The 72,089-nt window shown below is 32.4% G+C and overlaps 1 protein-coding gene and 1 long non-coding RNA gene across 5 annotated transcripts; both read left to right on the forward strand.

Moving 5' to 3' along the window:
* The first annotated feature begins 5,693 nt into the window (after positions 1-5,693).
* LOC135158032 (cell division cycle and apoptosis regulator protein 1-like) lies at positions 5,694-26,786 on the forward strand. 3 transcript variants are annotated; one of them, XM_064115293.1, is made up of 5 exons: positions 5,694-6,346; positions 12,713-12,873; positions 17,259-17,390; positions 18,613-18,798; positions 21,204-26,786. In XM_064115293.1, the coding sequence occupies exons 1-3, from the start codon at positions 6,313-6,315 to the stop codon at positions 17,316-17,318; spliced, it is 255 nt and encodes an 84-aa protein (XP_063971363.1). In that variant the 5' UTR covers positions 5,694-6,312; the 3' UTR covers positions 17,319-17,390; positions 18,613-18,798; positions 21,204-26,786. The 3 variants fall into 3 exon arrangements, 2 of the variants coding, with proteins under 2 accessions (XP_063971363.1, XP_063971364.1); XM_064115294.1 differs by having other exon boundaries at positions 21,207-26,786; XR_010296861.1 differs by lacking the exons at positions 5,694-6,346; positions 12,713-12,873 and adding an exon at positions 14,654-14,735.
* A 3,134-nt stretch (positions 26,787-29,920) lies between these two features.
* Positions 29,921-35,606, forward strand: LOC129283158 (uncharacterized). Of its 2 annotated transcripts, none has more exons than XR_010296858.1 (4): positions 29,921-30,156; positions 32,458-32,597; positions 33,159-33,303; positions 33,905-35,606. It is a non-coding gene; the product is annotated as an uncharacterized LOC129283158 (long non-coding RNA). The 2 variants fall into 2 exon arrangements; XR_010296857.1 differs by having other exon boundaries at positions 30,065-30,156; positions 33,902-35,432.
* Positions 35,607-72,089: the final 36,483 nt, after the last annotated feature.

Consider the following 72,089-nt stretch of genomic DNA (forward strand, 5'->3'; position numbering starts at 1 on the left):
GTGGATGGGAGGGGGGAGGTAGGTGTGAGGCATAATCATAGGGATATATTACGAATTCATCTCTCGGGGCACAACCGTCCATTAGGGTATTGTATCCTTTAATATTCTGTCTTATATTTCCAAGTTTATATCTTTCTTCACTCTATTATTTTTGTTCACTGTCTGAAAAAATAAATTGTCTCAATTCAAATAATGAGGGCGGAAACCCCGATGTGAAACATTTTGACATATATACTGACCCGAAAACTTAGGGGCCGTTTAAAGCAATTTTTACTTTAAGAGAATTCGTGTTTCATCTTTTTTCAAGATAATGTGAACTATGTACAATTTTTTTTAAGCAGGTATTTCTGCATTTATTAATAAATCAAAATTACAAATTTATAACAATGATATAAAATCAAACATACATACTGATCAAGTTACAAAGGTGACAATTGTATATAGTTAAAGGAGAATGAAACCCTTGAAACCAGCTGAATCCATATCAAAGAGAAAAATCAAAGGAACACATTGTTGAAAGTTTGAGGAAGATTGAATGAATAATAAGAAAGTTATGAGCATTTGAATATTGAGATCACTAGTGCCATGTAGATCCTCCCATTGGCAATGCGACCAAGATCTGTGATGTCACACACGTACAACTCTCCCATTTGGACACTGAAAATATATCCCAAAACATTTCTTTTTGCTCATTCTAATCATATGACAAACGATTCGTCAATGATATAATGTTGTGAAACCTCTGTACTTGTCATCTCATAAAGAGAACACCTCACCTTGTGATAGACTCTATAAAAGTGAGAATATAAGTGAAATAAGTACTAAAGTAATGAGGGAGTTGTACGTGTGTGATATCACAGATCTTGGTCGCATTGCCGATGGGAGGATCTACATGGCACTAGTGATCTCAATATTCAAATGCTCATAACTTTCTTATTATTCATTCAATCTTCCTCAAACTTTCAACAATGTGTTCCTTTGATTTTTCTCTTTGATATGGATTCAGCTGGTTTCAAGGGTTTCATTCTCCTTTAAGTAGATATATAGACATAATATTCATGTAAACAATAACAAATGAATTTAAATGCAGAGGCCAGCTATCGTAAGCTGAAAGCTTGAAATAATAGCAGCCAGGGGAAAAGAGGCTACATGGAAACCATAATAAAAATACCGGGTCTTAATTATTTAAAAGTGATGTCACTTATATTGCTTAAAATATAATAAAAGGAAAGGGGGAAGAAAAAGGGGCAAGATGAAGTGTGTGCAAGTGAGTGCGAGTGCAGGTGAGAATTTATAAGTATTTAGATAAAAGGTACCTCTTTAGTGAAGCTTTAAATGATATAAGAGATGCAGCTTGTTTGATATCATTCGGTAGGTTGTTCCATACATCCGGGCCGTGATGCCGTATTGTTTTGTGAGCAATCATTAGTTTTGGGTTTGTTAAATGAAAGTCAGATGAATGTCGAGTAGGGTATGAATGAATGTCTCTATTATAGACAAAAATATTTCGGAAGGGTGTTGGTATAGTGTTGGTGGAAAATTTGTACATAAAAATAGCAGTTTGATAAGTGTGAATATCGTGAATCTTCAATGTTTTAAAATCATGAAATATAGGATCAGTATGAGCGAGATAATGGGAGTGATGACAAATGCGAAGTGCTTTCTTTTGAAGGCGCAATATTGAATCGATTTTGATTTTGTTACTATTTCCCCATACAATATTACAATAAGATATATACGATAAGATAAATGAGTTATAGAGCATAAGTAACGATCTTTGAGAGATATAATATTTTAATTTATACAAAATGCCTATGCCTCTTCCTGCCATCATGCTTATATTACGAATGTGACTACTCCAAGTTATGTTAGCATCGATCACTACACCTAAAAATTTAGTTTCTTGTTTTTCATTAATGGGTATATCATTGATATAAATATTATCGCGAAATATATGTTTAGAATTAATGTGTTTGAAGTACATGAAATTTTTTTTTTTATCTATGTTAAGTGAAAGTTTGTTTGATTTAAACCATATTATAATAATAATAATAATAATAATACAGGTATATTTACCCAGGGAAGCCGCTTCAGTTCCGAAAACTGTTCTCCCAGCGGGCCCTGCTATTATTATTACCCCGTAACCATATTGATAATTTCTTTAATTCTTGATTGAGAGTTGCAACAAGTATGTTTAAGTTGTGGTGTGAATAAAATATGTTGGTGTCATCTGCGAATAAAACATATGTAAGTAAGGGTGATGTGTTCACAATGTCATTCATATATATTAAAAGTAATAAAGGTCCAAGGATTGAACCCTGTGGTACTCCACATATTACGGGGCATATATTAGATGATTTGGATTTGAAATTAACATATTGGCGTCTATTAGCTAAATAATTTTTAAACCAAGATAGTACGATCCCTCTGATTCCATATGTCTTTAGTTTATTCAGTAATATGCGATGGTCCATTGTATCGAACGCCTTCGATAAATCCATAAAAACCCCAATAGTGTGCTCCTTTTTAGAAAGTGAATCAGTTATTTTATCATATAATTGTAAAATTGCATAATCGGTTGAATGTTTTTTTCTGAAACCATATTGATTGGGGATTAATAATTTGTTAGTGTCCAAAAATGAGTATAAACGATTGTAAACATTTTTTTCAAGTATTTTGGAAATGCTTGGTAACAGTGAAATATGGCGGTAGTTTACAATCCGACATGGGTCATCTTTTTTATATATTGGAATAATTTTGGCAAGTTTAAGCGATTCAGGAAAAACACCTTGAGAGAGAGACAGATTGAAAATATGTACAAGTGGAGAAGCCAGGAAAAAAATTATTTGTTTAAGTAGATATACACTTATCCCATCATGGCCACTTGATTTGCTGGGTTTTAAGGATCGAACAATTTCTAACATTTCCTGAATATTTGTAGGGTTGAAAAATAAGGAGTGTTCGTTATGGTTATCTAAATATTGTGAAAAATCATGGTCATTGGTAACAATTTTCGAAGCTAAGTTTGGACCAACATTAGTAAAAAAATGAATTGAATGCGTTTGCAATAACACTGGGGTCTCTAATGTGGTCACCATTTTCTAAAAATTCATCATTGTCTCGATCATCTTTTTTCTTACCTAGAATGTCATTTACTGTATGCCATAAAGTTTTGTTATTTTCTTTATTGTTTTCAATTTTGTCTGAGAAGTAAGATTTTCGTGCTAAACGGATTACAGATGTTAATTTATTACGATATTTTTTGCATTTATTTTGATGTTCTATTGTAGGTGATTTAAGTGATATCTTATACAATCTATTGCGAGTAAATATAGATTTAATTATTCCTTGAGTGATCCATGGTTGTTTATTCTTCTTTTTGTTTGAAGTTATTTTTGTCAAAGGTACGTTTTTGTTGTAATAATGAAGAAGTTTGTTTATGAATATTTCATATGAATTGTTAACATCCTGCTCTTGAAAAACATCTTGCCATGTTTCTGTATACAGATATGTTTTTAGGGAATCTATGTTGCGCTTGGTCTCTTTTCGTCGAGTAGTGTGTTCTGTGTTGCATTGTTTATGCAAGCGATAGGTGCTTGAACATATCGTGAAAATAGGTAAATGATCAGAGATATCATAATATATTATTCCATTATTATTGGTATTAAATACATTTGTAAAAATATTGTCAATAATTGTATGTGTCGCATTTGTTATCCTCGTATAGGTTTATCAATGAGAGGTTTAAAAGAAAATGATGACATCAAAGTGATCATGTGTTGGCCGAGGGCAATATAAGGTATTGAGAGATCTATATTAAAATCGCCCATGATGTATATGTCCTTATTTTCACGAGATACAGTTTCGAGACATAATTCTAATCCATCTAGGAATATATCAACAACGCTGTTTGGTGGCCTATATATTACACCGACTATTTTATTTTTGTGTTTATCATCGATAATTTCTATGAATAAAGTTTCTAACCCGTCAAGTTGAATATCGTCCCTTATTTTATAATGCATATCATTGTGAATATAAAAAGCGACCCCACCTCCTTTACCTTGTTTACGATCTATATGGTTAAATGTATAATTATCAATTTCGAATATGGGAGGGGTTGTTGAGTGTAACCACGTCTCGGTCATACCTATAATAGAGAATGGAAATTTATTCAATATATTTAAGAATTCACTGAAAGTTTCAAAGTTGTTTGGTAAGCTTCGAATGTTTATGTGCATTAAGCTAAAGTGATTTGGTTTATCGTTTCGATTTTTAGTATCAAAAGCTGAAATAAATTCTTTAGCAGTGTAATATTTGCTCTGGGGGGCAAATACTTCATCATTAAATATGTCATCCAAATGAGGTACATTTTGGTTTGCGATACGAATGGGAGTGCTCGGTGCGTGCAAGGTGCTAGGAGGGGTGCATGTGTTTTGCGTTGAGTGTATAAGGGTGTGTTAACGCGTGACGGTCTGACATACTCAAGGCTAGTGGCAACCTGTATTTTGTGACAGTTGCTACAAAAAAAATGGGGGGGGGGGGGAAGGAGGAAAAAAGGTAAAATAGCTGTTTGCAAATAATTGAGTTAAGATAAAACATAATGTTCGTGGGATTCTTACTTTTGGGGTATACCTTACTTTTGGGGTATACCCTCTTTTTTGCTTGTCAGATTTATTTTAGTCCAATTGTGCATGGGCGGAAATCCCAGGGGGCACATTCCCCTATCCAACTTGTAGGGGGACACAATATCAAATGTCCCCCTATTATTTTTGGGTCATTTATGATTGAAAGAAATACATCATTAAAAATCGAAATAAACATGTGTTTTGGAAGATATGACCTTACTTTTGGGGTATACCCTCTTTTTTGCTTGTCAGATTTATTTTAGTCCAAATGACCTTACATTTGGAATATTATATTTCCCTTTTTGGGTCAAATTTTCCATATGTCAAAATCTTGAATTAACCATCGCAACTTTTTATAAATTTTGCCCAGATAGTCCCTACACTTATCCTGCCTCCCCAATTGTTGGCCCATTTATACGCCACTACTTCTCTTTATCTCGATCCTTGTCTTACATAATTTATCTGAGACGAGGGTAGCATTTGTTTCAAAGGGAATTGCGTCCTCTTCTGGGAACAAAACTTATATCGTTTTTAGTGTATTTTTTTGCAAAATTTGAAGAAAATGAATTGATTTGAATGGAATTGTGAGCTAAAATTTGTTGATATTCAGACTCTGAAAACGAGACATTTAAAGCAGTTTTTTAAATAATGCGAAAATAATTATGACATGACTGAGAAAGGAATTGATATTTTAAGGACTTCTAAAAAAAGTTGTGAAGAGAATTGGCGTGAACGACGCTGATTTTTCACAGCGCGAAGCTCGAGTATATAATGTTTATATTTGTCATATTTTTATCGGGTCAGTTTATTCTTCCCTTTTGACTTTTCTTTTTTATTTCCTCCTCTTTGGCTTTCCTTTCAGCTTTTTTCTTTTCTCCTCATTAGTCATTTGCCATTGGGTATGTGCGTTTTGCAGTGGTACACACACTGCAGATGTGGGTCTACATTTGTAGACTAACAAAACCTTGCTCTCAAATGAAACTTTACACCAATCATCATAGCGTTTCATGCATGCAATAATCATTGAAGCGGGCGATCGCGAGAGCTCCACGGGTTAGAGTCGAGTGTGCATAAAAAATGCTGTACAGATCAGAACCTGGTGTGTTTTACAACAACATGGACTCCGGGCATGGACTGCAAGAGAATTATTGAACAGATGATCAAGACGAGGATTTCTTTGGTTGTTTTCCTGTGTGTATTCGACTTTTTAAACCCTGTGATGTTGAGAATGGAACAGTACCGGTATACATTACAGCATGCATTGGTATTGGAGTCGTGGACTCTCATAAACAGCAATACAATGATCGCAGACAGGCCAAGCCAGGGCAAGGCAACATTCTCCCAACGCGAAGCGATGCCTTACTTTGCCGTCTGAACATATTATCAGTATTGCAAATATTCACGAATTCATCGAGACGAGGTTATGATAATCCTAGTTAAGTCATTTTATCATCAGGAACTTTATGCCTATTTGAATTAAACTAAGTAATACCTCTAAAGCCTTGTAAACTATTTTGCCAGATACCACATGGCAATACTACCAGATAACAAGTGAGCTCGGGACTGAGCTGAGCTCCCCCCCCCCCCCATTTTCTTCGAAGAGCTCTCGAGTGTGAGAGCGTGCCTGCTATACATCGAATACGATGATGGCCACTGTTGACTTTGAGTCAGAAGACTACAAGAAATGGAGGGGCTTGTTTGTAAATGCTCTTCGAAAGGTGAGTATGGATTGTGTAATCTATCTGAACACTGTAGGAATCAGACATGTCAGAAATTCAAACAGATCGAGTGCCTAAATATTGGACACTGTCTTTAAGTTTAATAGCGTAATTCATTGGACCAAAACTAAAATAAAATCATTGAATCAATTAAAAATCATGTGTATGTGTATTTCCATATGAACTTGGGTTACTTTGGACACAGGGATGACTTTGGACAAGACAGAAAAAAACGTATTGTTTTTACTTTCATTTACATTTCTCCCTTTTGCTTTTGCCAGTAATTTTTCCTATAGGGGAATGTATGAATATTATAAATGACTATTGTGCTCTTGTATACTGCATTGCCTTAAATGGTTTTTGTACTTTTCTTTGTAGGGTCCATAAAATTCTTGATTTTTATGGCCGTCAAACTTTTGGTACTCAAGGAATATACACTCAGCAAACAAAGTTCTTGGACACTTATAAAAGTTAAAATATTCCATATAGATATTTGATTAAAGGCAAATTATTGTATGTCAACATGACCAGACAACATGGGTACTTCTTTAATGTCCAAAGTCACCACATACATGAAGACAAATCATGGGTGAAAATTGGACACGGCCTATTTTCAGATTTACAAGGGTCACGGTGGTCAGGTATCATGATTACGGTATACATGTGAGTTCATGAACCCTTAAAAAAAAAATTAAAAAGTTAAAATATTCTATATAGATATTTGATTAAAGGCAAATTATTGTATGTCAACATGACCAGACAATATTCCTCTTCCAGTATGATATGACATTTTCATGTGAACAGTCATGCATGGGTGGTTAAATGTTTTAAACAATAGCAATGTCAGTGAAAGAAAATTGCAAGAAATGGATCAGTCAGTGCATGGCTGGTTTAACAGGCCTAACAACAGCAATGTCAGTAAAAGAAAATTGCTAGCAAACGATCAGTCATTCTTTCAGTTGTGAAAGTTTGTGTGGCATAAATATCCATTAAACGATAAAAGCAAACTCAAACAAATAAAAGCAAAGTCAAATACCACTCTAATAGTGAAGAGAAAGTTATCTGCCTTGGATGCATCACTATTCCACTGGAATTTTAAGTCAGTTAGTCGATGAACAAAATGTCAAATTTCAGTATCTTGGCATTTAAGCAAAGTAAAATTATCCTTATCCTCCTATCAACTGCAGGGGTGGTGGCCCTAAGTCGACCACTCCTAGGACGATCTCTAACTTCATTAGTAGCCAAAGACTGCTGGTTCAAATTTGAAATTGTTGTTGGTGAAACTTGGAAATATTGAGCCACTTGTCTAAATGACTGCCCAGACTGCAACATTTCTATTGCTCTTGCATGCTCTTGGTTGGAAAGTTTCATCTTGAAAGTGAGTGTCCAAATTATCCATCTCATTATGCATCTCATGATCCATCCCTAAGCATTCAATTCAAATGATGAACGCATGTTGAAATTGCTTAATGTATGATGCCTACAGGATGGCCATAATCATTAGCATATGAATGGTCCATTTCTTGCAATATATGGAATATTTTAACTTTTTTACGTGTCCAAGAACTTTTTTTGCTGAGTGTAGAAGAATGGAAGCTCAATCCTATTGATTAGATAGTGAGCATAAAGGGTTCATGAACTCACATGTATACCGTAATCATGATACCTGACCACCGTGACCCTTGTAAATCTGAAAATAGGCCATGTCCAATTTTCACCCATGATATGCCTTCATGTATGGGGTGACTTTGGACATTAAAGGAGTACCAATGTTCGACAGCTACATAACTATTGTCTCTTTTTTCAGAGTAGAAAGCACACTTAGGATAGTAAGGATAGGATAATTAGGATAGTTAAGATCTAAACAATGGGGAGATCACATAAAAGAAGAGATTGAGCCCTAAAGAACTATTTTGAAGAATCTCTTGAAAAGGCTGTAGTCATAATCTGGTGGCTGTTGAAAATAAGTGTATGTCAAACCAAGCTTCTGGAAAGAGTGTTTCTGTTGCAGAGGTCAACACAAGTCTCTTTCTGAAAAAAAAAGAGAAAAAACCAAAAAGAATGTTGAAAAGCGAACTTTGGCAAATAGTTCATCTAGTAGGGTGTCCAAGAAAAAGCCAGTCCATGGAAAGAAATTGAAGGAAGGTGAAATTGAAAGCAAATCTGAGGAAAGTTAAGGTGAAAATTAATCAGATGAACATTAGTTTGAAAGGGAATTAGAGGAAAGTGAGATGGAATGTGAATCTAGATGTGAGAGTGAAGAGGAACTGCATATTCGAAAAAAAAAAAAATTGAACAAGGCAACTGAGTTCTTGTCAAGTTTACAGCATGACGAAAAACCTCCGTTTGATAACACTATATCCCAGTTTCTTTTTCACCGATTCTCTTCTCCAAGTACTATAAGCCCTAAGTATCAAAACACCTGTTTCTTGACCTCGGTCCGAAGATAACACGACAGTCCAGCACACACAGCAGGGGGCCACACACGATGGATTGCAACGTGTCTATGGCTGCGTTTATGCGACCTCAAGCCAGAATCATGATTTGAATTATGATTTGAATCATGATTCAAAACGCAAACATGAATCACAATACCACAGAATCAGCGTTCAGACGACCTTCATTTTAAAGCTGTTTTTCCTCGGATTCGGACCGATCCAGTGCGCATCACAGTGCGCAGTTTGACAGAGGAAGTTATAGGTCAACTTTTTTCGAACGTGTTTTGGCTCTCGAAAAATCAATCCTGTACCTTCCGAATTCAGTCTATTATACCACAATTTGTTTACTTATTATTCTTCTTGTCGGTTTATCGAAAATTGTGTTCGGATGTAAATTTTAGCGTAGATCCAATTTCATATTGACACTTGTTAACTCAACAACAATTGATATCATTGTCTATTCAGTTAGTTCATTTACTAGTTCACTTGAAGTTGAAGACATGACCAAGAATAAGATGAAAAGAAGTGGACGATGCAATGCCCAACACAGAATGCATGCATATCATATCATATTATGTATAAATACACTGAGCATAGCGCGTCTTGAGCTTGGCAAGAGTCAAACCTAAAGTAGCCCGACACAATGACGTCATAGAATCATGATTGTAATCACAATATCGTTTATTCGAACATTTTCGTACGTGATTCTGCAGAAACGTCTTTCCAAACGCCCCTTTTTTCGTGTTTCATGTTTGTGATTCTAATCATGATTATATTCAATTTCGACTAAACGCAATCGTGATTCTGCAGAATTATGATTTGAATCATGATTCAGATCATGATTCTAGGGTAAAAAAGTGGCGGATAAACGCACCCTATAAGAGCCTGCTATGGAGTTCCGTGTATACACGCGGTGAAGTGCAACTTTTTTCTTCTTTCTTCCTTTCTTTCTTCCTTTCTTTCTTCCTTCCTTCCTTTCTTTCTTTCTTTCTCTCTTTCTTTCTTTCTTTCTTTCTTTCTTTCTTTCTTTCTTTCTTTCTTTCTTTCTTTCTTTCTTTCTTTCTTTCTTTCTTTCTTTCTTTCTTTCTTTCTTTCTTTCTTTCTTTCTTTCTTTCTTTCTCTCTTTCTTTCTTTCCTTCTTTCTTTCTGTCTGGCTGTTTTATCAATGCGCGAGTGAACGGCATGCATCCCATATTTTCTTGCTGGACGGACAGAAACTCTGGGATGCATCGCAGCGCTGAGGGCAGTCCCTGCATGCAAACCATACCCTAATTTTTATTCGCTTATTTTCCTTATTTCGAGGTCGATTTTCTTCGTTCGAAATTGAAAAAGGACTAATATTGGATGTCTGAATACAATATGCCTTTGAAAAAGTGATTAAATATCGAAGACAATAATTTCATTCCGAAGTTCCTTCTACAGGCAGAGAAGTCTTACGTAATAGCACAGCTGTTGTTTATCATTTCGTCCTTGGCTTTACTGGCCTGTGGAGGTGAAATTGAGGCAAGATGGGTTTATCGGGGCTTGGAAATGTTCAAATGAGAAATGAGAGTTTCAAACGAAAAATGGGGTCTAATACCGCAGTTTGCGATCCCATCTGCGGTGAAACCTCATACGGGGTATTTTCGTAATGGGGAAGAAGTCTGTGAAATATTTTGTTGGGCAGATCCTAGTCTTACTGGTGACTTTAAAGTAGACATAAGAACATGTTTGTTGGCCAGCTAAGAAAGATCTCTCCTAGGGAATTTGATCAAGTGGTATAAATAAGAAGCTGCCACAGCCAGAAAATATTATGAGAGCATTTATGCATGATGAGAGTCATGGTCATAACCATTTCAATTAATGACACAGAGGGCCAAGAATAGAGTGTTTATGTTTCCAGTAGGCAGTGCTTTTTAGGTTGAAAGTTTTGCTCTCTTTCATGCAGTTTAAACTAGGGGAATTAATATGTCATTTAGAAGGCCCTGCCAATATCATCTTGATATTTTGCAAATGTGAAAAACTGACCTTTACAATTACCTTCATTCAAAGGAAGTTGGTATTTTGTGAAACTAATGTATAAAGGACAAGTCCACCCCAACAAAAAGCTGATTTTAAAAGAAAGAGAAAAAATAAAAAAAGCGCAACACTGAAAAGTTCATTAAAATCGTATGTAAAATTAGAAAGTTATAACATTTTGAAGTTTCGTTTAATTTTTCAAAACAGTTATATGCACATCCTGGTCGGTATTCAAATGAGGGAACCGATGATGTCACCCACTCACTATTTCTTTTGTATTTTATTAAATGAAATATAAAATATTTTGATTTTCTCGTCATTGTCTTGTGAAACAAAGTTTCATTCCTCCCTTAACACATGTAATTCCATTATTTCAACATTTTGTGGTTCAAGCAAGGGGAACCTAATTGTCAAATTTGTAAAAATTGAAATATTGTATAATTCAAACAATAAATAACAAAAGAAATAGTGAGTGGATGACATCATCAACTCTCTCATTTGCATATCACTGAGTTGAGCATAGAACTGTTTTGTGAAAAATAAGCGAAACTTCAAAATGTCATAACTTTCTTATTTTACATCCGATTTTCATGAAATTTTCAGCGTTATTCATGTTTGATTTTTCTCTATATTATCTAAATAAACTTTTTTCTGATGTGGACTTGACATTTAATCTTGCCAACTAGATATATATATTTAATTCCTGGCATGCAATCAGAAACTCTGCTTAAAAATAGCATTAACGTGTTTCATGAACAAATTCAAATGTATTGTGGCTAGTTATTTGCACAGTTAAACGTACTGTGATAATATTGCAAGTAAAAAAACATGTCCACAGAAATTTATGCAATGCCCTTTTTGCTACACTTTTCAAATTTCATCATTTACTATTTTGAATATTTAGGCCTATCAGAAATCAAAATATCAAATTTAATTTCAAAATCTACAGAAAAAAAGTGTGCAACCAAGTGTCTGTTAAGGCCCTTTTAAATTGAAATTTCTTTATTCTTAGCAAAATATGATAACATGTCCTCTTTATTGGTACTTGCTAACCCCCACATTACCCCTAGAATTCCTCTCTTCATTATTACCAAAGGGACCTCTTTCGGATCTAAATATCGGACGTCTTTGCTCAGCTCGCGACTTCGTTCTGAAAATGAGTGTGCTTGCATCTACAGCATGCATTTCCAATTCAATCTGCTGATATTTCCGATTTTTAGGAGAGTGCCATATTTGGAAGGTTGTTGAATTTTGCGAGGATTCCCAATGGCGGCCATTGCAGATTTTTTGCGATAGATCGTACATGTGCAATCTTGGCCGCGATATTTTTGGCGGAGATCACTTCCACCTTACAAGATTTTTGGGGTCGTCAATCTTTAAGAGTCCATAATTAATCATAAGAAACTTTGTAAGTCAAAATCATGGATTTTACCCCTGGATTTAACCCCTGGAATATAGTTTTTGAGCAGCAACCTGCATCTGCAGTGCGTCTCACAAGAAACGAAGCCCAGGTTTAGCAATGATTTATCATAACTTAATCACAAATACAATAGACAAATTATGACCTATCATTGTACAGCTTAGAATGTCCTCTTTTAGCTGGTATAACATACAAGATTTTTTAGTCACGCATGAGTGAATAAAAACAATTTGAAAGAGGATAGTAAAAAGGGGTATCAAAATTTCAAAAAGAAAATCATATGCCTAAAATGTTCAATATCTGTTTTTTAATTTGAAAGCTAAATCGCAGAAAATGGTCAATACCATTAGATTTTATGCAAAATTCTTTATTTACAAACAAAAATACAATGAAAAATGCTGGTCTTCAATCACTTTAAAAATAATCATATTTTTAGATAAAGTATAGCGAGCAATCGCAGTAAAAAGGCAAACTCTCAGTTCACCCCTTTTGCTCATGTGTCTCTTGCAGATGAGAAGAAGAAGGGAAAGAACATTGAGGATGAGAAGAGCAAGCCGAGAGTGATCATTCTATCTTGCATCTACTCTGATCAGAATGATTGTAGTTATATCTTAGAGAGAGACTTAGAAGAGATACTGTATACCATTGGTGTTCATCTATCAAGGGCTCAGGTAGGTTGATCTTTGATCAGAATGATTGTAGTTATATCTTAGAGAGAGACTTAGAAGAGATACTGTATATCATTGGTGTTCATCTATCAATGGCTCAGGTAGGTTGATCTTTGATCAGAATGATTGTAGTTATATCTTAGAGAGAGACTTAGAAGAGATACTGTATACCATTGGTGTTCATCTATCAATGGCTCAGGTAGGTTGATCTTTGATCAGAATGATTGTAGTTATATCTTAGAGAGAGACTTAGAAGAGATACTGTATACCATTGGTGTTCATCTATCAATGGCTCAGGTAGGTTGATCTTTGATCAGAATGATTGTAGTTATATCTTAGAGAGAGACTTAGAAGAGATACTGTATACCATTGGTGTTCATCTATCAATGGCTCAGGTAGGTTGATCTTTGATCAGAATGATTGTAGTTATATCTTAGAAAGAGACTTAGAAGAGATACTGTATACCATCGGTGTTCATCTATCAATGGCTCAGGTAGGTTGATCTTTGATCAGAATGATTGTAGTTATATCTTAGAGAGAGACTTAGAAGAGATACTGTATACCATTGGTGTTCATCTATCAATGGCTCAGGTAGGTTGATCTTTGATCAGAATGATTGTAGTTATATCTTAGAGAGAGACTTAGAAGAGATACTGTATACCATTGGTGTTCATCTATCAATGGCTCAGGTAGGTTGATCTTTGATCAGAATGATTGTAGTTATATCTTAGAGAGAGACTTAGAAGAGATACTGTATACCATTGGTGTTCATCTATCAATGGCTCAGGTAGGTTGATCTTTGATCAGAATGATTGTAGTTATATCTTAAAGAGAGACTTAGAAGAGATACTGTATACCATTGGTGTTCATCTATCAATGGCTCAGGTAGGTTGATCTTTGATCAGAATGATTGTAGTTATATCTTAGAGAGAGACTTAGAAGAGATACTGTATACCATTGGTGTTCATCTATCAATGGCTCAGGTAGGTTGATCTTTGATCAGAATGATTGTAGTTATATCTTAGAGAGAGACTTAGAAGAGATACTGTATACCATTGGTGTTCATCTATCAATGGCTCAGGTAGGTTGATCTTTGATCAGAATGATTGTAGTTATATCTTAGAGAGAGACTTAGAAGAGATACTGTATACCATTGGTGTTCATCTATCAATGGCTCAGGTAGGTTGATCTTTGATCAGAATGATTGTAGTTATATCTTAGAGAGAGACTTAGAAGAGATACTGTATACCATTGGTGTTCATCTATCAATGGCTCAGGTAGGTTGATCTTTGATCAGAATGATTGTAGTTATATCTTAGAGAGAGACTTAGAAGAGATACTGTATACCATTGGTGTTCATCTATCAATGGCTCAGGTAGGTTGATCTTTGATCAGAATGATTGTAGTTATATCTTAGAGAGAGACTTAGAAGAGATACTGTATACCATTGGTGTTCATCTATCAATGGCTCAGGTAGGTTGATCTTTGATCAGAATGATTGTAGTTATATCTTAGAGAGAGACTTAGAAGAGATACTGTATACCATTGGTGTTCATCTATCAATGGCTCAGGTAGGTTGATTTTTTATCAGAATGATTGTAGTTATATCTTAGAGAGAGACTTAGAAGAGATACTGTATACCATTGGTGTTCATCTATCAATGGCTCAGGTAGGTTGATCTTTGATCAGAATGATTGTAGTTATATCTTAGAGAGAGACTTAGAAGAGATACTGTAAACCATTGGTGTTCATCTATCAATGGCTCAGGTAGGTTGATCTTTGATCAGAATGATTGTAGTTATATCTTAGAGAGAGACTTAGAAGAGATACTGTATACCATTGGTGTTCATCTATCAATGGCTCAGGTAGGTTGATCTTTGATGAGAATGATTGTAGTTATATCTTAGAGATTTAGAAGAGATCCTTTACATCATTGGTTTGCATCTACCTATCGAGTGAGTGAGAAAAAATGTATACCTCATGCATCACCAATTTAAAGGAAATTGAAACCCCAAAATTTGATACCACATAATATCATTGAAAATGCAGGATAATCAAAATTAATCCTCTTATTATACCCCAATCTGATTTCCTAGTGTGGAGTACCAAATCTTCTTCAAAAGAAAAAGTTAAAGCCAAACCAAAAAAATGGGGCAGAAACAGTGGTCTCAGAAATAGACTAGCGAATAGTTACAATATGTCATGTATTAGTTCCTACGTTAAAATTGAAACATTGACTTCCGAGCTTCTTTAGTTTTCACACAGTTGAAACTCCAAAGTCAGGGTTTCAATTTAAATGGGACCATATTATTCATGCAGACACACAAAATGGGCTTGCAGCTCACCAGATCAAGAGACATATCAACACTGAATAAAAAATATCTTGGCTTATAGTTATACTCATTTTTTTTTCAGCGATTCAAAGCTATATGTGGGGTAACTATCAATGTAAGAAGTCCTATTAATAAAATAAAGATGATATACAAAAGTATGCAAATGAATCAGCAATGACCAGAAATTCAAGCCATTCAGAATTAATCTGTGCTTGTGGTCATATTTAAAACCACAGCCAAGAACTGGTGATAGGGTATGTGTAAACAATATATCTTTGCAACTCCCTTCGAAATACAAGTCGATCATGTTCGTTTGTAGGGGGTTATTTTTTCATTTTAATATATTTCGACTGTTGCCAGTCCAATTTTCATGCTCTAAAGTTTATTTTGGGATATGAATGCTCCTTTTCAACTTTACCATTTACAATTTTAAGATAATTTTGGTCAAGGATAGTGACATTTATCCAGCTTAGTCCTTTCTTTAAAGCAATTTTAGTGGCTGCTTCTATCTGCGATTATCAGCCTTCCCTTGCACATGAGGGCATTCTGTGGTCTGGGAGATAGATGAGGTTTCTTCCACAAGTGTGGTAGGAAATCTAACTCAATGAGTCTCAATTCCGCATTTCAAGATTGTAACTCAGAGAAGTGTAACCCTAAAATGACTGGGCTATTTCAACGCCTTAGAGGACTGGGGGGCTGATTCAGCCCCCCCCCCCTTATGATCTCAGCTGTCAATCGTGTGATGGCGACAAATAACTTCACATGCATTGCCCATGGCATTATCTACAATATTGTAATATCAAATTCTTTGTAAAATCTCATTCCTAATTAATTATGATAATTTATGTGTCAAATAACAATTTTGCTTTAATTAATTGAATTAGGCCCCCAAAACGCTATTTTGTGTTAACAAACTCGTTCTAGGATTCTGATCAAATGTACTTTAATATAACCATCATTTTCTTATTCTAAATTTTTTATGTACAGTATGTCTTTGTTTTTTTCAATGGAAATGTTGAGAACTTTATTTTGACCATAAACAAGATGAAATTAATTCAGTTTAATAAGTAAAAGGAGAAATAATGATGCATTTATGAATTTTGGCTAAGAACACTATTTGCATTGACTTTGTGCACAAAATCATGTTTTTGACCAATTTTGGGTATGACATACAAAATGTTGCATAATTGTGAACCCAGATGTCACATATTTTGTCTCAAATATATGCACAAGACCTGAAATTTTAAATTCAGTGAGCTGCACGTTAAAATTATACTAGCATGGATCCCAGGAATTATATTGATTTTGAGGTTAGAAGATCAAAGGTGATGTCACCACCTTCCACTTTTCTTACTCGACCAATAACTCTCATTTTCCATGTTATAGGCGGGCATATTATGTGCTTGCCTTAGTGACACTCGTGTTCTTTGATAATGTCATAAACAAAGCTTCTTGTAAATAGGCCTACTTGTAAATTATTTTTTGTTCTCAAATATCCTAGAAGTCTGGTTAACATGCACAGAAAAATATTTGAAATCAACATTCTTTTGTATTTCATTGTTTTTTTGTTACATTTTTTAGTACATTATTTTGATCAATATTATGTCAAAATGAATGATAAACAAAGCCAAATGTAAAGATTACTGATTTACACTCCAAATTTAAAATAACACTTTCCTATTGGCTTTTTGTACACAAAATGGGAAGAAAAAAAAAAATCAGTTTTCAGGTTGACCTTTGTCACAAAAGGTCGCATGACTCCGTAATAGATGGTCCGATTTTTACAAACTTGGTTCCAAAATATGTGCAAAGCTTCAAAGATCAAAGTTATAAGATCGTTCGGCACGAGGTGCAGTGGTGTGGCACGAATGATAAAAACTAAGGACCGTCATTAACTCGTTGATTTTTAAGGTGTAAAGTTTTTTCTGACTTATTCAGTAGAGCAACATCGCCACTACTACCACCATCATCATCATCATCAATACCATCAGCGTCATCATTACCATCATCATTGTTATCACTATCACCACTGATCCTTCCTTGCTTTTCTTCCAGGTTCGAAAGCCGTTCAGAAGATTGTCACCAGAGACTGTTGGAGTTACAGGAAGCTTATAGATGGACCTGAGAAGAAAAAAGATGACACAATAGATATTAAACATGAACCTCCTGATCTAGATCTTTCTAAGGGTGAGCTTGTGCTTGTGATCCTATCTATCATTGATTTCAGTTGTAAATAGGCAATGATATTGGCTTTATTTTTGAGGACCGAGTGCTCCAGTAGTCTGTTTAAAATTATAGTGGCTAGATTTTCTATCAGAAACTAAGTGCAACTACTGTATTATCACCCTGGCTTTGGTACAAACCTTCCTCTTAATTCTGGCTCTTGTTGCATTCAAGAAAATAATCATACTAGGTTCCCAACCACCTCACCAAGGTGGTATTCTTAAAATCGTGTCGACTTTGGTGTTAAATATTGTGTTATCTCTCTGATTTTACACGCCCCTTAACAAACCCCCAAATTGGTATTCTGAAAATGATTTCAATTTCAATGCTTGTAGGTTATACTTAATCTATCTCTCCTGCCAAAGAGGTCAATCTATGTTTCAGATGGGGAAGGGGGGGGGTAAAGAAAACAACAAAAATTGCTGATTGCTCTGCACAACAAATTATAACAAAGATTTTTTTTCAAGTTCTCAAAATTATTAGGGGAGGGGCAGGGGGCGATTTCCCCATGGAAATATGGGGTGGCAAACATATCGATTCACCCCCCCCCCCCCATAATTTTGAGAACTTGAAAAAATAATCATGCGATGGAAAATTTAAAAGACATGAAAAGCACTTTAAGAAACATTAAACTTGACATAGAAATATCAAACATACAAAATTATATTTTTTTGGTGTGATATTTTATTTACACCCCCCCCCCCCCCTCCGAAACATAGATGGACCTCCCTGGCAGGAAAGATAGGTTAAGTATAACCTGCAAGCATTGAAATCTTAATCATTGGAACTATAAAAATTTTAAAAGGGTTCAACATTTTGTGAATAATAAGAGTTCCCCCAACCCCCTGTTCTTAACAATTCCATTCTTTTTAATTTGTGTTTGTGCTTTTAATTTTCATCCTCTCCTTTTTTTTTACAATATGGCAAAAAGTAACCAAATAAATCATTCATTAGCTTATTATAATGATTATTTAAATAATCCATATTTCAGATGCATTTGAAGGGTGTTTTAACAGGACGTTTCTTCTTGCTGAAGAAAAACATGCTAAGGCTTGGATTTAAAATAATGACCCTCTGTTTGAAAGACAGAACCACTAGACCACAATTTATCCTGCTCATAGTGAAAATTAATTCAATTCTTTCAATTCTAAGACAGTGTTTGTGTCTATTATTTATATGTAATCAGGTAATCAAGTGATCCTTGATAGTATGACATCCAATAAAGAAAGGATCAAAGACCATGGCTCCTGATGGAGTTACCAATGCAGAACAGTAATTGACATTAATACTAATCCATTGGAACAAGTACAGAAGGCTGATCAAGAGTGATCTATGGCAGAGAAGAAGATTGAATCTTTGGAGAAACAGATAGGTATGTAGTACCTTCTTTGAAGATAGAAAATTGGTGACATACCTTGATAGTGATTTTGTTTGACATTGTTATAAGCTACTGAGTTCCTTGCATCTGATTGGCTCAGGACAAATTAATCAGTGAAAATCACTGACATCTTTGAACTTGCCTTTATTTGAAAGATGTCCCTCAGGATTCATTATCTTCTGAATCAGTCTGTAACTTGAACAAGTAACTCGGTTACATAAGTGCTTAATCACTACAGGGTTCATATGGGTCATTGAATACCTGGAAAATCATGGAATTTTATGTCATTACTTCTGGGTGAGGCCTTGAAAGTCATGGAAAATCGTTTTCATTGAAAAATCATAGAATATTGAAATTATAGACAAGTAAGGAGTTTTTCACTATAGGAGTGAATAAATTTTCAACCATTTTACCCACTTTCCACAAGTCATATTTGCACTATTTTCTTTCATTAACACTCAAACACATACAGGTATATTAGTAAACTAACATAATTTGTGTCAAACCTACTGCATCATTAAGCTGTGCAGCCAGCTAAGCTAGCCATGCTCAGCCCATCTACAAAGTAACTCCCGGTGCAAATTTGCTCTGTAAGAAATCTCCCACAAAACTGTCAAAGTTCACAAATGCTCTGTCATTTGCAAGCAGTAAAAGGAGTAAGCATCACTTTTGTTGTAGCTCAAAAATATTGGGTTTCAAAAATAATTGTGTGTATCAGCAACTGATCTGTACAATATCTGGATGGACGGTGGAGCGTCATGGACTGAAGCCATCGTCCGCCATCTTAGGACCATCAACACAGCAAACAAAGCTGTTTGTTTTGCACATAGTGTAATGCCTTTTCCCATATTTTAGCATCGCAGAAAATAAAATACTATCAATTTGACAAGGCTAATAGCCCTTCTCCATTTACATATTCTTTTTATTTATCAAATAGTGAACTGATTTTTTATATAAGCCTTAATTTATAAACGTTTTACTATTTATCATTTCTTAGAGTTATTCACTTCCTTCTTTCTTTTTACCTGCTCTTCACTTTGATTTTCTCAAGTCTCTCCCTCGTCTTTTTGCTCTTTGCAGTCGATCTCTGTGTTTCATGAAGTCTTAATTGACAGTGAGGATGGTTGAAATATATATCTATTTCATCATATTCTTTATTAATTTTTATTAATTAAGTTAGGGATGGTCCATGCTGAAAATATATATATATCTAAATAAATAGAGTAAAATTCACATAGCAAAATGCTGAAAATTTCATCAAAATCGGATAACAAATAAAGTTATGGAATTTAATGTTTATCAGTATTTTTTTAAACAGTTATATGTACATCGTCATGAATATTCATTAGGTGGGCTGATGATGTCACATCCCCACTTTCTTTTTTTCTTATGTTATTACATGAAATCATAAATGTTTCATTTTGTCGTACATGTGTTAATGATGTGTCTCAATTATGATGAAATAAGCTGTGGCGTTAAATAACAAATGTACTTAATCAGTTGTCAATCGAATTGTTTGAGTTCTTGGTAGAAAAAATTTAATAAACCTAATTTCATATAATAAAATACAAAAAACCAAATGGGGATATGACATCATCAGCCCATCTAATGAATATTCATAAAGACATGCCTAGAACTGTTTCAATGTAATAATGCAAATCTTTAAAATTCAATAACTTTGTTATTTTGTTATCTGATTTTGATCAAATTTTAAGCATTTTGTTTTGTGAGATTTACTCTTATTTATTGAAATATAAATATTTCCAGCCAGGACCATCCCTTTAAAAGCGTATGCATTTGGATAACACTTGCTTTTATAATTCAATTCGACGACGGATGAAAACATAATGATTTTTTTCTATAATTATAGTTACTGATATTCATTCTACTTTTAAGTATATGTTACTAGATTTTCATAGATATTGCAGCCTGGTTCCTCTTAAAAGCACTGGTTTTCCTTGTATCCATATCATCATAATTTGTGAACAAATAGTACACACATAAACCAAGAGTCTAATACAAATTGATAGCGCAAAATTAAGTTGAAAAACCTCCAAATTATATAGAATTAGTGGAAAATTGATTGGAAGCCCATGCCTTAGTGCAAAACCGATGTGTTTTTTGATGGTCCCAAGATGGCCGCCACTCTGCATCAATGGCTTCATTTCTTAATATCCAATCAGATAGTATTCAGATCAGTGGTATCAACACACACTTAATACATAGGCGAGTGCTTTACAGTCCCACCTGTTCACTTGGTTTATTTCAAATTTCAAAACTGTCTTTTTAAGCCATAATGTGTTGACTTTTTAGTTTAAACTATCTTCTTTTTTTCCTTTCTGTCTTTCTCTCATTCTTTCTTTCCATTTATTTCCTTTTGGTGCCTTTACCAACTCCAGCAGGATGCTCTCATTGGCTCATCCACCTGCTCCAAGAAGCTCATTGACGTCATTGGGACCGCTCAGAAAAACCTGGATGAAATCATGCTCAACTTTAACGAGGTCCTGGAGGAAGCCCTGCTGCCCCCTACAGTCAAGATTCTTGAGGTTATTGAGAAAGGCAAAGAAGATATCAAGGTTAAGACAGAGAGCAAACCTGTTGTTAAATAAAAAATCAAAAAGCCCAAGAGTAAAGAAGTAGAGATTGCATGGGGTAGTTCAATACTGTAAGAAAAAGAAAAGGTAAAAAAAATGTTTTTTAACCTTTATTCATATAATATCACGTTTTTCATACATGCAAAAGACCCTAGAAATTATTATCTTGAATAATCAATCATAGAGGTTGAAATTACATCACAAAATATGTGGGAAAATGCATTCAGTGATGATTGTAATACAAAGAAACCATGAAAACTGTTGATAAACCCCACAATACAATTCATTTTGAAAAGAAAAACAATTTAATCGATAAAGATTCTACTAGGTTAGGCCATCCATAACTGGACTCATACTTGTCGTTTTTCAGACTCCTATTAACATTTTCATTAATTCTATCTCTAATTTATACATAGAACTTGTCAAATCATATGTTTCGGTATCAAAAAGTTTATGTTAAACTATACGTACAGTTCATATTAAAAAAAACGGGACAGTTTTGAAAAGTCTGTAAAAAATTTGTTTCAAATTATTATATCAATATTTTGATGTAAATAGATGCTCTAAGATCTTATTTTTGAAATGCCATTAAAAAATAAATTTTGTTCAAGCTTGAGCGAACACGGGACGTTTTTGTCATGGGTTCAAAAAAGAGGTTGCGCTAAAATGGCAGAAATAAGAAATTTGATGATTAGACTTTTGGCTAATCAGCAGACTTCCTCTTAATCTTTTCATTATCTTTGTCATAATTTTTTAATTATGCTGTCAAATTTCATTTACAAATTTATTTATTTACCCTGAATTATGTTTTTTTTTCATTTAAACTTCTTTTACCTTTGAATTTTCCTTCATAAGTAAGAAAAGAAGAGACTTTTTGTCAACCCAAGTAAGAAGATTTGCATTATTGGGAGAATTTATAATTATTCAAATCCTTTTTATTATGTAAAATAAATAATGTTATGGTATCTTTAGTAATTATTATGTGAAACAAATTATGTTATGGTACCTATAAAAGAAATGAATCCTATTTTCAAGGGGTTATTGAATCCTTCACCAAGTTATGTGCTTGACATGACAAACAGGAAAGGATTCATGTCTTTCAATGGCAATGGTGTATTGAGTCAATTTTGAAGGAGCAAGATATGGCAGATCGGGTAAAATGTATTAAAAAGTTGTGAAGCGAGCAAGAACATTTTTTTATTAAAATATCAAATTTTGTGATTTTGACATAATCAGAAAATCATATCATTTTTCTTTTTCTATGTTTTCTGTTATTTTCATTTCCACTTTTTTTTTCCTTGGTCATAATTTTTTTATTTGGGGGGGGGGGGGGGGAGCACCCCGAGCCCCCAGCCATCAGTATGCCACTGTTCAAAGGCACCATAACCTTTGTAGCACACAATGAAAGGATTTGAAAAAAAACACCCTCTCCCATACTCCCCCATACTTTGGTTAAAAAAAATGTTCTTGCCTAAACAATATTCAAAGCTAAATGAGAACATATTAAAAAGGAACAACAACAGAACTATTCAAGCAAATAATTAGATTTGAAAATGAATTTTGGCACATAATTCGAGAATTATGGCAAAGATAATGAAAATGTTAAGGTCGAGGAAGTCTGCAGATTAGCAAGAAGTCCAACCATCATCATTTTATGCCATTTTGGTGCAAGCCTCCTTTTTAACCCCAGACAAAAACATTCCGTGTTCGCTCAAGTATGAACAAAAGAATATTATTTTAATGGCATTTAAAGGATAAGACTCCAGAGCACGTATTGACACCAAAATATAGAGATCATAATTTGAAACAAAAAATTTATAGATTTTTCAAATCTGTCCCGTTTTTTTTATACGTATTGAATTTTGATGATGTGTATCTGTATGATTAGTAAAATTTTACAAACCGTTATGGTTTACTTTCGTAAACTATTAAAATTGGATACCCTTCTCAATGTCCACATGTGATTTTTTAGTCATGATATGAATTGTTCATAATTTAATTTTCTCAGCAATTGAATGCTCCAGTCTTCATGGTCTAAGTATATACGATGCATAATATACCTGTGCTATTATTTTGAAAAGAGGTATTTCCCAATTCATCACATTATCTGCAATTTTGTCATAATTTTTCTTTTTGAAAATAATGCTATTTTGTAACTAAAGCTGTCTGCTCATTTTACTGATAGTGTCGATATCAAGGTATTCTAGTTAGGAAGCCTTTTGTGAAACAGATTTAGTAAGATTGGAACTAACTCAGTGGTTGATGGATAAAGATATGACTAACTTGTCAAGGTGTTGAGAAACGGGCCCCAGCGGTGCTAACCATTAGTTGAATTGCCAAATATGCTTTGACATTGTCAGTAAGATAATGATTGGTATCACTTTTTATTTCATCCTGAATAAACTGTTAAAAATGCTTTCCCCACCCAAATTCTTGTTTTATCCCAAAATCTATAAATTGTTTGCTAATGTTTTGCCCCATGATGTATGAGTAAGATGGTGCTGTTACTTGTGAATCCATACCAGTTCAAGGCAAACTTACTCTGTTTGGGGTTTTTGTTTGTTTGTTTTTTGCTAATTATTGACTATATATGAAAATGTCTTTTCTTATACAGGAAACATTGCAAACTGAACATCAAGATAAATTTTATTTGCTTTAGTTCAATCTCTGTAGCCACTAGGATATTGTACTGTACAATCATATTCTCACACTGTCAGCTATTACACATTCAATGACATCCAGGGATGATCTTAGTTACCACTTCCTATTAGCAATACAAGTAACTCTGCCTAAGTCAAATCTCTTGGGACCAAATAATAATCAATATGTTCGACTTAGGCAAAATTCAACTGAAAAGAGGTATGTAACACATTTTGAATCTGATCTAAAAGATTGCTTTGACTTAGGCAGAGTTACCTGTATATGATACTTTGCTCATTATTGTAACCCTGTTAAATGATAGAGACTTTCTAAGTTGCATGACATGTAATAATTACATTTTCACTATTCAATTCAATCGGATTGCATTTTTGTCTCACCTGTGAACTAGAGTGAGACTATAGGTAGGGGAAGGCGGGGTAAGTTGAGCATAGGGGCAAGTTGAGCCACCACCCCCAGGCTAATAATGAATGAGTCAGATATTGTGGTGGTGTCATTTATTGATGACCCATTGCATAACCCTCAACCCCACCACATTGTTTTCAACTTTGAAACAAAAAATACTTTTTTAGAGGGAAAAATACAAATTTCAGCCAAAAAAGTAAAAAAGGGTTTGAAATAGATAAGTACTTTTTACCCACACACGTCTTTAAATATATTATAGAAATAAGAACAATATTGTTAGTCCAGGTATGGATTCTCACTCTTGTCATAGTCTTTTACATGATGGATGCATAAGAAATGTATGGATGTGAAAATATCACAAAAAGTTCGGACGGGGCTAATTTAAGCCAACCAACATGGGGCAAGTTGAGCCATGGTAACTCTTATGGTAATATATAATAAAAAAATTAAAAAACATAAAAAGCCATTGATATGCAGACAGAAAGGAGCAAATTCACATGACAGTTCTTTTACTGTTAGAAGATGTTAGTATTTATAGAGAATTAGCAAGTGAAAAGACTTTAAATGAAAAATTGATATCCTGGTTCTCCCGCATACATTTTGTACATAGTTTTTGTGGCTCAACTTACCCCAGACGGTGGCACAACTTACCCCACAGATGAGGCAAGTTGAGCCATTTGACATCAGTTTTTTCAAAGGTCACAATGATTTTCAGTGTGGTGGTAGAAAGATATATATAGGTGAAAAATATTTCCCAAGAATCAAATTGAAAGGCAAGGTACTTATTTCTACAATATTACTAGTCATATCAATTCTAACATGCAAAATGCAAAAAGTGTCACAACTTACCCCGCCTTCCCCTACCGTTTTTTCCGACGGTGGCTGCGGCGGCGTCAACACCAAATCTTAACCGAAGGTTAAGTTTTTGAAATGACAGCATAACTTAGGAAGTATATGGACCGAGCTCATGAAATTTGGCCATAAGGTTAATCAAGTATTACTATAGATTCTGCTTTAGTTTCAGGTCACATGACGGAGGTCAAAGGTCATTTATGGTCAATGAACTTAGACCATGTTGGGGGAATCAACACCAAAATCTTAACCTAAGGTTAAGTTTTTGAAATGACAGCATAACTTAGAATATATCTGGACCTAGTTCATGAAACTTAAACATAAGGTTAATCAAGTACTATTGAACATCTTGCTCGAGTTTCATGTCACATGACCAAGGTCAAAGGTCATTTATGGTCAATGAACTTTAGCCAAAGGTATCTGTTGAATTACCATAACTTTAAAAGTTTATGGATCTGATTCATTAAACTTGGACATAATAGTAATCAAGTATCACTGAACATCCTGTGCGAATTTAAGGTCACATGACCAATGTCAAAGGTCAATGAACTTTGGCCAAGTTGGGGGTATCTTTTGAATTACCATCATAACTTTGAAAGTTTATAGATCTGATTCATGAGACTTGGACATAAGAGTCATCAAGTATCGCTGAACATCTCATGCGAGTTTCAGGTCACATGACGAAAGTCAAAGGTCATTTTAGGTCATTGAACTTTGGCCATTTTAGAGGTAATTATTTGATTGCTGTCATAACTTTCAAAGTTTATACATACACTGATACAGTGTACAAAAGGTGGATATAAGGATAATCAAGTATCACTGACAAGTTTTAGGTCACATGATCAAGGTCAAATATCAATGAACGTAGTATTGTATCATTATATGAATGTTTTTTCTTGTGAATAATTATTTTAAAGTAGTTTTCAAAGTCAGCACTGCTGCTAAATAGAATCACGTGATGCAGGTGAGACCGCCAGAGGCATTCCACTTGTTTGACCCTTTGAAAGCATGTGTGGTTATTTGTTGGAAGTACCAATTTTTCTGTATGTAACTTACATTTAAACTTGGATATTGTTGATTACGGTACTGCTTAACATTCCAATATTTTAACATTTATTTTTATGGATGTCTTATCAAAGATGAGTTTACCCTATCTTAACTGGGCTATTTCGGACCAGCGGTCAATTTGACCCCCCCCCCCCCCCTCAAATCTTGGCCGCGAAAATTTGCAAGCACGTAGAGCCAGATTTAAACTACAAGAGTGTATAGAAACTTTTTCAATTTTTTTTTTTTAAATATCTCTTATTGACTAATCATGCAAATAAGCATATGAAATTTGCCATAAATTTCTTTTTTGTGTATGTGTATGTATTTGCCTTTAACTCAAGTTATATAGCTAGTAGAATGCTAATTTTTGGTGGGAGTATCAATTATTACATTTCTAACAAATGTCTACAAAATATAGTAAAAATATAATGAATTTCTTATGTATTTTATTGTTTTTAAATTCTTATTTATTTCTTTGTTGTTTTTTTTCAAACCTTTGTTTTTTATTGTTTTTCCCAATGAACTCTGTCGAGAACCCTTTTGCGATCATAAAAGGCATAAAATAAATCCATTTAAACCAACAAAACCCTATGATTTTTGGTTGAAAAACACAATTTGCATTGACTTTTTACACAAAATCACGTTTTTGAGCAATTTCTGGTCTGACATGCACTTACGAAACGTTGCGTAATTTTGGAACCGCGTGCCTGGGCGTCGCAAATTTGGTCTCAAAAGATGCGCAAGTAAAAAGTCAGTGAGAAGCACAGTAAAAAACAATTGTGCCACGGCGTAGTGACAACATTTGTTGAGGGGGGGTCAAATTGACCATCTCCCCCCAGTTTAATAAGTGTTAATATTGAGTAGGATGCAGGTGATTCATTGATAGTCATAATTTATTGACCAGCTTTATTACTTGAATTATGAATGATGACAAAACATAGAACACTGAATCTTAGTGAAATTGTATGCTATTTTGGGGGAATAAAAGTCAGATTTTTTCATTATGCACTTAAAAAGAGATTACTAAAATATGCTTGTAAAATTAGGGATTTATTTGAATCTATAAAAGACAGATTTTTATTGTTCTTTTACAGGATTAGGGATTGCAAAGAACATACCTGCTCAATTAATACAATATTTTCCATACTATATTATTTGTATAAAGTAATCAGTGTAATTGATAATTGAAAGTTTCACAATTTGAAAGGGCGTGGAATTGCGATACATTATAATAGTTCTTACATATGCTCCAAAAAGCAGAAATTGGTTTGTAATTGTGAAATGAAATAAAATAATTTGGTCATCCTTCTATGATCAGGAAGGGATGAAATGACACAAAATAAATTATTTTGTTTTAGAGAGTATGCGGGGATGAATTCTTTAATAGTTTGTTAATTTGCTCTTTGAATGATACATTATGATTACATATTGTAAGGCAAATATTGTCTAAGTTTAGAATAAGGGGGAACCACATTCTCTGATAAGTAATAGCATATTTGTAAAATGCTAAATCTACCCATAGATAGGATATTCAAAATGGACATGATAGATTGATTGAAAGTATATATTTTTCTTGTGAGAAAAAACATTCCTTTCCTTGATTTGATTGATTTGATAGCATTTATTCCATTCATCATAAAAACAAATACAAGGCACATACAAAGTTTACATAAATTACATGGGAAAATTGCAGATATTACAATGATAAAATCTGGGAAACAGTTGAATAAAGTACATGATTTATAAATGAATGAGGAGGCAACTAGAAAGGGAAAGCCTTAATGTGGAACTGGAAATATTTGTTTACTTATTAGCTTTCATAAAGTGTTCTGTAGTTCACAACCTTAATACTATAATATGTAGAATAAGAGGGAGAATGGTGAGAGGGGGAAAGAAAGAAAGAAAGAAAGAAAGAAAAAAAAAAGGAAATTAAAAGAAAGAATGAATGAAAGAAAGAAAGAAAGGAAGGAAGGAAAGTAAAAGAAAGAAAAGAAAAGAAAGAAAATAGAAAACAAATATTTATATAAACTAATAAAGGAAATCAATCAATAAATTAATAAATGAATAAATTATCAATCAATCAATTAATTAATTGATAAGAATTGCATTAAGGAAGGAAGAAAAAAAGAGTGATGAATAAAAACAGGGCATACAAATGCTAAGAAATTTCCAAATTGATAAAGAAGTATAAAAAAAATAAAAAAGGAATAAACAAAGAACAAAATGGAAGACTAAGTAAACAGAAACAATGCTACAGACTGGTGTCAACAAGACGAGAGATGGTGCTTATTTGACTGGTGGCTTTACTTTAGGTAAGGGATTAATTCTAATTGACATGATCTGTTCTTGATGACTTTGACTCTTTTCATTGGATTATGATTATAATAGAACCAAGTCATTGAATCACCCAGACACCAAAATGCCTTATATTGCAAAATTTTAGTAGTTAAAGGGTAAGAGAGGAAGAAAGAAATGAAGATATAAATATAGAGAAAAAAAAAGAAAAGAAAGATTGATAAAAAGAAAGTGAGAAAGAAAGAAAGGAAAGAGGGAAGAAAGTAAGAAAAAAATTAATAAACAAAAATAATTAAAAAGTAAAATATCAGTATGAATCTGTTTTATTTTATTTAGTCAGTGTCATATTAAAGATGATGTAGTATGTGCATCCAGAGCAAGAAAGGAAGCATGAAATAAAGATATGAATAGAGGAAAAAGAGAAAGATCAATAAAAAGAGTGAAAGAGAGGAAACTAATAGAATATAAACCAATAATCAAAAATTGAAATAAATTAATAAATAAATAAATGAAAAATAAACGAGTAAAGAATTATAAATTGATTCATTGAAATTAAATACTAATGAAAGGAAAAGAATAAAGATAGATATTAGATACATGTAGATAGATAGATAGATAGATAGATACATATATATAGATAGATAGAATGAGAGAAATTTGGAAAGCTAGCTTGAGCATACAAAATAAATAAACCAGTAAAAATAAAAAAAAATAACGAAGTAAAAACTAATAAGAAAAAAAAATTGAAAGAAAGGAAAAAACCATAGAGATATGTACTAGTATATCTCTATGGAAAAAAAAAACAATGCTACAGACTGGTGTCAGCAAGACGCAAGATGGCGCTATTCCACTATTCTTCATGGTGGCTTTACTTGAGGTGAGTGATTTAGAGTCTATTTCTTATTTTCATGATTGAGAATAGTGTGATATGTTCTTAATGGCTTCGAGTTTTATCCTTGGATTGTAATTATAGTTTAACTAAATCATTTAATAAAAATTTGTTTATGTTGACAAGCCGTGCTAGCCGTATTCTTCAACTTCAGTTCAAGACCTCAGAGCTAACGTTAGACTTTAACCTGTAACTTAGAGTGTACCAGTGTTAAGGCCCGTTTACACCGCATCCGGCACGGCGACCGTGCACGGCACCACGGCAATCCGGCACGGCAAAAAAAATCGATCCCCACTAAATCCTATGAAACTGTTTCCACTTCAACGGTGCCGTGCCGTATTGTACAACACGGCGTAATTTGCCGGATTTGCAGATCGATCAGCAAGCCATTTTCAGAGCACGGCACACGGTTTTTTCACTTCTGGCCAATCACAGTCCAGATAAATTACGTCATTGCCCACATATTTTCTGATCAAGCGACAAATCGCCTGCGGTGATAGTCTATGGGAGTTTACGTGTTAAATGCAAAATCGCACATACACGTAGGTCTACGTGTATTAGTGCTGAAGAGAGGTGACTGAAGGAGGACTTGATCTTGCAATTCTTGGTCTGGTAAGCAACTAATTAAGAACAAGTGTCATTTCGCATACTGTAGAACCGAGCCCCAGAAAGTAGAGCACAAGAAAATAAGGCCAAATAATATAAGGCCGGCCTGGGATAGGGCCTAACGTTATGATCTAACGAAGATCTAACGTAAGTTAGCTTAGCCTTGGCCCTTAGTTTAGGCTTAGACTCGGTCTAACTCTAAGTTAATTCTAACAAGATATAGGCTCCTATCTAATTTAGATAGGCTAGATGTTTATCCTAGCCTAAGTTACATCTAGATCTAACGTTATAGACCTAATGTTAGACTCGATAATCAATTAGACTGGCCTAAACGTAATTAGGCCTAGGGCCTATTAGTACTAAATAAAAAAAAGTTAGGACTTAAAGACTTAAAGATAAATGAAAGTAGTTGCAGGAAACACTGATTTCACGAGAAAGTGTGTAAAACCGAGCTTAATTGTCACTATATAATCGAGGATCTAGATCTGGTACAGTTACATGAACTGAACTTTGTGAAATCTTGAAATCTACGCTGAAAAATGTTCATACTGAAGATCACCAACACAGATAAGCGCACGTGGGACAGTGTACTATTAAAAATTATTGCTTTGAATGTCGGCCCGACGCTTGACCCAAATCCCGTGCTTATTTGCTAATTTCTCAGCAATTACACAATTTCTTCCGGAATCCTTTGGCACATATTTTTTATTTATACAAACAGACACTTTGGTGGTCATTTCATTGGATTCTGTAGACTGTACGAACTCATTTTGAAATCGTTACCACAACTGGCATTTATCTTTAACTTAGACTTAGCCTAGTAGAGTCTAACTAACAGTAACATTAGGCCTAACGTTACTAAGTTATAGTTAGATCTAACGTTAGGTAGACCTATAACTAACGTTAACAAAAGTTAGACCTGTACGTTGTTGGTCTAACGTTAGGCCTCAGTAGTCTAGAGTCTACACATAGGTCTAACGTTAGTAACACTAGTACATGTAAGTTAGACCTCTGAACGAATATGATGAATTCCGGGATGAATTATTTATATTAAGATATAGACTAGCCTAGCCTAGAGTAGTAGTACTTTAGTTTTAGTAGTAGGGTCTATAATAGATGAGAGCTAGGCACTGAGTCGTTTTGTCAGCAGCAAGAGTGGCAGATAGGAGGGTGGCAAGGAATTAATAAGAGGGGATCTGGAGTGGTGAAACTTGGGTAGCCTGAACTGAAAGAAGTTAGACCGATTGCTCAGTTTGACCATATTTTTGTGGGACCCTCTGGTCGATCTGTTCTAGATCGAAACAAATGGTGGAAGGCTAAGGAGTAAGGCTAACTTAGTTATTTCCCACAAACTCTCTGGAAAAGACTAGGCCTACGAATAAATAATGTAAAAACCTAGACTCTAAATCCTCCCCATATGACGTCATACTTAGGCTTAGCTAATTAACGTTAGACATTGTTTTCATTAAAATATAGAGTCTAGGCCTAGTCACTAAATTTAGGCTACTATAATTTTGGAGAGAACTTGCATTAAAAACAGTTATTGTTTCTAGTTTGTCAAAAATTGTCAGTCTGTTATTATGTAAAGGATTTTAAAATGAGCGCACTTTCCTTTATCCAGGGGCAGCTCAATCGTGGGGCGATGGGAAGGGGTTTGGGTTGGCACTGGTTTGCCCGAAATAGAAACACCCCAGAACAAAAGTGACCCCTTTTCAATATGAAATATGTCCTTTGTGTGCTGGCATAACTTTTAAATCTGCACATTTCTGTTCCAAAAATTGATTGCTTTATTTGTGTAATTTCATTCTTTTTTCATTGGTTTATTTCTTATTTGGTTTTTTTTTTTTTGGGGGGGGGGCTGAAGTGATTGGGTACGGTTACTATACAGAGAAGACATAATTTGCTGACATTTTATTCAACAAACATTTCATCCCTAAAAAAACATTATATGGCTTAGCTTATAGGCTCTCATGGAGGCAAAAAATTGTGCCTCTATCTTTTTTTTTCTTAACATGACCCTATGTTTACATGTACTTTTCAAATGATAAAAAATTATTATTTCAAGCTCTTGAAGGAATTTCTAGACGATCACTTTTCTCTACAACTAAGCAAAATCATTTCAATTAGGATAATTTCTATTTGTGCATTATAAAAATTGGACCCTGATCAGCAAGCCTGCCAGTTACAATGTAAATGTAAGAAATTGCTGATTGGGCACTGGCCTTTCACTAATCGCTTTTGCAATTCTTTAAACCTTTATTATTATTATTTGCTAACAAAATTTATATGGAATGTGTTGCATGACAGATAACCAACATGGAGGAAGCCCTTATCCTAGAAGTGTAGGAAAATCCATTCCTGTATGACAAGAGATTGGAGCTGTTCAAGGATACAGAAGTAAAAAAATGATGTATGACATGACATTGGGCGTCAGCTTGTAATCTCAGGTAGGTATAATTTTACGTCATATTAATTTTTTTTAAACTTCACGATTTTTTCACTATCAATTTGAAGAAAAATATTGAACAATGTAAAAGAGTTATATTTGTATGTGGATGTTTGAAAGCAAATCAAGTTCACAATCTAACAACTGTAGCTAACTTCTGGTTGTTGTAATTCAATGAATACCAATGGTAAGTTTTGGTCATTATGGCCATTTTTGAAATTGTTTGCACATGTGTAAAATAGTCTGGTGTTTAAAAAAAATAACAAATTAAATGAGACACAAGAGCAAGGGTATGTAAATGCAGAAAGAGACCTTGCTTTGTGATGTGGACCAAAAAATATATACCAACCCCTCCTCACAAATACGTAATATAAATATCACGTCACTTTTACAAGCAAAAAAAATGGAGGCAAAATTCTTTACTATCAAAAGCATGTTGTCCAATTTCACATTGAAATATTTCGGGGGGGGTGGGTAGGGCTTGAAATGAGTCATAAACAGAAATGAAAAATTTCAGAGGTTATAGGAATTAGATTTCGTGTTGTTTTTTCATTATTTTAAGGTGACGTAGCGAGTTGAGGGACAACTTCCTAAAAAACGACAGAAATGGAGAGGAAGAGTGGTGACGGAGCTCCCTCAAATGCAGCACGTAAATACAAGTACAGTGAGGCAATGGAATTCCTACTTCCCCACATACATAATCGAGAGTAAGATATTAAATATTTTGTTTTCTTATCCCAGGGAAGAGAGAATATGTGTATATCAATTTGAATTCATGCAAAGAAATGTATTTTATAAATATGAATTCTGATATTGTGCTTCACTTAACCCAGGTTTAGTTTCTGGGTTCTGACAGGAAACGGTCGGGCAACAGCTATGGTATTAATTTGCACTTTGTGCACTCTGCAGGGTGGATATGAGTGCTCTCATACAAACTATACAAATCATTTTGAATTATACATTGATGATTGGCTCATTCTCTCATGTTTACATTAACCCGTTTCCTGTAATTATACATCCACATTTTCATTCAATATGATTTATCATATTTGTACTTGACTACCTGTGTAAAATAGTACAGGTTAATGGGTGTTGCATTTCCTTGAAGTGAGAGCCATTTGCCTTCAGAAAATTACCCTTAAAAAAATATAATATAATAAAATAAAACTAAAGATGTTTCGAATATTAATGAAGTAAAGAACAGACAAACTGTATCGACTTGGTACATGAGAGTCGATTTTTTTAGTATTCATTATTATGAGGAAAACATATGAAATAAATTTGAACATATGATTTTTCTGTCAGCAGAACAAGTTCAATCTTGGATCCTGTGTTTGATGTGGACACACCAGGAGAAGCCTGTACCAAGCAGGAAGAAACTGAGCAGGAGAATGGTGGGTGACATCTGTCCACAACGTGGGTCAGTCTTCCTCGTCATCATCCTCAGGCACGTCCGCAACATCAGTCCAGTCTTCAAGTCCCAACTTCACTTCAAATCGAGGACACAATGTTGCAGTATTTTCAAAGCACTGATAGTCATGGTGACAACATAACTGTAGATAAATTTTTCTCCAGCTTGTCCCCCATTGTCCCACACTGTAAAAGTTACCTCAATGCCAGCTCCATTGCTATGAGGTTAAATATCGGTCATCTGAACATTGAACATACTACTATAGGAATTAAAGTTTTTGTGTCATCTAACTCCAAGTCGATTCTTATTGATGTTATAAACATCTCACAATTTAAGAATCCAAATATGTTTCGTAGATTTTAAAAAAAAAGTTAACGGAAAATGCTCTAACTTGCTATGCTCCACCGCTAAAAAGAGAGCTGATATCTTATTCCCTCTGACCATGGAGCTAATAGCTCTATGCTCTGACATCACTCAATACTCTTTCGATTGTAACATAAAAGATGCAATGTCAGACATGCAGCATCACCAACAAATTAAAAGCGGTGTATATATGATTACATCTGAATTACTTATGATAAATCCATATGAAATAAATCATTTGCAGGAAATCTACAACTTTAATGACTGATATCGTATTATAAACAACGACACCATTAAATATGTTATTCTAATTTCCACTTGAATTTTTCACTTTGACATCTCCATAGGCAGCGGAAGCGGGGACAGGTCCCCCCCCCCCCCTAAATTTTTAGTTGATAACCTTTTTTTTATTTTTTGGCTTCCACCGCCAATGTACATCACCCATTGTTACAGTTGCAAGTCAGTCTCAATTTGCAGAAATTACGATTGTGAAGGATTATGATCTTCCTCTTTTGTAGATCTGGAAAATATCGTCTGAGCATGTTCACCATTTATTAAAAATATATTTATTTCTTAAATTATACTTGAATTTAAATTCAGGATTTGTTCACAGATAAGAGAAGTTGAGCATTTTGCACATCACAGAAATTTGGTTCATGCAAATACATGTATTAACATGATCACTAGTAATGCACTATCAAATATCAACACATGAAACCAGTTACTGTGAAAATAAAAATGATGGGTACTGGACGGAACGTTTCTGGACTAATGTTTTATTTTGGAAACAGAGATCTAGGATTGTTTGAAATATGACAAAATGTTAGAAACAAAATTTCATCTCTAAACAGAATGGCAATGACACTCCTGTTGCCTGTTTCATAGAGAGGTACAACTATCATAACTTTGTCTTTAATATGGCGCAACATCCAATTATAATTGTGGTTTCCATGGTAGTTTCCATAATGTTAAAGTACTTTTGAAATGGGCCCCTGGACATGAAGAATACTGACAAAAGAAAGTTGATTGTGAAATAAAAAGAATACATTCATCTTCAAGAAATTTTTTGATGCCCCATGCATTTTTTGTTGTTTATATATCTCGTATTATTTTTTTCTGTAATAAATTATTGAGCATCACTTTTTTTTCAACAACAAATATAATGTAGATTGCTGAAGAACCTAAAATATATTTGGAGCTGAACTAAACTCAAAATAAAGATGTCGACAAAATGAAGTCCAGTGTTGCTCTTATTTATTGGGCCAGACCTCACTTGGCATTGCTTTTAAAAAACAAGTCCACCCCAACAAAAAAGTTGATTTGAATAAAAGAGAAATATCCAACAAGCATAACACTGAAAATATCATCAAATTCAGATGTAAAATAAGAAAGTTATGACATTTTAAAGTTTCGCTTAATTTTCACAAAACAGTTATATACACATCCTGATCGGTATGCAAATGAGGAGACTGATAACGTCATTCGCTCACTATTTATTTTGTATTTTATTTATATGAAATATGAAATGTAATTTTCTTCTCATTGTCAAGAGAATTAATTCCTCCCTGAACATGTAGAATTAGCATTGGTTTAGTCAAGTTGGTCATTATTGTCAAATAAATGAAATATTGTATTTTTCAAACAATAAAAAAAAAGAAATAGTAAGGGACATCAACTGTCTCATTTACATATCACTGAGGTGTGCATATCACTCTTTTGTGAAAATAAGCGAAACTTTAAAATGTCATAACTTTCTTATATCCGATTCTGCATGAATCATGCTAGTTTGACTTTTTTTCTATTTATTCAAATTAACAGTTTTCTTGGGTGGATTTGACCTTTAAACAAATAATATACCGTATTCAAATATGTTCAGAAATAATTTCGTATAACCAATTTAACTAATAGAAACAGAGAGAATAGAAGAATAAAGAAAAGTGGAAGAACTAAGGGTGAAAGGTGAACCAATGAGCACGAGGTCATGAATGAAGAAGAATGTTCTGAATATAAATGAGAAGACACAGAAACATGTGGAGTTGTAATGGCATTAGAATCTGATATATAAACTAAGGAGTAAGGAATGAGATAAACTAAGGAATGAGATGAACAGGTGACAATGGCATAGAAATGGGAAGTGAAGTATGGAAAGCAAAGTGTAAAATAAAAAGATTAATCATGACAAAATTCAATTACATTTAAATAGAACGATCAATTCCCGTATAGATATGAGTGAATAACAAAGAATATTTGTGTCTGTCCAATGAGCAGTCAGTCAGATTGATGCTTCTTGGTGGAATTCAAGACAAGATTAATTTATACATAGGACATAGATACACGAAAATCCTTAAAAATTACTTCTTGCCACGCCTGAAGCAGGCTTCTTTGCCTTGGGTTTTCATGGGTACATTGGACGGTTTTTGCCTGCTGGACGGGATCCGTGCACGGCTTTATTGCCGTGCCGTGGGGCAGTGGAAACTGGAAAACAGCACGGCGTGCCGTATGCCGTGCCGGAATGCCGTGCACGGTCGCCGTGCCGGATGCGGTGTAAACGGGCCTTAACACTGTACTGTAGTTAGAGATCGAGAGGGAACTCTTTTTGCGCGTTTTTATTTTCCACAGGTTCTGCACATAGCCAACATGTCTGCCGATGCAATTTTAAAGGTTGACTTTGGAAGTCAATGTTTTTCTTTTCATGAGAATAACGTCAAATTACGCAAAATCTATGATCTATGTTTCTCAAAAAAATATCATCAGAATGCTCATGTAGGTCACCTGTAGTGTAGTGTAATCTGTATTTCAGTTTTATTGTCAATCATCAGGGGTAGATGTGGACTTGTTTCTGACCTCCTGTTTTACTAGTATTAGTAACGACAAACTTTCGATTTTAGGCCTAGTCTATTGTTGGGCCTATTAAAATTTAGGTCAATGTAGGGATATGGTCAGAGCGGCAGCGGGATCCGGCCTTTGACATCGCCTGTGTTAGCCGGCTAGCGAGATTGTCGATGTAGTCCTGGGGTATGAAAATAGCTCGGACGGACTAGGACCAAGCCTTAAAGTTGAAGTTTAGGCATAGTCTGCCCCCGCTATTTCATCTTCATATGAAGTATAACTCTCAGCAGTTTATTTTATTCATGAACTTTTTACTTCAGAATAATCAGTGTTGAAATACAATTCATTTAGCCTGAAATGACTTGGCCTAATGTTAAACCTAAATCAAGTCTCTATTTGAACAGGATGCCCTGGGCCTTGGCTAGGGTGGTACTGGTATTCTTAAAATATGTTTAATATACTTCATTCAGATGTGATTTGATTCGTTAGTTATACAGGCCATGTGTAGACCAGCTAGGTCCTGATTCAGCTATACAGCTGCAGCAATATGTGGTTAAAATCATTTACTTTAATAAACAGAGTCAGGTACGGTATGCCTCTTTGTGAAACTTTATGATAGAGAGAGAATTAAGTTTTGGGTCCAGATATTTTTTTTTCTAGTTTGAATATTCATAGGCCTAGGATATGGGCAGCTGGAAATTTTAGAAATATTTTTTTAAGGAGAGTAATTTTATTCATCTCTAAAATTCTCAACTGTAAAATGTTAATTTCAGATCCAATGGGACCAAGTTCTTAGCAGTTCTTACCCAGTCAGAAGTACAAATTTGAGAACCATGCAGATATGCTTCCTGTTTTAATAATATACAGGCTGTATCTTAGCTCATCACCCCCCCCCCAAAAAAAAAAGAGTAAATAAATAAATATTCCCCCTTTTGCTTTTTTGGGGGGGAGGGGGCTGTGGCCAATTGTCAGATATCATGATGTGATATTATGTAAAATTAAAGCTCCATTGTGAGTTAATATTTGTTTGAATTCAGATTCACCAAATTATCATATTTCCTGTCAATTTTGCACTCTTCATTATCAAAACATGCTGTAAATCATAATTATATTGATCTATCAATTCTTCTGGATGTACATGTAGGACAAACATGACTGTATGTGCTAAACTTGTTTTATCACTGAGGAGTATTGAACAGAGTTTAAATCTTCTTTATATCAACAGCTCATTTTGTTCTTTTTAATTTTTTTTAACATGCATGTGTCCCACTTCTCAAGCTGTTTAAGTATACTGGTATCACAACAAGTACCAAGAAGAAATATTAAGGCCAAGTTAATAAAAGTAGTTACTTCATTGCAATAACACATTAAAATATGAGTTAATTTGAATAAATATATTGATAAAGCATTGAATGTTACTTAAACTACACATCTGTAGAAAAGACTGCAGTACAAGCAGGGGTGTGGGTGTTCAGATTTTTATTTGATTTCAATTTTTTTTTCAGCTTTTTTGGTTTTCTTCTGTCAGTACAAAAAGTATGGGAGCTTTTTATATTTCACCCCTGAGTACAAGTTCAGGTTCATCACCGGGCTATGAAATTGAAGTACACAAGTTTAGGTACAAAATTTCACTCATAATACAAGTAAGAAATATTCTCCAACGGGCAAATGCATCACCTTTTATTGATATTTTTGCTTCTACTATTTCTTAGTAGTTTTCATGAAACTGAATATTATTTTCCAGTTTAAACTCCTATTCAATATCAGAATAGGTCTTCTTTTAGTGACATACTTAGGGTTTTATATAAGACAGAAATATTGTATTTTGAAATTAAAATCATGCATAGTTAAATGTTAATCAAGGTAATCAGAGGATTAAGGACCTCATTTCATAAACAATTTATTAATATTGCAATTTTGTCATTATGACAATTACCATGGTAACAGGGCTGAGCAAGAAATCAAGGTTTTTATGGTAGCTGCAACAGGCTGGGGCCAAGTTACCATAATTGCAAGTCTTCATAATGCTTGAATAATTATGTAGGGATATTAAGTTGCATTTATTTTTTTTCTAATTGAAATGGGTTAGTTTTGCAAAAATAAATATAAGTATATAAGTATACTATATTTAAAAAAATAGATTGAATTCTAACCACAGTGAAAGTAGACAATATCAAATTTTGTTAATGATTCACTAATGTATTAATTGGGAAAGGAACTTGTGCACCCCCCCCCCCCCTTATGAAGGTGCTCTCAAGTAGACTATTTCCTTGTCAGCAAATTTGAAAGGAATTTACCAAATTTTTTTAGTGAAAAACTTTTGTTAAAAAAAAAAAAAATATCCAAAAATTGTATGCTCTTTTCAAAAATCCTGGATACATGAATCACATTACCTATTAGGCCTCATCGACATATTTTGAATGAAATTTGATTAAACATTGTACATTATGACTTAGGTCTAGGAAATTTACTTAATCTTACGTTGATACATTTACCCCCCCCCCCCCATACCACCCAGCCCAGTAACAGCCTTTTTAGATATGAATGGCCTTCATTTTCTTTTTAAATATAATTTAAATCTTGGTAGACTATAATTATTACTTTCTATGTTATTGTACATGTTTTAAAAAATGGATTCCTTAATAAACATGTTAATTTTGAATATAATTATAATTGAACTAAATCATCGGATCACCCAGACACCAAAAGGCCTTTTATTACTAAATTCTAGTAAAAAATGTATTGATATCTCATTTTCTCTAGTCAATGTCATAGCAAAGATGAGGTAGTTTGTGCTTTAGAAGCAAGATAGGAAGCATGAAATAAAGGAATTAAAAAAGAACATAAGAAAGATCGATAAAAAGAGAGAAAGAAAGGAAAAGGGAAGAAAGTAATAGAAAATTTATGAACCAATAATTAAAATCAAAGTGAATAAGATATTATTAAAGGAATAAAGGATTAGTAATAAATCAATTGATTAAAAATCATTTACTGAATAAAACAACTGATAATCCATATATCAGTGGATTCATCAAAATCGATAAAACGGTTCGACAGATGCATGTATAAAGTCAGGGGCGGATCCAGCTTTTTATAAAGGGGGGGTTGGGGTGGTATACGAGGGAGCGTAGCGACCGAGTCCAAGCGAGCGAGGGGGGGAGGGTGTGGGAGGGGGGTGTCCCCCCTCCCACAGTAGGGAAAAATTTTGAAAATCTGTGTGTGAAAATGGCGTTTTCTTGCATCTAAAACACCACTCTTTTTGGTATAGAGGTCGTTGCCAAATTAACCCCCATGAAAAAAAAGATGCGAGACTGGATTGCCGCAACTTCTTTGCCCTGTTTGCTTCCATATTGCTTGTCACTACATGTACACTCAGATCAGACTGATAAAAAAGTGAGCAACTTGAACAAGTAATCCAGGAAATGAGCAGCCCAGCTCAGCGTGCGTTGCCAGGTTAAATCTTCACAAAATCCCTACCCAAACGACACTTAAAATATCCCCAAAGTTGCCAAATTTTGACAGAAAATCCCCAAATTCGTTTTTCATAAAACTCAATATTATTTTCATTCCCAAATATTTATTTTTCATCCCCAAAGACTTCAACAATCCCCCAATTTTTTTTTTTTTTTTTTTAATGTGGGGATTTTGGGGATGAGAATCGGCAACGCTGGCCTAGCTTGTCACTTCGGCGGTGGCCCGTGTCCTCAAAAAAGCTGATGGGGGGGGGGGGGGCAAGGGACTCTGTGACATTTGTTCGCCCAACCCCCCCCCCCCTCCCCAAAAAAGAAATGATAATAATAATAATAATAATAATAAATGAAATAAATACATAGAAATAGAATAAAATAAAATTACAAGTTTAAAAAAAAAGGTAAGATTTAAAAAAATGGTCCCCGGATTTTTTTTTTGGGGGGTTGCAACCCCCCCAACCCCCCCCCCCCCCCCTCTAGATCCGCTTCTGTAAAGATAGATAGCAAAGAGTGTATAGTGTATATACAGGTACGTTAGATTCATAGATAGGGCAGTGTGTCAATGTCTGTAACAGAGAACATGACTGCACAGAGAATCATTGAAGCATCCATGTCTAAACAAAGAAGTGAAATTTACAAAGACTGAGCAGATGAACTGAATTCCATCAAACATTCCAACTTGTTTATAGAAAGTTCTCTGACCTATAGAATACTAAAGTGAATCTAACCTGTACATGACTTGTATGTAATTATACAAAATTCTCTGACCTATGAAAATAAGGCTCTAACTAATTAGTATGATATCTTTATGGTAATTTCTTTCTAATTTCTATGATTGAGAGGAGTGTGATATGTTCTTGATGAATTTGAGTTTTATAATTAGATAAGGCTTATGAATTGATCTAAATCTTTGAATCACCCAGACACCTAAAGGCCTTACATTGCTAAATTCCATTTAAAAATATTTTCACGTTGACCAAAAAATCTGTTGCATATTATTTAGTCATTGTCATATCAAAGATGAGGTGATATGTGCATCCCGAGGAAGAAAGGAAGTATAAAATAAATAAAGAACTGAATAGAGAAAATAAGATAGATCGATAAAAAGAGAGGAAGTAGGGAAATGGAAGAAAGTAATAGAATATTAAACTAATAAGCAAAAAGTAAAATGCATTAAAGAATGTTAGATACCAACGAACAAAATGTTTATTTTGATTAAAAATCAGTCAATACCGATAATCTAAAAAACAGACAGACACAGAGTGGGGAAAAGCAATAAAAAATAATGAAAAAAAGAAAGCTAGAGTATACAAAAGAAATGAACCAGAACCATTTAGATACAAATAATAAATAAAAAACCTTTGAAAGATATGAAGAAAAAAAACAATGCTACCACTGGTGTCAGCAAGACGCGAGATGGCGCTATTCCACTATTCTTCATGGTGGCTTTACTTCAGGTGAGTGATTTATTTCTTATTTTCATGATTGAGAAGAGTGTGATATGTTCTTATTGACTTCGAGATTTATCATTAGATTTCAATTATTATTGAACTATATCATTTAATCACTCAGACACCGGAAGGCCTTATTATTGCTAAATTCTAGTACAAAATATTTTAACGTTGACAAGAATCTGTTGCATTTTATCTAGTCATTGTCATATCAAAGATGGGGTAGTATGTGCATCCCGAGCAAGAAAGGAAGCGTGAAATAAAGAACTGTATAGAGAAAATAAGATAGATCGATAAAAAGAGAGGAAGAAAGGAAAATGGAATAAATTAATGAAAAATTAAACTAATAATAACAAATTAAAATCCATTAAAAAATTAAACTAATAATAAAAAATTAAAATCCATTAAAAAATGTTGGATACCAACGAACAAAATGTTTATTTTGATTAAAAATCAGTCAATACTGATAATCTATATCTCAAGTGATTCATAAAAGTCAATTACCTATTATGAATAATGGAAGGAAAGGGAGATAGATAAACAGATAGGCGGTTATATATATGTATAGATAGATAGATAGATAGAATGAGAGAAATTGAAAATAGAAAAACAAACAGACACAGAGTGGGGAAGAGCAATAAAAAAATATGGAAAAAATGAAAGCTAGAGTATACAAAACAAATGAACCAGAATGAAGAAAGATCGAAGTAAAAACAAATAAGAAAGAAAACCCTTTCAAAGATACGAAAAAAAAACCAATGCTATTATACTACGGGTGTCAGCAAGACGCGAGATGGCGCTAATCCACTATTCTTCATGGTGCGTGGCTTTACTTCAGGTGAGTGATTTGTTTGCGTTATGAGTGTAGGGTGGCTATACTGAAGTTAGATCGCTAATTTTAGGGTTCAACTACACAAATATATTCTTAAAACGATTGTCCGGGCTGGAAATAGTTATATCTAAATAAAGAAAAGTAAATTCATAACGCAAAATGCTGAAAATTTCATCAAAATCGGATAAGAAATAAGGTTATTGAATTTGAAGGTTTATCAATATTTTGTGAAAACAGTTACATACACGTCGTCATGAATATTTAGTAGGTGGGCTGATAATGTCACATTCCCCTTTTCTTTTGTTATTACATGAAATCATAAATGTTTCATTTTTTCATACACGATTGTTTAATATGTGTCTCCATTATAGTAAAATAAGTTGCGACAATAAATAACTCACGTACTTAATCAGTTGTCAATTTATTTATTTTAGTTCTTGGTAGAAAAATTTAGAATAAATCTTATTTCATAAAATAAATTCAAAAGAACAAGTGGGGATATGACATCATCAGCCAACCTAGTACAGGTTTGCCTAGAACCGTTTCACCGGAATAATTCAAATCTTTGGAATTCAATTACTTTTTATTTGGTGCCCGATTTTGATCAAATTTTCGTGATTTTGTTTTGTGAATTTTATTCTATTTATTGAGATAATATTTCTAGCGCCTGGACCATCCCTTTAACAAATTAAGACAGAAGTCTCTCAGTTCAAGATTAGGGTAGAACTGCCCAAGAGCACAAGACCCACTTTATTCCTCTCTCCTTTCCAAAATCATCTCACATAATTATTGACCAACTTTTTAAGCAAATATTGTATCCTCTGATGGGTGGACATACACTCTATCCACATTACATGAAACATAGAACAAATTAATGACCAATCAGCAAAGAGTGTATAGTGTATATTTTGTATACAGGTACGTTAGATTCATAAATAGGGCAGTGTATCAATGTCTGTAACAGAGAACATGACTGCACAGAGAATCATTGAAGCATCCATGTCTAAACAAAGAAGTGAAATTTACAAAGACTGAGCAGATGAACTGAATTCCATCAAACACTCCAACTTGTTTATAGAAAGTTCTCTGACCTATAGAATACTAAAGTGAATCTAACCTGTACATGACTTGTATGTATTACAAAATTCTCTGACCTATGAAAAAAAGGCTCTAACTAATTAGTATGATATCTTTTTATGGTAATTTCTTTCTAATTTCCATGATTGAGAGGAGTGTAATATGTTCTTGATGAATTTGAGTTTTATAATTGGATTAGGCTTATAAATTGATCGAAATCTTTGAATCACCCAGACACCTAAAGGCCTTATATTTTTAAAATTCCAGTTAAAAATATTTTCACGTTGACAAATAAATCTGTTGCATTTTATCTAGTCATTGTCATTTCAAAGATGAGGTGATATGTGCATCCCGAGCAAGAAAGGAAGCATGATGAAATAAAGATCTGAATAGAGAAAAGAAGATAGATAGATCGATAAAAAGAGATAAAAAGGAAAAGGGAAGAAAGTAATAGAAAATGATAATAATAATGCTCAATATTTATAATACGCTTTTCCCAAATGGCCCAAAGCGCTCACAATTTCAATTAACATATTTATACAAACTAAAATCAGAATGATATATTATTATAATGAAGGCAATTGCCTAGAACAAGAGAGTTTAAGGGACTTCTTAAAGGATTTGATTGTTCGGGATTGTCTTATTGCGAGAGGGAGCTTGTTCCATTCCATTGAGGATGTAACGGTGAATGTTCTATCTCCAGTTAATAAACTAATAATTAAAAATAAAAAGTGTATATAAAGAATATTAGATTCCAACGAACAAAATGTTTAATTTGATTAAAAATCAGTCAATACTGACAATCTATATCTCAAGTGATTCATAAAAGTCAATTACTTATAATGAATAAGGGAAGGAAAGGGAGATAGATGAATAAATAGACGGATAGATATACATAGATATAGGTAGAATAAGAGAAATTGTAACATAGAAAACAGACAGACACATCGGAGTGGGGAAAAGCAATAAAAATAATGAAAAAAAAAGAAAGCTAGAGTATAGAAAAGAAATGAACCAGAACGATATAGATACAAATAATAAAAAGAAAAAACCTTTGAAAGATATGAAAAAAAAACCCAACGCTACTACTGGTGTCAGCAAGACGCGAGATGGCGCTATTCCACTATGGTGGCTTTACTTCAGGTGAGTGATTTATTTCTTATTTTCATGATTGAGAAGAGTGTGATATGTTTTTATTGACTTAGAGATTTATCATTGGATTTCAATTATAATTGAACTAAATCATTTAATTACTCAGACACCGGAAGGCCTTATTATTGCTAAATTCTAGTACAAAATATGTTAACGTTGACAAGAATCTGTTGCATTTTATCTAGACATTGTCATATCAAAGATGGGGTAGTATGTGCATCCCGAGCAAGAAAGGAAGCATGAAATAAAGAACTGAATAGAGAAAATAAGATAGATAGATCGATACAATTAAAGAGAAAAAAAGAAAAGGGAAGAGAATATTGAAAAATTAATAATAAAGATTAAAATGCATTAAAGAATATAAGGTACCAACGAACAAAATGTTTATTTTGATTAAAAATCAGTCAATCCTGATAATCTATATCTCAATTGATTCATAAAAGTCAATTACCTATAATGAATAATGGAACGAAAGGGAGATGCATAAATAGATAGACGGTTAGATAGATAGATAGATAGATAGATAGATAGATAGATAGATAGATAGATAGATAGATAGATAGATAGATAGATAGTTAGATAGATAGATAGATATATAGATAGATAGATAGATAGATAGATAGATAGAAAGATAGGTAGAATGAGAGAAATTAAAACATAGAAAACAGACAGACACAGAGTGGGGTAAAGCAATAAAATATAATGAAAAAAAAAGAAAGCTAGAGTATAGAAAAGAAATGAACCAGAACGATTTAGATACAAATAAGAAAGAAAAAAACCTTTGAGAATATGAAAAAAATACAATGCTACTACTGGTGTCATCAAGACGCGAGATGGCGCTATTCCACTATTCTTCATGGTGAGTGGCTTTACTTCAGGTGAGTGATTTGTTTGCGTTATGAGTGTAGGGTGGCTATACTGGAGTTAGATCGCTAATTAAAGGGTTCAACTACACAAGTATAATCTTAAAACGATTGTCCGGGCTGGAAATATTTATATCTAAATAAAGAAAGGTAAATTCACAACGCAAAATGCTGAAAATTTAATCAAAATCGGATAAGAAATAAAGTTATTGAATTTGAAGGTTTATCAATATTTTGTGAAAACAGTTGCATACACGTCGTCATGAATATTTAGTAGGTGGGCTGATAATGTCACATTCCCCTTTTCTTTTGTTATTACATGAAATCATAAATGTTTCTTTTTTTCATACACGATTGTGTAATATGTGTCTCCATTATAATACAATAAGTTGCGGCAGTAAATAACTCATGTACTTAATCAGTTGTCAATTTATTTATTTGAGTTCTTGGTAGAAAAATTTTGAATAAATCTTATTTCATAAAATAAAATACAAAAGAACAAGTGGGGATATGACATCATCAGCCAACCTATTAAAGGTTTGCCTAGACCCGTTTCACCGGAATAATTGAAATTCAATTACTTTTTTATTTGTTGCCCGATTTTGATCAAAATTTCGTGATTTTGGTTTGTGAATTTTATTCTATTTATTGAGATATAAATATTTCTAGCGCCTGGACCATCCCTTTAACAAATTAAGACAGAAGTCTCTCAGTTCAAGATTAGGGTAGAACTGCCCTAGAGCACAAGACCCACTTTATTCCTCTTTCCTTTCCAAAATCATCTCACATAATTATTGACCAACTTTTTAAGCAAATATTGAATCCTCTGATGGGTGGACATACACTCTATCCACATTACATGAAACATAGAACAAATAGTGTATATTTTGTATACAGGTACGTTAGATTCATAGATAGGGCAGTGTATCAATGTCTGTAACAGAGAACATGACTGCACAGAGAATCATTGAAGCATCCATGTCTAAACAAAGAAGTGAAATTTACAAACACTGAGCAGATGAACTGAATTCCATCAAACATTCCAACTTGTTTATAGAAAGTTCTCTGACCTATAGAATACTAAAGTGAATCTAACCTGTACATGACTTGTATGTAATTATACAAAATTCTCTGACCTATGAAAATAAAGCTCTAACTAATTAGTATGATATCTTTATGGTGATTTCTTTCTAATTTCCATGATTGAAAGGAGTGTTATATGTTCTTGATGAATTTGAGTTTTATAATTGGATTAGGCTTATAAATTGATCGAAATCTTTGAATCACCCAGACACCTAAAGGCCTTATATTTTTAAAATTCCAATTAAAAATATGTTCACGTTGACAAATAAATCTGTTGCATTTTATCTAGTCATTGTCATTTCAAAGATGAGGTGATATGTGCATCCCGAGCAAGAAAGGAAGCATGAAATAAAGATCTGAATAGAGAAAAGAAGATAGATAGATCGATAAAAAGAGATAAAAAGGAAAAGGGAAGAAAGTAATAGAAAATAATAACAATGATAATAATAATGCTCAATATTTATAATGCGCTTTTCCCAAATGGCCCAAAGCGCTCACAATTTCAATTAACATATTTATACAAACAAAAATCAGAATGATATATTATTATAATGAAGGCAATTGCCTAGAACAAGAGAGTTTAAGGAACTTCTTAAAGGACTTGATTGTTCGGGATTGTCTTATTGCGAGAGGGAGCTTGTTCCATTCCATTGAGGATGTAACGGTGAATGTTCTATCTCCAGTTAATAAACTAATAATTAAAAATAAAAAGTGTATATAAAGAATATTAGATTCCAACGAACAAAATGTTTAATTTGATTAAAAATCAGTCAATACTGACAATCTATATCTCAAGTGATTCATAAAAGTCAATTACTTATAATGAATAAGGGAAGGAAAGGGAGATAGATGAATAAATAGACGGATAGATATACATAGATATAGGTAGATAGATAGGTAGAATAAGAGAAATTGTAACATAGAAAACAGACAGACACAGAGTGGGGAAAAGCAATAAAAATAATGAAAAAAAAAAGAAAGCTAGAGTATAGAAAAGAAATGAACCAGAACGATATAGATACAAATAATAAAAAGAAAAAACCTTTGAAAGATATGAAAAAAAAAACCCAATGCTACTACTGGTGTCAGCAAGACGCGAGATGGCGCTATTCCACTATTCTTCATGGTGGCTTTACTTCAGGTGAGTGATTTATTTCTTATTTTCATGATTGAGAAGAGTGTGATATGTTTTTTATTGACTTAGAGATTTATCATTGGATTTCAATTATAATTGAACTAAATCATTTAATCACTGAGACACAGGAAGGCCTTATTATTGCTAAATTCTAGTACAAAATATGTTAACGTTGACAAGAATCTGTTGCATTTTATCTAGACATTGTCATATCAAAGATGGGGTAGTATGTGCATCCCGAGCAAGAAAGGAAGCATGAAATAAAGAACTGAATAGAGAAAATAAGATAGATAGATCGATACAATTAAAGAGAAAAAAAGAAAAGGGAAGAGAATATTGGAAAATTAATAATAAAGATTAAAATGCATTAAAGAATGTAAGGTACCAACGAACAAAATGTTTATTTTGATTAAAAATCAGTCAATCCTGATAATCTATATCTCAATTGATTCATAAAAGTCAATTACTTATAATGAATAATGGAACGAAAGGGAGATATATAAATAGATAGACGGTTAGATAGATAGATAGATAGATAGATAGATAGACAGATAGATAGATAGATAGATAGATAGATAGATAGATAGATAGTTAGATAGATAGATAGATAGATAGATAGATAGATAGATAGATAGATAGATAGATATATAGATAGAAAGATAGATAGGTAGAAAGATAGATAGGTAGAATGAGAGAAATTAAAACATAGAAAACAGACAGACACAGAGTGGGGAAAAGCAATAAAATATAATGAAAAAAAAGAAAGCTAGAGTATAGAAAAGAAATGAACCAGAACGATTTAGATACAAATAAGAAAGAAAAAAACCTTTGAGAGTATGAAAAAAAAAACAATGCTACTACTGGTGTCAGCAAGACGCGAGATGGTGCTATTCCACTATTCTTCATGGTGAGTGGCTTTACTTCAGGTGAGTGATTTGTTTCTTATTTTTATGATTGAGAAGAGTGTGATATTTTTTTATTGACTTAGAGATTTATCATTGGATTTCAATTATAATTGAACTAAATCATTTAATCACTCAGACACCGGAAGGCCTTATTATTGCTAAATTCTAGTACAAAAAATATGTTAACGTTGACAAGAATCTGTTGTATTTTATCTAGACATTGTCATATCAAAGATGGGGTAGTATGTGCATCCCGAGCAAGAAAGGAAGCATGAAATAAAGAACTGAATAGAGAAAATAAGATAGATAGATCGATACAATTAAAGAGAAAAAAAAGAAAAGGGAAGAGAATATTGGAAAATTAATAATAAAAATTAAAATGCATTAAAGAATGTAAGGTACCAACGAACAAAATGTTTATTTTGATTAAAAATCAGTCAATCCTGATAATATATATCTCAATTGATTCATAAAAGTCAATTACTTATAATGAATAATGGAACGAAAGGGAGATATATAAATGGATAGACGGTTAGATAGATAGATAGATAGATAGATAGATAGATAGATAGATAGATAGATAGATAGATAGATAGATAGAAAGATAGATAGGTAGAATGAGAGAAATTAAAACATAGAAAACAGACAGACACAGAGTGGGGAAAAGCAATAAAATATAATGAAAAAAAAGAAAGCTAGAGTATAGAAAAGAAATGAACCAGAACGATATAGATACAAATAATAAAAAGAAAAAACCTTTGAAAGATATGAAAAAAAAACCCAACGCTACTACTGGTGTCAGCAAGACGCGAGATGGTGCTATTCCACTATTCTTCATGGTGAGTGGCTTTACTTCAGGTGAGTGATTTGTTTCTTATTTTTATGATTGAGAAGAGTGTGATATTTTTTTATTGACTTAGAGATTTATCATTGGATTTCAATTATAATTGAACTAAATCATTTAATCACTCAGACACCGGAAGGCCTTATTATTGCTAAATTCTAGTACAAAATATGTTAACGTTGACAAGAATCTGTTGCATTTTATCTAGACATTGTCATATCAAAGATGGGGTAGTATGTGCATCCCGAGCAAGAAAGGAAGCATGAAATAAAGAACTGAATAGAGAAAATAAGATAGATAGATCGATACAATTAAAGAGAAAAAAAGAAAAGGGAAGAGAATATTGGAAAATTAATAATAAAGATTAAAATGCATTAAAGAATGTAAGGTACCAACGAACAAAATGTTTATTTTGATTAAAAATCAGTCAATCCTGATAATCTATATCTCAATTGATTCATAAAAGTCAATTACTTATAATGAATAATGGAACGAAAGGGAGATATATAAATAGATAGACGGTTAGATAGATAGATAGATAGATAGATAGATAGATAGATAGATAGATAGATAGATAGATAGATAGATAGTTAGATAGATAGATAGATAGATAGATAGATAGATAGATAGATATATAGATAGAAAGATAGATAGGTAGAAAGATAGATAGGTAGAATGAGAGAAATTAAAACATAGAAAACAGACAGACACAGAGTGGGGAAAAGCAATAAAATATAATGAAAAAAAAGAAAGCTAGAGTATAGAAAAGAAATGAACCAGAACGATTTAGATACAAATAAGAAAGAAAAAAACCTTTGAGAGTATGAAAAAAAAAACAATGCTACTACTGGTGTCAGCAAGACGCGAGATGGTGCTATTCCACTATTCTTCATGGTGAGTGGCTTTACTTCAGGTGAGTGATTTGTTTCTTATTTTTATGATTGAGAAGAGTGTGATATTTTTTTATTGACTTAGAGATTTATCATTGGATTTCAATTATAATTGAACTAAATCATTTAATCACTCAGACACCGGAAGGCCTTATTATTGCTAAATTCTAGTACAAAAAATATGTTAACGTTGACAAGAATCTGTTGTATTTTATCTAGACATTGTCATATCAAAGATGGGGTAGTATGTGCATCCCGAGCAAGAAAGGAAGCATGAAATAAAGAACTGAATAGAGAAAATAAGATAGATAGATCGATACAATTAAAGAGAAAAAAAAGAAAAGGGAAGAGAATATTGGAAAATTAATAATAAAAATTAAAATGCATTAAAGAATGTAAGGTACCAACGAACAAAATGTTTATTTTGATTAAAAATCAGTCAATCCTGATAATATATATCTCAATTGATTCATAAAAGTCAATTACTTATAATGAATAATGGAACGAAAGGGAGATATATAAATGGATAGACGGTTAGATAGATAGATAGATAGATAGATAGATAGATAGATAGATAGATAGATAGATAGATAGATAGATAGAAAGATAGATAGGTAGAATGAGAGAAATTAAAACATAGAAAACAGACAGACACAGAGTGGGGAAAAGCAATAAAATATAATGAAAAAAAAGAAAGCTAGAGTATAGAAAAGAAATGAACCAGAACGATATAGATACAAATAATAAAAAGAAAAAACCTTTGAAAGATATGAAAAAAAAACCCAACGCTACTACTGGTGTCAGCAAGACGCGAGATGGTGCTATTCCACTATTCTTCATGGTGAGTGGCTTTACTTCAGGTGAGTGATTTGTTTCTTATTTTTATGATTGAGAAGAGTGTGATATTTTTTTATTGACTTAGAGATTTATCATTGGATTTCAATTATAATTGAACTAAATCATTTAATCACTCAGACACCGGAAGGCCTTATTATTGCTAAATTCTAGTACAAAATATGTTAACGTTGACAAGAATCTGTTGCATTTTATCTAGACATTGTCATATCAAAGATGGGGTAGTATGTGCATCCCGAGCAAGAAAGGAAGCATGAAATAAAGAACTGAATAGAGAAAATAAGATAGATAGATCGATACAATTAAAGAGAAAAAAAGAAAAGGGAAGAGAATATTGAAAAATTAATAATAAAGATTAAAATGCATTAAAGAATATAAGGTACCAACGAACAAAATGTTTATTTTGATTAAAAATCAGTCAATCCTGATAATCTATATCTCAATTGATTCATAAAAGTCAATTACCTATAATGAATAATGGAACGAAAGGGAGATGCATAAATAGATAGACGGTTAGATAGATAGATAGATAGATAGATAGATAGATAGATAGATAGATAGATAGATAGATAGATAGATAGATAGATAGATAGATAGATAGATAGATAGATAGTTAGATAGATAGATAGATAGATATATAGATAGATAGATAGATAGATAGATAGATAGATAGAAAGATAGGTAGAATGAGAGAAATTAAAACATAGAAAACAGACAGACACAGAGTGGGGTAAAGCAATAAAATATAATGAAAAAAAAAAGAAAGCTAGAGTATAGAAAAGAAATGAACCAGAACGATTTAGATACAAATAAGAAAGAAAAAAACCTTTGAGAATATGAAAAAAATACAATGCTACTACTGGTGTCATCAAGACGCGAGATGGCGCTATTCCACTATTCTTCATGGTGAGTGGCTTTACTTTGAACAGGTGAGTGATTTGTTTGCGTTATGAGTGTAGGGTGGCTATACTGGAGTTAGATCGCTAATTAAAGGGTTCAACTACACAAGTATAATCTTAAAACGATTGTCCGGGCTGGAAATATTTATATCTAAATAAAGAAAGGTAAATTCACAACGCAAAATGCTGAAAATTTAATCAAAATCGGATAAGAAATAAAGTTATTGAATTTGAAGGTTTATCAATATTTTGTGAAAACAGTTGCATACACGTCGTCATGAATATTTAGTAGGTGGGCTGATAATGTCACATTCCCCTTTTCTTTTGTTATTAAATGAAATCATAAATGTTTCTTTTTTTCATACACGATTGTGTAATATGTGTCTCCATTATAATACAATAAGTTGCGGCAGTAAATAACTCATGTACTTAATCAGTTGTCAATTTATTTATTTGAGTTCTTGGTAGAAAAATTTTGAATAAATCTTATTTCATAAAATAAAATACAAAAGAACAAGTGGGGATATGACATCATCAGCCAACCTATTAAAGGTTTGCCTAGACCCGTTTCACCGGAATAATTGAAATTCAATTACTTTTTTATTTGTTGCCCGATTTTGATCAAAATTTCGTGATTTTGGTTTGTGAATTTTATTCTATTTATTGAGATATAAATATTTCTAGCGCCTGGACCATCCCTTTAACAAATTAAGACAGAAGTCTCTCAGTTCAAGATTAGGGTAGAACTGCCCTATAGAGCACAAGACCCACTTTATTCCTCTTTCCTTTCCAAAATCATCTCACATAATTATTGACCAACTTTTTAAGCAAATATTGAATCCTCTGATGGGTGGACATACACTCTATCCACATTACATGAAACATAGAACAAATAGTGTATATTTTGTATACAGGTACGTTAGATTCATAGATAGGGCAGTGTATCAATGTCTGTAACAGAGAACATGACTGCACAGAGAATCATTGAAGCATCCATGTCTAAACAAAGAAGTGAAATTTACAAACACTGAGCAGATGAACTGAATTCCATCAAACATTCCAACTTGTTTATAGAAAGTTCTCTGACCTATAGAATACTAAAGTGAATCTAACCTGTACATGACTTGTATGTAATTATACAAAATTCTCTGACCTATGAAAATAAAGCTCTAACTAATTAGTATGATATCTTTATGGTGATTTCTTTCTAATTTCCATGATTGAAAGGAGTGTTATATGTTCTTGATGAATTTGAGTTTTATAATTGGATTAGGCTTATAAATTGATCGAAATCTTTGAATCACCCAGACACCTAAAGGCCTTATATTTTTAAAATTCCAATTAAAAATATGTTCACGTTGACAAATAAATCTGTTGCATTTTATCTAGTCATTGTCATTTCAAAGATGAGGTGATATGTGCATCCCGAGCAAGAAAGGAAGCATGAAATAAAGATCTGAATAGAGAAAAGAAGATAGATAGATCGATAAAAAGAGATAAAAAGGAAAAGGGAAGAAAGTAATAGAAAATAATAACAATGATAATAATAATGCTCAATATTTATAATGCGCTTTTCCCAAATGGCCCAAAGCGCTCACAATTTCAATTAACATATTTATACAAACAAAAATCAGAATGATATATTATTATAATGAAGGCAATTGCCTAGAACAAGAGAGTTTAAGGAACTTCTTAAAGGACTTGATTGTTCGGGATTGTCTTATTGCGAGAGGGAGCTTGTTCCATTCCATTGAGGATGTAACGGTGAATGTTCTATCTCCAGTTAATAAACTAATAATTAAAAATAAAAAGTGTATATAAAGAATATTAGATTCCAACGAACAAAATGTTTAATTTGATTAAAAATCAGTCAATACTGACAATCTATATCTCAAGTGATTCATAAAAGTCAATTACTTATAATGAATAAGGGAAGGAAAGGGAGATAGATGAATAAATAGACGGATAGATATACATAGATATAGGTAGATAGATAGGTAGAATAAGAGAAATTGTAACATAGAAAACAGACAGACACAGAGTGGGGAAAAGCAATAAAAATAATGAAAAAAAAAAGAAAGCTAGAGTATAGAAAAGAAATGAACCAGAACGATATAGATACAAATAATAAAAAGAAAAAACCTTTGAAAGATATGAAAAAAAAAACCCAATGCTACTACTGGTGTCAGCAAGACGCGAGATGGCGCTATTCCACTATTCTTCATGGTGGCTTTACTTCAGGTGAGTGATTTATTTCTTATTTTCATGATTGAGAAGAGTGTGATATGTTTTTTATTGACTTAGAGATTTATCATTGGATTTCAATTATAATTGAACTAAATCATTTAATCACTGAGACACAGGAAGGCCTTATTATTGCTAAATTCTAGTACAAAATATGTTAACGTTGACAAGAATCTGTTGCATTTTATCTAGACATTGTCATATCAAAGATGGGGTAGTATGTGCATCCCGAGCAAGAAGGGAAGCATGAAATAAAGAACTGAATAGAGAAAATAAGATAGATAGATCGATACAATTAAAGAGAAAAAAAGAAAAGGGAAGAGAATATTGGAAAATTAATAATAAAGATTAAAATGCATTAAAGAATGTAAGGTACCAACGAACAAAATGTTTATTTTGATTAAAAATCAGTCAATCCTGATAATCTATATCTCAATTGATTCATAAAAGTCAATTACTTATAATGAATAATGGAACGAAAGGGAGATATATAAATAGATAGACGGTTAGATAGATAGATAGATAGATAGATAGATAGATAGATAGATAGATAGATAGATAGATAGATAGATAGATAGATAGTTAGATAGATAGATAGATAGATAGATAGATAGATATATAGATAGAAAGATAGATAGGTAGAAAGATAGATAGGTAGAATGAGAGAAATTAAAACATAGAAAACAGACAGACACAGAGTGGGGAAAAGCAATAAAATATAATGAAAAAAAAGAAAGCTAGAGTATAGAAAAGAAATGAACCAGAACGATTTAGATACAAATAAGAAAGAAAAAAACCTTTGAGAGTATGAAAAAAAAAACAATGCTACTACTGGTGTCAGCAAGACGCGAGATGGTGCTATTCCACTATTCTTCATGGTGAGTGGCTTTACTTCAGGTGAGTGATTTGTTTCTTATTTTTATGATTGAGAAGAGTGTGATATTTTTTTATTGACTTAGAGATTTATCATTGGATTTCAATTATAATTGAACTAAATCATTTAATCACTCAGACACCGGAAGGCCTTATTATTGCTAAATTCTAGTACAAAAAATATGTTAACGTTGACAAGAATCTGTTGTATTTTATCTAGACATTGTCATATCAAAGATGGGGTAGTATGTGCATCCCGAGCAAGAAAGGAAGCATGAAATAAAGAACTGAATAGAGAAAATAAGATAGATAGATCGATACAATTAAAGAGAAAAAAAGAAAAGGGAAGAGAATATTGGAAAATTAATAATAAAAATTAAAATGCATTAAAGAATGTAAGGTACCAACGAACAAAATGTTTATTTTGATTAAAAATCAGTCAATCCTGATAATATATATCTCAATTGATTCATAAAAGTCAATTACTTATAATGAATAATGGAACGAAAGGGAGATATATAAATGGATAGACGGTTAGATAGATAGATAGATAGATAGATAGATAGATAGATAGATAGATAGATAGATAGAAAGATAGATAGGTAGAATGAGAGAAATTAAAACATAGAAAACAGACAGACACAGAGTGGGGAAAAGCAATAAAATATAATGAAAAAAAAGAAAGCTAGAGTATAGAAAAGAAATGAACCAGAACGATATAGATACAAATAATAAAAAGAAAAAACCTTTGAAAGATATGAAAAAAAAACCCAACGCTACTACTGGTGTCAGCAAGACGCGAGATGGTGCTATTCCACTATTCTTCATGGTGAGTGGCTTTACTTCAGGTGAGTGATTTGTTTCTTATTTTTATGATTGAGAAGAGTGTGATATTTTTTTATTGACTTAGAGATTTATCATTGGATTTCAATTATAATTGAACTAAATCATTTAATCACTCAGACACCGGAAGGCCTTATTATTGCTAAATTCTAGTACAAAATATGTTAACGTTGACAAGAATCTGTTGCATTTTATCTAGACATTGTCATATCAAAGATGGGGTAGTATGTGCATCCCGAGCAAGAAAGGAAGCATGAAATAAAGAACTGAATAGAGAAAATAAGATAGATAGATCGATACAATTAAAGAGAAAAAAAGAAAAGGGAAGAGAATATTGAAAAATTAATAATAAAGATTAAAATGCATTAAAGAATATAAGGTACCAACGAACAAAATGTTTATTTTGATTAAAAATCAGTCAATCCTGATAATCTATATCTCAATTGATTCATAAAAGTCAATTACCTATAATGAATAATGGAACGAAAGGGAGATGCATAAATAGATAGACGGTTAGATAGATAGATAGATAGATAGATAGATAGATAGATAGATAGATAGATAGATAGATAGATAGATAGATAGATAGATAGATAGATAGATAGTTAGATAGATAGATAGATAGATATATAGATAGATAGATAGATAGATAGATAGATAGATAGATAGAAAGATAGGTAGAATGAGAGAAATTAAAACATAGAAAACAGACAGACACAGAGTGGGGTAAAGCAATAAAATATAATGAAAAAAAAAAGAAAGCTAGAGTATAGAAAAGAAATGAACCAGAACGATTTAGATACAAATAAGAAAGAAAAAAACCTTTGAGAATATGAAAAAAATACAATGCTACTACTGGTGTCATCAAGACGCGAGATGGCGCTATTCCACTATTCTTCATGGTGAGTGGCTTTACTTCAGGTGAGTGATTTGTTTGCGTTATGAGTGTAGGGTGGCTATACTGGAGTTAGATCGCTAATTAAAGGGTTCAACTACACAAGTATAATCTTAAAACGATTGTCCGGGCTGGAAATATTTATATCTAAATAAAGAAAGGTAAATTCACAACGCAAAATGCTGAAAATTTAATCAAAATCGGATAAGAAATAAAGTTATTGAATTTGAAGGTTTATCAATATTTTGTGAAAACAGTTGCATACACGTCGTCATGAATATTTAGTAGGTGGGCTGATAATGTCACATTCCCCTTTTCTTTTGTTATTAAATGAAATCATAAATGTTTCTTTTTTTCATACACGATTGTGTAATATGTGTCTCCATTATAATACAATAAGTTGCGGCAGTAAATAACTCATGTACTTAATCAGTTGTCAATTTATTTATTTGAGTTCTTGGTAGAAAAATTTTGAATAAATCTTATTTCATAAAATAAAATACAAAAGAACAAGTGGGGATATGACATCATCAGCCAACCTATTAAAGGTTTGCCTAGACCCGTTTCACCGGAATAATTGAAATTCAATTACTTTTTTATTTGTTGCCCGATTTTGATCAAAATTTCGTGATTTTGGTTTGTGAATTTTATTCTATTTATTGAGATATAAATATTTCTAGCGCCTGGACCATCCCTTTAACAAATTAAGACAGAAGTCTCTCAGTTCAAGATTAGGGTAGAACTGCCCTATAGAGCACAAGACCCACTTTATTCCTCTTTCCTTTCCAAAATCATCTCACATAATTATTGACCAACTTTTTAAGCAAATATTGAATCCTCTGATGGGTGGACATACACTCTATCCACATTACATGAAACATAGAACAAATAGTGTATATTTTGTATACAGGTACGTTAGATTCATAGATAGGGCAGTGTATCAATGTCTGTAACAGAGAACATGACTGCACAGAGAATCATTGAAGCATCCATGTCTAAACAAAGAAGTGAAATTTACAAACACTGAGCAGATGAACTGAATTCCATCAAACATTCCAACTTGTTTATAGAAAGTTCTCTGACCTATAGAATACTAAAGTGAATCTAACCTGTACATGACTTGTATGTAATTATACAAAATTCTCTGACCTATGAAAATAAAGCTCTAACTAATTAGTATGATATCTTTATGGTGATTTCTTTCTAATTTCCATGATTGAAAGGAGTGTTATATGTTCTTGATGAATTTGAGTTTTATAATTGGATTAGGCTTATAAATTGATCGAAATCTTTGAATCACCCAGACACCTAAAGGCCTTATATTTTTAAAATTCCAATTAAAAATATGTTCACGTTGACAAATAAATCTGTTGCATTTTATCTAGTCATTGTCATTTCAAAGATGAGGTGATATGTGCATCCCGAGCAAGAAAGGAAGCATGAAATAAAGATCTGAATAGAGAAAAGAAGATAGATAGATCGATAAAAAGAGATAAAAAGGAAAAGGGAAGAAAGTAATAGAAAATAATAACAATGATAATAATAATGCTCAATATTTATAATGCGCTTTTCCCAAATGGCCCAAAGCGCTCACAATTTCAATTAACATATTTATACAAACAAAAATCAGAATGATATATTATTATAATGAAGGCAATTGCCTAGAACAAGAGAGTTTAAGGAACTTCTTAAAGGACTTGATTGTTCGGGATTGTCTTATTGCGAGAGGGAGCTTGTTCCATTCCATTGAGGATGTAACGGTGAATGTTCTATCTCCAGTTAATAAACTAATAATTAAAAATAAAAAGTGTATATAAAGAATATTAGATTCCAACGAACAAAATGTTTAATTTGATTAAAAATCAGTCAATACTGACAATCTATATCTCAAGTGATTCATAAAAGTCAATTACTTATAATGAATAAGGGAAGGAAAGGGAGATAGATGAATAAATAGACGGATAGATATACATAGATATAGGTAGATAGATAGGTAGAATAAGAGAAATTGTAACATAGAAAACAGACAGACACAGAGTGGGGAAAAGCAATAAAAATAATGAAAAAAAAAAGAAAGCTAGAGTATAGAAAAGAAATGAACCAGAACGATATAGATACAAATAATAAAAAGAAAAAACCTTTGAAAGATATGAAAAAAAAAACCCCAATGCTACTACTGGTGTCAGCAAGACGCGAGATGGCGCTATTCCACTATTCTTCATGGTGGCTTTACTTCAGGTGAGTGATTTATTTCTTATTTTCATGATTGAGAAGAGTGTGATATGTTTTTTATTGACTTAGAGATTTATCATTGGATTTCAATTATAATTGAACTAAATCATTTAATCACTGAGACACAGGAAGGCCTTATTATTGCTAAATTCTAGTACAAAATATGTTAACGTTGACAAGAATCTGTTGCATTTTATCTAGACATTGTCATATCAAAGATGGGGTAGTATGTGCATCCCGAGCAAGAAGGGAAGCATGAAATAAAGAACTGAATAGAGAAAATAAGATAGATAGATCGATACAATTAAAGAGAAAAAAAGAAAAGGGAAGAGAATATTGGAAAATTAATAATAAAGATTAAAATGCATTAAAGAATGTAAGGTACCAACGAACAAAATGTTTATTTTGATTAAAAATCAGTCAATCCTGATAATCTATATCTCAATTGATTCATAAAAGTCAATTACTTATAATGAATAATGGAACGAAAGGGAGATATATAAATAGATAGACGGTTAGATAGATAGATAGATAGATAGATAGATAGATAGATAGATAGATAGATAGATAGATAGATAGTTAGATAGATAGATAGATAGATAGATAGATAGATATATAGATAGAAAGATAGATAGGTAGAAAGATAGATAGGTAGAATGAGAGAAATTAAAACATAGAAAACAGACAGACACAGAGTGGGGAAAAGCAATAAAATATAATGAAAAAAAAGAAAGCTAGAGTATAGAAAAGAAATGAACCAGAACGATTTAGATACAAATAAGAAAGAAAAAAACCTTTGAGAGTATGAAAAAAAAAACAATGCTACTACTGGTGTCAGCAAGACGCGAGATGGTGCTATTCCACTATTCTTCATGGTGAGTGGCTTTACTTCAGGTGAGTGATTTGTTTCTTATTTTTATGATTGAGAAGAGTGTGATATTTTTTTATTGACTTAGAGATTTATCATTGGATTTCAATTATAATTGAACTAAATCATTTAATCACTCAGACACCGGAAGGCCTTATTATTGCTAAATTCTAGTACAAAAAATATGTTAACGTTGACAAGAATCTGTTGTATTTTATCTAGACATTGTCATATCAAAGATGGGGTAGTATGTGCATCCCGAGCAAGAAAGGAAGCATGAAATAAAGAACTGAATAGAGAAAATAAGATAGATAGATCGATACAATTAAAGAGAAAAAAAGAAAAGGGAAGAGAATATTGGAAAATTAATAATAAAAATTAAAATGCATTAAAGAATGTAAGGTACCAACGAACAAAATGTTTATTTTGATTAAAAATCAGTCAATCCTGATAATATATATCTCAATTGATTCATAAAAGTCAATTACTTATAATGAATAATGGAACGAAAGGGAGATATATAAATGGATAGACGGTTAGATAGATAGATAGATAGATAGATAGATAGATAGATAGATAGATAGATAGAAAGATAGATAGGTAGAATGAGAGAAATTAAAACATAGAAAACAGACAGACACAGAGTGGGGAAAAGCAATAAAATATAATGAAAAAAAAGAAAGCTAGAGTATAGAAAAGAAATGAACCAGAACGATATAGATACAAATAATAAAAAGAAAAAACCTTTGAAAGATATGAAAAAAAGACCCAACGCTACTACTGGTGTCAGCAAGACGCGAGATGGTGCTATTCCACTATTCTTCATGGTGAGTGGCTTTACTTCAGGTGAGTGATTTGTTTCTTATTTTTATGATTGAGAAGAGTGTGATATTTATTTATTGACTTAGAGATTTATCATTGGATTTCAATTATAATTGAACTAAATCATTTAATCACTCAGACACCGGAAGGCCTTATTATTGCTAAATTCTAGTACAAAATATGTTAACGTTGACAAGAATCTGTTGCATTTTATCTAGACATTGTCATATCAAAGATGGGGTAGTATGTGCATCCCGAGCAAGAAAGGAAGCATGAAATAAAGAACTGAATAGAGAAAATAAGATAGATAGATCGATACAATTAAAGAGAAAAAAAGAAAAGGGAAGAGAATATTGAAAAATTAATAATAAAGATTAAAATGCATTAAAGAATATAAGGTACCAACGAACAAAATGTTTATTTTGATTAAAAATCAGTCAATCCTGATAATCTATATCTCAATTGATTCATAAAAGTCAATTACCTATAATGAATAATGGAACGAAAGGGAGATGCATAAATAGATAGACGGTTAGATAGATAGATAGATAGATAGATAGATAGATAGATAGATAGATAGATAGATAGATAGATAGATAGATAGATAGATAGATAGTTAGATAGATAGATAGATAGATATATAGATAGATAGATAGATAGATAGATAGATAGATAGATAGAAAGATAGGTAGAATGAGAGAAATTAAAACATAGAAAACAGACAGACACAGAGTGGGGTAAAGCAATAAAATATAATGAAAAAAAAAAGAAAGCTAGAGTATAGAAAAGAAATGAACCAGAACGATTTAGATACAAATAAGAAAGAAAAAAACCTTTGAGAATATGAAAAAAATACAATGCTACTACTGGTGTCATCAAGACGCGAGATGGCGCTATTCCACTATTCTTCATGGTGAGTGGCTTTACTTCAGGTGAGTGATTTGTTTGCGTTATGAGTGTAGGGTGGCTATACTGGAGTTAGATCGCTAATTAAAGGGTTCAACTACACAAGTATAATCTTAAAACGATTGTCCGGGCTGGAAATATTTATATCTAAATAAAGAAAGGTAAATTCACAACGCAAAATGCTGAAAATTTAATCAAAATCGGATAAGAAATAAAGTTATTGAATTTGAAGGTTTATCAATATTTTGTGAAAACAGTTGCATACACGTCGTCATGAATATTTAGTAGGTGGGCTGATAATGTCACATTCCCCTTTTCTTTTGTTATTAAATGAAATCATAAATGTTTCTTTTTTTCATACACGATTGTGTAATATGTGTCTCCATTATAATACAATAAGTTGCGGCAGTAAATAACTCATGTACTTAATCAGTTGTCAATTTATTTATTTGAGTTCTTGGTAGAAAAATTTTGAATAAATCTTATTTCATAAAATAAAATACAAAAGAACAAGTGGGGATATGACATCATCAGCCAACCTATTAAAGGTTTGCCTAGACCCGTTTCACCGGAATAATTGAAATTCAATTACTTTTTTATTTGTTGCCCGATTTTGATCAAAATTTCGTGATTTTGGTTTGTGAATTTTATTCTATTTATTGAGATATAAATATTTCTAGCGCCTGGACCATCCCTTTAACAAATTAAGACAGAAGTCTCTCAGTTCAAGATTAGGGTAGAACTGCCCTATAGAGCACAAGACCCACTTTATTCTTCTTTCCTTTCCAAAATCATCTCACATAATTATTGACCAACTTTTTAAGCAAATATTGAATCCTCTGATGGGTGGACATACACTCTATCCACATTACATGAAACATAGAACAAATAGTGTATATTTTGTATACAGGTACGTTAGATTCATAGATAGGGCAGTGTATCAATGTCTGTAACAGAGAACATGACTGCACAGAGAATCATTGAAGCATCCATGTCTAAACAAAGAAGTGAAATTTACAAACACTGAGCAGATGAACTGAATTCCATCAAACATTCCAACTTGTTTATAGAAAGTTCTCTGACCTATAGAATACTAAAGTGAATCTAACCTGTACATGACTTGTATGTAATTATACAAAATTCTCTGACCTATGAAAATAAAGCTCTAACTAATTAGTATGATATCTTTATGGTGATTTCTTTCTAATTTCCATGATTGAAAGGAGTGTTATATGTTCTTGATGAATTTGAGTTTTATAATTGGATTAGGCTTATAAATTGATCGAAATCTTTGAATCACCCAGACACCTAAAGGCCTTATATTTTTAAAATTCCAATTAAAAATATGTTCACGTTGACAAATAAATCTGTTGCATTTTATCTAGTCATTGTCATTTCAAAGATGAGGTGATATGTGCATCCCGAGCAAGAAAGGAAGCATGAAATAAAGATCTGAATAGAGAAAAGAAGATAGATAGATCGATAAAAAGAGATAAAAAGGAAAAGGGAAGAAAGTAATAGAAAATAATAACAATGATAATAATAATGCTCAATATTTATAATGCGCTTTTCCCAAATGGCCCAAAGCGCTCACAATTTCAATTAACATATTTATACAAACAAAAATCAGAATGATATATTATTATAATGAAGGCAATTGCCTAGAACAAGAGAGTTTAAGGAACTTCTTAAAGGACTTGATTGTTCGGGATTGTCTTATTGCGAGAGGGAGCTTGTTCCATTCCATTGAGGATGTAACGGTGAATGTTCTATCTCCAGTTAATAAACTAATAATTAAAAATAAAAAGTGTATATAAAGAATATTAGATTCCAACGAACAAAATGTTTAATTTGATTAAAAATCAGTCAATACTGACAATCTATATCTCAAGTGATTCATAAAAGTCAATTACTTATAATGAATAAGGGAAGGAAAGGGAGATAGATGAATAAATAGACGGATAGATATACATAGATATAGGTAGATAGATAGGTAGAATAAGAGAAATTGTAACATAGAAAACAGACAGACACAGAGTGGGGAAAAGCAATAAAAATAATGAAAAAAAAAAGAAAGCTAGAGTATAGAAAAGAAATGAACCAGAACGATATAGATACAAATAATAAAAAGAAAAAACCTTTGAAAGATATGAAAAAAAAAACCCAATGCTACTACTGGTGTCAGCAAGACGAGAGATGGCGCTATTCCACTATTCTTCATGGTGGCTTTACTTCAGGTGAGTGATTTATTTCTTATTTTCATGATTGAGAAGAGTGTGATATGTTTTTTATTGACTTAGAGATTTATCATTGGATTTCAATTATAATTGAACTAAATCATTTAATCACTGAGACACAGGAAGGCCTTATTATTGCTAAATTCTAGTACAAAATATGTTAACGTTGACAAGAATCTGTTGCATTTTATCTAGACATTGTCATATCAAAGATGGGGTAGTATGTGCATCCCGAGCAAGAAAGGAAGCATGAAATAAAGAACTGAATAGAGAAAATAAGATAGATAGATCGATACAATTAAAGAGAAAAAAAGAAAAGGGAAGAGAATATTGGAAAATTAATAATAAAGATTAAAATGCATTAAAGAATGTAAGGTACCAACGAACAAAATGTTTATTTTGATTAAAAATCAGTCAATCCTGATAATCTATATCTCAATTGATTCATAAAAGTCAATTACTTATAATGAATAATGGAACGAAAGGGAGATATATAAATAGATAGACGGTTAGATAGATAGATAGATAGATAGATAGATAGATAGATAGATAGATAGATAGATAGATAGATAGTTAGATAGATAGATAGATAGATAGATAGATAGATAGATATATAGATAGAAAGATAGATATATAGGTAGAAAGATAGATAGGTAGGATGAGAGAAATTAAAACATAGAAAACAGACAGACACAGAGTGGGGAAAAGCAATAAAATATAATGAAAAAAAAGAAAGCTAGAGTATAGAAAAGAAATGAACCAGAACGATTTAGATACAAATAAGAAAGAAAAAAACCTTTGAGAGTATGAAAAAAAAAACAATGCTACTACTGGTGTCAGCAAGACGCGAGATGGTGCTATTCCACTATTCTTCATGGTGAGTGGCTTTACTTCAGGTGAGTGATTTGTTTCTTATTTTTATGATTGAGAAGAGTGTGATATTTTTTTATTGACTTAGAGATTTATCATTGGATTTCAATTATAATTGAACTAAATCATTTAATCACTCAGACACCGGAAGGCCTTATTATTGCTAAATTCTAGTACAAAAAATATGTTAACGTTGACAAGAATCTGTTGTATTTTATCTAGACATTGTCATATCAAAGATGGGGTAGTATGTGCATCCCGAGCAAGAAAGGAAGCATGAAATAAAGAACTGAATAGAGAAAATAAGATAGATAGATCGATACAATTAAAGAGAAAAAAAGAAAAGGGAAGAGAATATTGGAAAATTAATAATAAAAATTAAAATGCATTAAAGAATGTAAGGTACCAACGAACAAAATGTTTATTTTGATTAAAAATCAGTCAATCCTGATAATATATATCTCAATTGATTCATAAAAGTCAATTACTTATAATGAATAATGGAACGAAAGGGAGATATATAAATGGATAGACGGTTAGATAGATAGATAGATAGATAGATAGATAGATAGATAGATAGATAGATAGATAGATAGATAGATAGATAGAAAGATAGATAGGTAGAATGAGAGAAATTAAAACATAGAAAACAGACAGACACAGAGTGGGGAAAAGCAATAAAATATAATGAAAAAAAAGAAAGCTAGAGTATAGAAAAGAAATGAACCAGAACGATTTAGATACAAATAAGAAAGAAAAAAACCTTTGAGAATATGAAAAAAATACAATGCTACTACTGGTGTCATCAAGACGCGAGATGGCGCTATTCCACTATTCTTCATGGTGAGTGGCTTTACTTCAGGTGAGTGATTTGTTTGCGTTATGAGTGTAGGGTGGCTATACTGGAGTTAGATCGCTAATTAAAGGGTTCAACTACACAAGTATAATCTTAAAACGATTGTCCGGGCTGGAAATATTTATATCTAAATAAAGAAAGGTAAATTCACAACGCAAAATGCTGAAAATTTAATCAAAATCGGATAAGAAATAAAGTTATTGAATTTGAAGGTTTATCAATATTTTGTGAAAACAGTTGCATACACGTCGTCATGAATATTTAGTAGGTGGGCTGATAATGTCACATTCCCCTTTTCTTTTGTTATTAAATGAAATCATAAATGTTTCTTTTTTTCATACACGATTGTGTAATATGTGTCTCCATTATAATACAATAAGTTGCGGCAGTAAATAACTCATGTACTTAATCAGTTGTCAATTTATTTATTTGAGTTCTTGGTAGAAAAATTTTGAATAAATCTTATTTCATAAAATAAAATACAAAAGAACAAGTGGGGATATGACATCATCAGCCAACCTATTAAAGGTTTGCCTAGACCCGTTTCACCGGAATAATTGAAATTCAATTACTTTTTTATTTGTTGCCCGATTTTGATCAAAATTTCGTGATTTTGGTTTGTGAATTTTATTCTATTTATTGAGATATAAATATTTCTAGCGCCTGGACCATCCCTTTAACAAATTAAGACAGAAGTCTCTCAGTTCAAGATTAGGGTAGAACTGCCCTATAGAGCACAAGACCCACTTTATTCCTCTTTCCTTTCCAAAATCATCTCACATAATTATTGACCAACTTTTTAAGCAAATATTGAATCCTCTGATGGGTGGACATACACTCTATCCACATTACATGAAACATAGAACAAATTAATGACCAATCAGCAAAGAGGGTATTTTGTATACAGGTACGTTAGATTCATAGATAGGGCAGTGTATCAATGTCTGTAACAGAGAACATGACTGCACAGAGAATCATTGAAGCATCCATGTCTAAACAAAGAAGTGAAATTTACAAACACTGAGCAGATGAACTGAATTCCATCAAACATTCCAACTTGTTTATAGAAAGTTCTCTGACCTATAGAATACTAAAGTGAATCTAACCTGTACATGACTTGTATGTAATTATACAAAATTCTCTGACCTATGAAAATAAAGCTCTAACTAATTAGTATGATATCTTTATGGTGATTTCTTTCTAATTTCCATGATTGAAAGGAGTGTTATATGTTCTTGATGAATTTGAGTTTTATAATTGGATTAGGCTTATAAATTGATCGAAATCTTTGAATCACCCAGACACCTAAAGGCCTTATATTTTTAAAATTCCAATTAAAAATATGTTCACGTTGACAAATAAATCTGTTGCATTTTATCTAGTCATTGTCATTTCAAAGATGAGGTGATATGTGCATCCCGAGCAAGAAAGGAAGCATGAAATAAAGATCTGAATAGAGAAAAGAAGATAGATAGATCGATAAAAAGAGATAAAAAGGAAAAGGGAAGAAAGTAATAGAAAATAATAACAATGATAATAATAATGCTCAATATTTATAATGCGCTTTTCCCAAATGGCCCAAAGCGCTCACAATTTCAATTAACATATTTATACAAACAAAAATCAGAATGATATATTATTATAATGAAGGCAATTGCCTAGAACAAGAGAGTTTAAGGAACTTCTTAAAGGACTTGATTGTTCGGGATTGTCTTATTGCGAGAGGGAGCTTGTTCCATTCCATTGAGGATGTAACGGTGAATGTTCTATCTCCAGTTAATAAACTAATAATTAAAAATAAAAAGTGTATATAAAGAATATTAGATTCCAACGAACAAAATGTTTAATTTGATTAAAAATCAGTCAATACTGACAATCTATATCTCAAGTGATTCATAAAAGTCAATTACTTATAATGAATAAGGGAAGGAAAGGGAGATAGATGAATAAATAGACGGATAGATATACATAGATATAGGTAGATAGATAGGTAGAATAAGAGAAATTGTAACATAGAAAACAGACAGACACAGAGTGGGGAAAAGCAATAAAAATAATGGAAAAAAAAAGAAAGCTAGAGTATAGAAAAGAAATGAACCAGAACGATATAGATACAAATAATAAAAAGAAAAAACCTTTGAAAGATATGAAAAAAAAAACCCAATGCTACTACTGGTGTCAGCAAGACGCGAGATGGCGCTATTCCACTATTCTTCATGGTGGCTTTACTTCAGGTGAGTGATTTATTTCTTATTTTCATGATTGAGAAGAGTGTGATATGTTTTTTATTGACTTAGAGATTTATCATTGGATTTCAATTATAATTGAACTAAATCATTTAATCACTGAGACACAGGAAGGCCTTATTATTGCTAAATTCTAGTACAAAATATGTTAACGTTGACAAGAATCTGTTGCATTTTATCTAGACATTGTCATATCAAAGATGGGGTAGTATGTGCATCCCGAGCAAGAAAGGAAGCATGAAATAAAGAACTGAATAGAGAAAATAAGATAGATAGATCGATACAATTAAAGAGAAAAAAAGAAAAGGGAAGAGAATATTGGAAAATTAATAATAAAGATTAAAATGCATTAAAGAATGTAAGGTACCAACGAACAAAATGTTTATTTTGATTAAAAATCAGTCAATCCTGATAATCTATATCTCAATTGATTCATAAAAGTCAATTACTTATAATGAATAATGGAACGAAAGGGAGATATATAAATAGATAGACGGTTAGATAGATAGATAGATAGATAGATAGATAGATAGATAGATAGATAGATAGATAGATAGATAGATAGATAGATAGTTAGATAGATAGATAGATAGATAGATAGATAGATAGATATATAGATAGAAAGATAGATAGGTAGAAAGATAGATAGGTAGAATGAGAGAAATTAAAACATAGAAAACAGACAGACACAGAGTGGGGAAAAGCAATAAAATATAATGAAAAAAAAGAAAGCTAGAGTATAGAAAAGAAATGAACCAGAACGATTTAGATACAAATAAGAAAGAAAAAAACCTTTGAGAGTATGAAAAAAAAAACAATGCTACTACTGGTGTCAGCAAGACGCGAGATGGTGCTATTCCACTATTCTTCATGGTGAGTGGCTTTACTTCAGGTGAGTGATTTGTTTCTTATTTTTATGATTGAGAAGAGTGTGATATTTTTTTATTGACTTAGAGATTTATCATTGGATTTCAATTATAATTGAACTAAATCATTTAATCACTCAGACACCGGAAGGCCTTATTATTGCTAAATTCTAGTACAAAAAATATGTTAACGTTGACAAGAATCTGTTGTATTTTATCTAGACATTGTCATATCAAAGATGGGGTAGTATGTGCATCCCGAGCAAGAAAGGAAGCATGAAATAAAGAACTGAATAGAGAAAATAAGATAGATAGATCGATACAATTAAAGAGAAAAAAAGAAAAGGGAAGAGAATATTGGAAAATTAATAATAAAAATTAAAATGCATTAAAGAATGTAAGGTACCAACGAACAAAATGTTTATTTTGATTAAAAATCAGTCAATCCTGATAATATATATCTCAATTGATTCATAAAAGTCAATTACTTATAATGAATAATGGAACGAAAGGGAGATATATAAATGGATAGACGGTTAGATAGATAGATAGATAGATAGATAGATAGATAGATAGATAGATAGATAGATAGATAGAAAGATAGATAGGTAGAATGAGAGAAATTAAAACATAGAAAACAGACAGACACAGAGTGGGGAAAAGCAATAAAATATAATGAAAAAAAAGAAAGCTAGAGTATAGAAAAGAAATGAACCAGAACGATATAGATACAAATAATAAAAAGAAAAAACCTTTGAAAGATATGAAAAAAAAACCCAACGCTACTACTGGTGTCAGCAAGACGCGAGATGGTGCTATTCCACTATTCTTCATGGTGAGTGGCTTTACTTCAGGTGAGTGATTTGTTTCTTATTTTTATGATTGAGAAGAGTGTGATATTTTTTTATTGACTTAGAGATTTATCATTGGATTTCAATTATAATTGAACTAAATCATTTAATCACTCAGACACCGGAAGGCCTTATTATTGCTAAATTCTAGTACAAAATATGTTAACGTTGACAAGAATCTGTTGCATTTTATCTAGACATTGTCATATCAAAGATGGGGTAGTATGTGCATCCCGAGCAAGAAAGGAAGCATGAAATAAAGAACTGAATAGAGAAAATAAGATAGATAGATCGATACAATTAAAGAGAAAAAAAGAAAAGGGAAGAGAATATTGAAAAATTAATAATAAAGATTAAAATGCATTAAAGAATATAAGGTACCAACGAACAAAATGTTTATTTTGATTAAAAATCAGTCAATCCTGATAATCTATATCTCAATTGATTCATAAAAGTCAATTACCTATAATGAATAATGGAACGAAAGGGAGATGCATAAATAGATAGACGGTTAGATAGATAGATAGATAGATAGATAGATAGATAGATAGATAGATAGATAGATAGATAGATAGATAGATAGATAGATAGATAGTTAGATAGATAGATAGATAGATATATAGATAGATAGATAGATAGATAGATAGATAGAAAGATAGGTAGAATGAGAGAAATTAAAACATAGAAAACAGACAGACACAGAGTGGGGTAAAGCAATAAAATATAATGAAAAAAAAAAGAAAGCTAGAGTATAGAAAAGAAATGAACCAGAACGATTTAGATACAAATAAGAAAGAAAAAAACCTTTGAGAATATGAAAAAAATACAATGCTACTACTGGTGTCATCAAGACGCGAGATGGCGCTATTCCACTATTCTTCATGGTGAGTGGCTTTACTTCAGGTGAGTGATTTGTTTGCGTTATGAGTGTAGGGTGGCTATACTGGAGTTAGATCGCTAATTAAAGGGTTCAACTACACAAGTATAATCTTAAAACGATTGTCCGGGCTGGAAATATTTATATCTAAATAAAGAAAGGTAAATTCACAACGCAAAATGCTGAAAATTTAATCAAAATCGGATAAGAAATAAAGTTATTGAATTTGAAGGTTTATCAATATTTTGTGAAAACAGTTGCATACACGTCGTCATGAATATTTAGTAGGTGGGCTGATAATGTCACATTCCCCTTTTCTTTTGTTATTAAATGAAATCATAAATGTTTCTTTTTTTCATACACGATTGTGTAATATGTGTCTCCATTATAATACAATAAGTTGCGGCAGTAAATAACTCATGTACTTAATCAGTTGTCAATTTATTTATTTGAGTTCTTGGTAGAAAAATTTTGAATAAATCTTATTTCATAAAATAAAATACAAAAGAACAAGTGGGGATATGACATCATCAGCCAACCTATTAAAGGTTTGCCTAGACCCGTTTCACCGGAATAATTGAAATTCAATTACTTTTTTATTTGTTGCCCGATTTTGATCAAAATTTCGTGATTTTGGTTTGTGAATTTTATTCTATTTATTGAGATATAAATATTTCTAGCGCCTGGACCATCCCTTTAACAAATTAAGACAGAAGTCTCTCAGTTCAAGATTAGGGTAGAACTGCCCTATAGAGCACAAGACCCACTTTATTCCTCTTTCCTTTCCAAAATCATCTCACATAATTATTGACCAACTTTTTAAGCAAATATTGAATCCTCTGATGGGTGGACATACACTCTATCCACATTACATGAAACATAGAACAAATAGTGTATATTTTGTATACAGGTACGTTAGATTCATAGATAGGGCAGTGTATCAATGTC

The sequence above is a fragment of the Lytechinus pictus genome, unplaced genomic scaffold, assembly GCF_037042905.1.
Source record: "Lytechinus pictus isolate F3 Inbred unplaced genomic scaffold, Lp3.0 scaffold_26, whole genome shotgun sequence".
NCBI lineage: Eukaryota > Metazoa > Echinodermata > Echinoidea > Temnopleuroida > Toxopneustidae > Lytechinus > Lytechinus pictus.

Coding starts and splice junctions, on each gene's coding strand:
- LOC135158032 (XM_064115293.1), top strand. CDS start 6,313: ATGGAGGGGCTTGTTTGTAAATGCTCTTCGAAAG. Junction 6,347..12,712: donor TTGTAAATGCTCTTCGAAAG/GTGAGTATGGAT, acceptor TGTCTCTTGCAG/ATGAGAAGAAGAAGGGAAAG. Junction 12,874..17,258: donor TTCATCTATCAAGGGCTCAG/GTAGGTTGATCT, acceptor CTTTTCTTCCAG/GTTCGAAAGCCGTTCAGAAG.